This window comes from Capsicum annuum, chromosome 10 (genome assembly GCF_002878395.1).
Source record: "Capsicum annuum cultivar UCD-10X-F1 chromosome 10, UCD10Xv1.1, whole genome shotgun sequence".
NCBI classification, from domain to species: domain Eukaryota; kingdom Viridiplantae; phylum Streptophyta; class Magnoliopsida; order Solanales; family Solanaceae; genus Capsicum; species Capsicum annuum.
Window position 1 is genome coordinate 147003134 of NC_061120.1, and position 72089 is coordinate 147075222.

Genomic DNA, 72089 nt, shown 5'->3' on the forward strand with positions numbered 1-72089 from the left:
TGGACGCCCATGACATTATTTTGAGCTTTGGGTTACTTTTGGGCCTAATAGCTTTTAGGATCACTTTTGGGTCAATTGTGTAATAAAGACCCATTACTTATAAATAGCTAGTTTGCCTTCATTTAAGGGGAGATTTTAGATGACATATTTGTAGCCTCTTTTGAGAGCCTCTTTCAAGGTGGGATCCTTGGGCAAGGTGGAATCCCTGTGTTGATGATTTGCTTAGAAATGGAGATTGCTTGGGTATTCCGGTTCTCTTGAGGTCACGTAAGAGATAAGTTTAGGTTGTGTGTGATATTAAAGGTCCAAAAGTGGAATAAGCTTTTGGATTGTTAATATTACATCTTCATTTGTCTATCTATCTATCTTTACTTTCCTGTAATCGTTTGTCTATATCTAGTGTAATCCATTTGTGTTCTTGTCTTGTAACCGTGTGTTGTTGTTATTGCATCTTGTTCATCAAATGTTGTTGTTTTTAGTGTGTTTTACTCTTGATATCATTTCCTTTTTTGTTCTTCTTGTGAATCCGAGAGAGGTCATCAAAGAGGGTCCTTGATTTTTCAAATCGTTGACTATTTTGATGTATGTTTTCGTGTCTTCTTTGTTGATCTTGTATCAAGATCAATCTTCATATTTTAAAGTCACGAATTTATCTTCCAGTGATGACCAACTCGATCACTTTTTCGCAAGATTTATAGAATTTATTATTAAATACAAATACGTTGTGAAGAATTGAAAAATTTATATACATTCTTGTTTTCTAGTAAGCCGTGGATGGCATCGTAGCTCTTAGCGTTTGTATTTTGAGACGGTTTAGTCTCGTGCTAATAACGTGTTATGAAATATCAAGTAAGATGCTTTATTTCTCTTAAAGAATTTTTGATGAATCAATTACAATGAAGGAAAATTTCTTTATTTATAAAAAAAAAGTTAACTTTATCTCAAAAATTAAAATTATTTTTTTTTTTTATAAATAGACATTCACTATATGATATATTTATAACATAAATAAAAATAATCTTAAAGAATAGAGTTATCTGATATATATTATTGATAAACTATAACATATAATATTATTTAAAATTAATAGAGATGCGTGAAAAATGATAAACAATCCTAAAGAAGGGTGAGGTGGCCGCCCCTCGTCCACTTCAATTACTAAGCTGCGAGTGAAAGCAGATGCAAACTCCTCAAGGAAAAAGGCAATAAATGAAGTATTTTGATTTTTGAAAGGAGAAACATGAAATGGACACATATTCTAAAACGAGTAATTGCAAAGGACGGTCATGAATATGGCACGTTCCACGTTTCAGGTACCCTAAACCAAACTTCATCTAATGCTTGAGGGGTCCATGGAACTGTTAACTTTTTCCCGATGTGAACATTCATGCTCCTTTGATTGACAATTTGATAATAAAAATATATTAATAATATTCTTTTAATAAATAAATGGTGTTTTATCTGAAATCGTAATTCACACTGGTAATTCATTTATTCGATTTATAAAAATAATAACCAGCCATTTTATACCCAAAAACAAATCTCATATTTCTATATTGCTACACTTAGAATTACGAAATTTTGGGTGAAAGTAATTATTTGTTGCACCGCAAATTAAATAACAAAGGCTTGGAGCAATTTTTTCTGTTATTATTTAGTTTTCTCAACCAAACACGTGAAACTTTATTTATCAATAATTATTTACCCTTAAAATGATACAGTTAAATTGTATGTGAGATAAAAATACACATATTAAATTAACTCTGTTTATGATCCTTTTATCAATAAATTAGTTATCTATTTAATGGAAGACTGAATGAAAGGGAAAAAAAATAAAGTAAAACAGTAGTTAAGAACAAATTGATGCAGCGGGGCCCTTGATAGCATTCCTCGAGAGCCAGAATCTCTTCCATGAGAGCTTAACATTAGCAAGAAAGTAAAGAGAAAAAATACTTAAAGAAAAGTAAAGAACTATTGTTTGGGGTGTAAATAGATTGGGTTGATCGGTTTTTATTAAAAATAAAATCAAATCAATTATGTCGATTTATTAAAATTATAAATCAAATCAAACCAACATAAAATTGATTTTTTCGGTTTAGGATTTAGTCGGTTTTTTGGATTTTTTAATTTTTTTTGTTTTTTTAATAATCTTTAACTTTTATAATTATATTGTGATCGAAGATTAGATTAAATATGTTTTCACTCATGTGTTAATGAAAAATCATAATTATGATAAAACGAGGAGCGAAAAACTCTCTTGAAACTAAAAAGTGAGATGAAGAATGAAAAGTTTAGGTTTTACTAAGTTTATATTAGGTTTTCGATCATTTAACTAACAATTAATGAAAAAATATTACTGTACAACTTAAAGGCCCAAATCTAAATATATATCTCCCAAATCTAAATATATATCTACATCTACTTTCAAATTATTGAAAATTACTAAAATTAGTTGAAAAAATATTTAAAAAGTAGATTATAATTAATATTTTATGTATAAAAGATTTGAATATTTTATATATATATATTATATTATATTATATTATATGTTGGTTTGGTTCATGTTCGGTTTGACTTTTTTTTTATTAATACCAAACCAAATCAAGAATGATCGGTTTTATTTTTCTAATTCCAAACCAATCAAACCAAATCATAAATCATTTTTTTTTCTCGATTTAATTTGATTCATCAATTCGATTTGACTTGACGGTTTAATCTGTATACTCCTATGTATTATACTCCTTCTGATTTTCTCAGGATCTTTTATAAATGTAAAGAAATTCTTATTATAAGGTAGAATGAGCAGCTTGTTGGCAATAAAAATGAGTTCGCTGGAGAGCCCTTATTACTACTATATATTACTACTATATAAGCGTGAGTGACAGACAACTGACAGTCGGCATGTTTGCTTTCAGTTGCCTGTTTATTTCATAATTTTATTATATTATCCCTAATTAATTATTATATGATATTTATGTATTAGAAATTAAAATTTAATTTTAAAAAAAAGTAAAATAAATTTTTATAACATCTTTGCTTCAACTGCTTCAACTGTAACTTTTCTACATCGATCCTAAGTAATTATTATAGGTCATCTAAGTATAAAAAATTTAATAATATTTAATTAAAAAAAGTAAAATAAATATAAAATGATAAATCAACTCCTGATGTTTTAAATTAATTTGACATCTTATATGAGCCTCGCTCAAAAAATTTCACAAGTATTTTTTATAGCTATTTTACTATATCACTTCTAATTAGTTATTATGAGTCATTCAACACGTGCCGATTTCGCTTCTTCAATCGTGTTACTATATATAAGTGAGAGTAGCAGTTACTGAAAGTAGGGTTGCTTTCAACTGCTTGCTCCATGATTTTACTATATCAACCTTAATTAATTATTATATGACATTTACGTATTAGAAAATTAATAAAATTTAATTTTAAAAAAAGTAAAATAGTTATTTATGACATATTTTCAACCGTTTAACACTTTATATGAGACTCACTTAAAAAATCTTCACAAGTATTTTTTATAACAACTTTGCTATATTATTTCTAATTAATTATTTTGAGTCATTCAAGACATGAGGATGTTAATGAAGAGCTATGAGGTCAATGGCAGAGAATAAATGTTATAATTCCTTTTTGGATTCTGAATTCTTCGTCAAAAAGCCTTCTTAAGGAGTTGCTTTTGCTTCACTTGCTCGTTATGTCTGGAAGAATCTGCAAGAGAGAGATTTGATTGCATAGATGAATCAAGAACCTTTAATTTACGTAAAGAAATTGTTACCTTGAAACAACAAACTACTTTATTTTTTATGTATTACACAAGGCTTAATGATTTGTGGGATGAGTTTGAAGTATTGGTTCCATCTCCGGGTTGAAATTATAAAAGTTCAAGGGGTTTTGTGAACCATCTGAAGAGACAAAAGTTGTATTAGCAGGAGTTTGGCCATGAAAACTAAGTTTTTTTTGAATTTAGAGTTGGAAGTGGAGTTGAAATTGGAGTTGTGTTTGATCATGTTCCTTTGAAATTTTTTTAGACTTTTGAAAAGACTTTTTTAAAAAATAATTTTATACTCCTAATTTTTAAAAACTATCAAAATCACCCAACTTAATTAATTTACCTATAAGATACAACTAAATGTAAGCGGAGACAATAATATTGCCTTTGTTGTTGGGTTGCATAAAGAGTCACAAGAGAGGAAGGATTAAGGTTTCGTTGTATCATGAGGAGATTTTGAGAAAGAAGAAAAAATTAAAGTTGCCTTCAATTGAGTTCTTTTATCGATGAAAGTAGGAATAAGTGGGCAATGTGTTAGTTAGGCCTTTAACTTTGATTGTTGGATGAAATTAATAAGGTGTTTTTGTAAAAATAAAAAAAAAAGAGTCATCTGTAATATTAAATAAAGTTGAAATTGAAGTTGGAAAAAAGTGAAAATAAGTAAAACTTGTTTTCACTCTTCCAAAAATAATATGGAATTGGTTTTAGAATTCTCATGGTCAAACACTTCAATTTTCACTAAAGTTAAATAATTTTTTTTTAAAAAAATACATATGGCCAAAGGGGTTCTTAGATTCTCATGGGGCTGAATGATTCTTATAATCAGGCAATAAGGTAGATACTCTTGATGAATGTCACGACTCAAAGACTAGGTCATGATGACACTTATCGCGGCCTAATATTGACAAGTAAGCGGATCACCCAAACTGATAAGATAATACAGATATCAACAAAACAAGACTAAGACGAGACTTTTCAAAAGAAGTCAGACCAATATCAGTACAATAATAGTAGAAAACTAAAATATATGTCATAATAAACTCAATAAGTGGTGTCATAAGTAAAGAGCATCTAATATAACCCAGAAAAGTACTGAAAATATATCTCTATCTCCAACAGTAATGAAAAACACAAAGGAAATAAGATAAAGTCCAAAAGTTAGCCTTGAACTCTGAAGCACATCGGTACCTCAAAGATCCTTACAATCTCGCACAAACTTAAACTTCATATGTCGTACTTGGACCTAGATCTACACCTAAAGGGTACAATTGGGATGAGTACGGATCCACTTGTGCTCAGTAGGTATCATAAGCTAACTGAGCAAAGTAGGAAATAAGATAAGTAAATTATACTATCAGAACGTAACCTGCAAGCAGAAAAGTCCCAAATGGTAACTCACACCGTCTCCACTAATAGTTCTAATATATGAATACACAGAAATAAAAATAACATTAATATACCTATGAAAGAACACAGAAACTAAGAACAAGTCAAGTAAACCAATAAAAACAAGCAAGACACATATGAAATGTAATGAAGTGTAATGTGGATGAGATGAATTATAAAAACTATCACATGACTCTATGTATACACCTACCGAGCTTGTAGTTACTAAGTAGGACCCATGGTGGGTGTTCGCAATCTATAAAGTATCTAGTATCTCAATCTCAACTCTCTTTTCCAGCTCATGTTCACAGAGTGGGTTTTCAGAAAGATGTCATATTTTTTTCAAAAATGGTATTTTCCAGTGGTACCGATATCTCATAAATGTGTATGAATGATATAAGGATGTAATGCTTACAATCAACTCAATGGTGATATCCAATTCATACAACACCAAATATATGTACAAGTCAGACCATAAATCAACTCACTAAGTCCATAATTCATGATTATGAACTCCAATTATGTACTGTCAGAATAAATATGCTTACAAGAAATCATTAATATCATATCAACCCCTAACTTGGGTATTATATCATGATAAAAACAACCAATATTCAAATAAGGCCTAAATTAGCAAAATAAGCCTTAGTAAGGGCATTATACCTAGAATAAAGACATTTAGATACACAAATAAAGCCAATGATGTCAAATAAATTCCCCACACGGGTAACATACAATATCAGATATCACAAGTCAACAACATATAAGCCCCCCATAGGCAAACATCGGTATAAATAGTCTCAAAATATAAACCCCATGGTTATTTTCCCCACACAAAGCATACTTTACTTGGTTATTTTCCCCATTCATAGCATGCTTTACTTGGTTATTTTCCCCATCCATAGCATGCTTTACTTATTCATTTACTACCAAGCTCAATCTAAAAGAAGTTAAGCCATAATCTACCTCAAAATATAATTTTTTTTATCTAAAGTGTCTCAACACGGAGCTTTCTTCTTGCGAACGGCCTCATAATCAACTACAACATTTAAATGTAACATCTACATGTTAAAAGAAAGCTAATGATACTCATATTTACCATATTTAGGTCGAGATCAACACAGATTTACAAAACAAGTTTAAAAATGAATGGGGTAAAATCAAAATATTTTTTCAAAAACACATTCCCCAAGGTTATATGAGTCTATAGGAGAAAATCCATGCGAAAATGGGTTAAAATTGAGGTCTAAAACAAAGAAAACCTCTTTTAAAACTTTACAGATAAAACCTCTGATCTTTTACTTTGAAATCATGATTTAAAGGTGTTTTTGAAGTTAAAATCAAAGGAAAATAGTGGGATTATGAGTTTAGAAGTTACCCATACAAAAATAAATGTTGAAACCTTCAAAAATTGCCTTTCCCAAAGTGTAGAGGTCTAAAAATAGTGTAAAATCGTGGAAGTAGAGTATTTATACTGTTCAGTGAATAGTACCTCGCGAACACGGTTGACTCTTCATGTTCGTGCCCACATGCACATCCATGGATTTATGTTTGTGATAGTCCTGTTGCATTCACAAAGAAGGGCCTTCAACCTGACCTATCTCGATGAACCTTTGCGATTGCGACCCCACCATCTCATTCGCGATGAAGAAACAATTTCTTCTTTAGAGGACCGTGCCCGCAAAGAAGATGACTTCATGCACTAGAAATCTACAATCAACTAATTTGCATGGTTCTCAAATTCTCTGAACGGATCCTTGGGGTTCATTTAAAATACGACAAAAATAAATCATATATGCTACTAGGCTTAATTTGATGTTTTAGACTCAATAACAACATCAGATTTTTTAAAGAAAGATCGCTATCAATAAATTAACCTCCAAAATCCTATTTCACTATTTTTTAAATGAAGGATCAAAATGAGATATAACAGTCCCGAAAATGAACCAATCCCGCTACTAACCCAAATTCGACAATAGTTCATTTTGTCATCCAATACTCCGAAGAATCGATGTTGACTGAAGTCAACTATATTGCTTAAGCCTCTAAAAACACAAACTCACACAACTCATTTTCGATCACATTGAAAATCATGCCAACCATTCCCTAACCTCAAAATTGATATGTAGCAACTAAGGAGAATGGTAAAATTGTCAAAACACATAGAAATGAAAGACTCATAATTTCAGGTCATTACAACATCCATCACTAAAAATCTAATTCGACCTCAAACTAAAGACATGAAAATACCTAAATCGATAAAAGCTGAGGGTAATTACTATACATTTTTGATTCTACCTCCCAACTAGCCTCCTCAACATGATGGTGTCTCAACTGAAACTTAACCACATGAATATCTCTAGAATGCAAAGGTCAACCTCTTATCAACCTCTTGGCTAAAATGGACACTGGCTCCTCAACAAAGTTCAACCTCTTATCAAACTGATTGAATCCCAAGGGAGCACATGAAACTCATTTGGGGTATAACGTCAAAGCATAAATTTATGAAAAATTTGATAAACGGTTGAAAAGACAAGAGGTAAGGCCAACTTATAAGTAACATCCCCAACTATTTGAAGAATATGAAAAGGTCCAATAAATACGGGGCTAAGCTTTCTGCTCTTTCCAAACTTCATCATGCTCTTTATAGGAGACACATGAAGGAAAACTCTATCAGCAATCCCAAACTTTAAGGCACATAGACTACGATCTTCATACACTTTTGTATCACTAATCCCAAACTTCAAGGCACGTAGACTATGATCTATACAAATCTTTTGTCTACTCTGAGCCTCTTGAAGCCTATCCAGAATCACTCAACCTCTATCTAAAGATTTATAAAGTAAGTCAATACCATAAGGTCTAACCTCTGAAGTTTCATACCAGCCAATAGGAGATCAAAAATGCCTACCATATCATACCTTACAAAGGCCATCTGGATACTTGAATGGTAGTTATTATTATAAGTGAACTCTGCCAAGGCTAAATGCTGCTCCTACTAACTCCCAAAATCCTTAACAAGGAACAAAGCATATCCTTAAAGCATGAATAGTCCACTCTGACTAACCATCAGTCTGGAGGTGAAAAACTGTGCTAATATCAACCTGAGTACCCAGTTCCTCCTAAAAGTCTTTCAAAAGACAGAAGTGAATATTGATTCTTTGTATAAAATAAGAGAAATGGGTATACCATGAAGATGAACTCTCTCATGAACATAGATACGAGGCAAACTCTCAGTACTAAAGAAAATTTAAATAGGGACAAAATAGGAAGATTATGCCAATCGATCCATGATGTCTCAAATGTTAGCCTATTATATAATTACCTAATATTTTAATAATAACTAACTAACAAAATAAACATGCAGGACCAAGTTTGAAAGATGATCAAATCAAAAGATCTCAAGTTAAAATACAATCTGTAGAGATCATAAGTACATATGGAAAGAAATACAAGGAGCAAATTTAAGAGAGCAATTAAAGAAGGAAATTGGCACCACCGTAAGATGTCAGGATGACTAAATAAGGAAAAGAATCATATAAATTACATGGACATACATGTATATGACTCCTCACTATGACAACAGAAATGACATATCATAATGCATGGACATATTTGAAATGGATGCGCTAACGGTATGAGTACTCAATAAAGGAATCCAAATAAATTCTTGATTGGAAGAAATCCCTTGGGTTTTCCTTTTAGAGAAAAAAAGTAGAAGATGATGAAAACTATATAAAGATATTGAAGACATAAGATAATATACGCAACCTCACAGGGAATTATTACTTTGTATCATCTTTAGTCTTTATAAAGCTTTGTAATTCTTTAAGTTTACAATAGTTACAAAAAGAAAAAGATTGAGTCAGTTCATTGGTTGTACTAGTTGAGGCTGTGTCATAAGATTTGGATTACGACAGACTTAGATTCAGAACTAGTCAAATCCTACTGTAACATTCTCACGTTAAGCTCTAAAGAAAACCCTTGAAACCCAAGGGGACTGGAATAGGCACTATATTGGTAATCCAAACCAGTATAAAATTAATGTCTTCAGACTCCTAGTCAATAATTCTCCATCATTTAAAGGATATTTTCCTATAATGAACAAATTAAAGAGTCATTTTGATAGCTTGAAAGTTAGCAAGAAAAGATGATTTGATAAGAACAAAAGAAGAAATTCATGATAACTAGCATGCATGTTAACACAAAAGTATTACAAGTTTCTTACTCACAACTACACCGTACACATGGATAGACATACCCAATGTTGCAATAATCCCTCAAGAAAAAGATAAATAACGAAGCAGTTTCTTTTCATTTATTCACATAAATAACTAAATTTTCTTTGTCGGCCTAAACATGTATATTTGTACTGGAAAAGATGGGGTCTAGAACTGGTTTTACATTATAAAGCCAGTAATATTGTGATAGTATAGTGCAAAATAGCGTTGAACACACCCTTAATTTTGTTTATTTGGGGACTGTTCAACAAGTATAGTAACGGCGTAGTATTCAATTGAGCAATAATATCATTTTGATTTGTTTTTCAAGTTGTGAATATTCCAAGAATCTTATATATACATCCATTGACCAGTCCCACAAGCAAGAAAATGAAGGGTAGATAAGAGAAGAAGAACAAAAAGGAAGAAGAAACATATAATGGAAGCCCCCTGATTCCAAAGTTCCAGTTAGAATTACTTTCATTTCATAGTCAAATTTGAAGTTGACATAATGAATTAATTTGATAAACAAACAATTATGTAAAACATTATCCGGATTTTAATTATTCCAAATATTTGAGCCAAAAATTATGAACAAACAGGTCTGAATCATGCACAATAAGTTACAATTCAAAATATTTCTTTTGAAAATAAAGATAAATCCTCAAAAATTTCTTATACTCGACTTACTGACGTTTTATTTTACCAATATCTTGTGTTAAAAAGACATATAATTAAAATAACATCTATAATGAACTATAAAATTGATCTCCATAATTAAATATCACACAAGGAACAATCACAATCGGCAACAAAGGTAAATAATTAACAAAATTAGTAATCGTCAAACCAAAGATGGTATTCTATTACAACAACAACAACAATAACAACAACAACAACAACAAAGGAAATACGAACTCAAAATTAGAAAAAATAGACATCACAGAGTCCCAATAATTAAGGTATTAATACGTGATAATATAAAGATAGAGATAGATGAAAGAGTCCAAAGAGAAATGAAACCTTCGCGAAAGAGGAGACGAAACATGAGAGTAACAGAACTCATAGTTATGTTTTCTGTTGGAGTCATCCATGGTAATGAATATGCTCCTATCGTGAAGGCAACCCCAACTAATCCGATCAACTATGACGTTATTGTATAAAGTTATAAAATGTATTGTAATTAGATAAATTATGTATAAACGTGTATCGATATTATACAAAAAGTAACGTATAAAAAATAATATGAAATGAAAATAATTTTATTTTGAGGGAGAAGGAAAAATAGGTGAAATTAATTGAAGAAACAAACATTGTGGTCAATCAAAACAATGGAAATAAAATGTACATGTTTTCCAATTCTAGACACCATCTTTTCCAGTACAAATATACATGTTTTTCATTTTTAGCAACACAAGCAAATACGAAAGCAAAACATATATTCACCTAAACACATAAACACAAATAAAAGTGAAAGAATTAATTCAAAATTTGTGACCAATCTGTCAACAATTTTATGAAATAGAAGAGATCTTGAACAAAACTTAAACATGAAAGGTAACCTAAAAATGTGATCGCCGGAGCTCGCTAGTAGAATGGTGTTCTTAGGCGTGGTGAAGAGAACGGAGCAGCGGTAGAATCAATGGCTTCCCCATTGGCTGCTGCTAGCATTGGGCGACGACGGTGTGCTCGGCTGAAGCAGTTGTGGCGTCGGCCTCAACAAGGGGGATAGTTGTTAATCTGGAAAGAAGCGACAATGGGAACGGAGCAATAGAGCTAACGCCAGAATGGCGATAAGAGAGAGATTGAGAGCTCATGCGGCTGATTAAGGGAAAAATAATTTTAGGGGTTTTTATTATTGTTTAAAAAGAAAGATATGGATGAATTGATCTTAACCATTGGTTCAACTTTGATCAACAGATGAAATTAAGGTATTTAAAAATAGGTCAATTGGGATTTAAATAGGAACCCAAATTGATATTCAATTTTGGCTAAAATTGATACCAATTGAAATAAAAATTGGCTAAAAATTAAACATAATAAAGAAAAATTGTATAAAAGTGGCTGCAAGTTTAATAAATGTAATAATCATAATTATAATGAGACGTCCAATTAAAATAAATTAATGTTACATCAAAATTATTATAAAAATTATCGATAATAGTAACAACAACAATAACAATTATAGTAAATATAATAATAATAGACAATATATTTGTAAATTGTGAGTGGGCACATTTATGTGAAAAATAATTTAATAAATATTAATAAAATTATGTAAAATATCGTATTTGAATTAATAAATTGTAAAAAATGATACTAAAAAGTAATAGAATAATCTGTGCATTTTTAAATCATGAATGTGGCTTGTTGAAAATTATTTGATACCAAAAGAATGCGCCAAGAATATTAATATTAAAAGTTAAATAATTTTGACAAAAATAGCAGCCTAAGAGGAGTATCAGGTGCTTAAAATTGGGTGTCAACAGTATCTTGAACCAACAAAAACTCAAGCTTTGAATTAATCTTGGTTCATTTATGATGTGCACAGTTGAGATTTTTTCACAATTTTTTTTAACACATTAAAATATTTTCTTCGTCTATTTGAAAAAAATAAATAAAGGCACAATAATGGACTTTACCTAAAAATGATGAAAACAGATGAGCACCAGGAACCGATGAGACTCCAGTAGGCGAAGGCATCAGCGCAAAATTGTCTCTCAATATTTTTGGAGTCTCAATCAAAGCTCTTAATTTGGAACCTAGATTGAGCTTAAGGTCTGGATTGTCTATATATAAAATATATATTCAAAATATATTTATAAATAACTTAATTTATTTTTTTAATAAAGTGACAACGCAAAATAAAAATTTAAACTTTTGATTTGGTTTAATTTTTAAAATTTTTGGCTTTTAATTTATATCTCTAATTATTCTATATTTTTATCATTATCATAAATAATTTTTATTTGTAACTAATGTAGTAAAATATCTCAAGCCGAAAGTCTTATCAGAAATACCTTTTTTACCCTACAAAGATAAAAATAATATTTACGTACATCTTACTCCCAAACATCAGTTGTGGAACTACATATCCAGTCAGATCCCTCTATAATGTCACCTCATTATAACTACTAAAAATATTTCAATTTACCTATATTAGTGGAACAAATAACAAAATAGTAGTATTAGTGGCGACAAAAAAGATGGCTACAGTAGATCTCCCTTTAGCAGCAATTAAATTGCCACAAAAGACTTTTAGTAGAGACAGCTCAGACGTCGTCACTAACTAAAATTTTGTTGGAAAAAATACAACATATTTATGGCAACCTACGCATAGTCGCCACTAAATATATCACCATTAGTGACGACTTTAAAGGTCTCTCCTAAATCTTTTATCTTATGTGGAAACCTTTATATGTCGCCACAGAAATCCTAACTTTTGTGACAACTGTTTGTGTTGCCACTGAAAGTCGTCACAAAAACTGTATTTCTTGTAGTGTATGAGGTAAAACTCATGTTCAGTTCAAAAATTTTGATATAAAAGTGATTGGGTCAAATATAACAAGTTAGAATAATAAATATAGAGGGGATTGGGGTGGGGGTACAAGAAAACTGAATAGAAGAAAGGGGTGTGCGGGGTGAGAGATGAGGGGTGGGGGCATTAAAGAAGAAAGGCTTGTTTATATATATATATATAATAAAAGTGGTTAAATAAAAGGATTGTTTTATATATGTACATATAAAAATAAAATACAATCTAGTTTTTTTTTAAAACTACATTCTTTTTTCTTGTCATTTTTAAAAAATACCATGCTAGCATTAGTGGTTATATTAATTCACTTTAAAGTTATTAAGGAGGGTAAATAAATGTGTGTTAAGTTAAAGGCCTAAAGTAAGTTGTAGGGGAAGTTCAGGGGTGAAATTGTGTCTTTTCTCTAAAAACAAAGAAAAAATAAGAAAAAAAGAAAAATGAAAAAAAAGAAAGAATATGAGACCCACACTTAACCTAAATAAGCAATAAAAGGAAAAAGGAAAAAATAAGGGCAGAGTAAAATAAAAGTTGGTTGATAAGTTGACCCTAACGTAATTGTAGTACCACGGAGGCTTAGTCACAAAATTTACAAATGTACCATACTAGGTCCCAATCCTATGTTATAAGCCAAGCAAAGTCCTATAGTGATCCTAGTCCGACTGTTTGAAAGCCATGACAAAGAAAATAAGGTCAATCCTAAGGTATTATATGCACATTGTTGGAACTTCTTTGTGATTATGAGTGTCTCATGATCATCTTTGCATTAACATGGATTATGCTAGTGAGTGAGTGGGACTTTAATATTGTAAGGGTGCATAGAATATGTTTCTAGCTGCTTATCAGTTTCGGTAGTGTAATTTAACATATGCGTGATTGGTTGTTGCTAAAGTGTTGTCATAGCTTGATTCTCTTATGTCACATTTTGGTACTACATACATATCCACACAATTGGTTTTGGAAAGATAAAAATATGAGGGGCTGATATTTTTCTAGCTAAATTTGGGATTGACTACCATAGGTATCTTAGGTTTCTCCTAGTTAAGCATCGTGTGCTTTGTTGTGTTTTTGTTGAATGGGGATATACATACATTCTAACTTAAGAGTGTTGACTTGACATGACTTCATGGCACTTTTAATACTTAAAATAAGAAAATATGCCAGTACTTAGGTTTGCTTTGATATATATAATGTGTTTTTGTGTCTATTTTGCAGGAACTATGTTTTGGAGCTTAACATGAAAAAATGAGTCAAAATTTGTAGAAAAGTCTATTTACGAGAATACCTACATGGTATAAGTAGCACTTATGTGGCATAGGTAGTTGTCTTAGGTTTTAGAGTTGCAAAAATCCGAGAATAAGAAGTTTAAATGATGATCATGTTACTTACGAAGGGTCACCTACAGCCCGTAGGTACTACCTATGGCAATGTAGGATCCAGTACAAGTGCAAGAAAATTAAAGTTCAAAGAAGCTGTAAGGTTGAGGATTTCCTGGAACCAACGATGAGGCAACCTATGGGGCGTAAGTACCACTTACGCTTTGTAGGTACCAGTTCAAGAAGAGATGTTGTAGAATTAAAGACTTTATTACCTTCGATGGCCACTGACGTGAAGTAGGTTCCACTTATGGCCCATAAAAGACGTAGTAAGTGGCCACGACTTAGTTTTCCTTGTATTTTTTGGTTTTGATTTTCAGGGTTTTTATGTACTCTACAAATATTCTGTAGATCTTTTTAGGCTATTTATGCAGTCATACTATTCATAAATATATATTTGATTCCAAGATTGATTTTTGATCTTGGAATCTCTTTGTTCTGAATTTTTGGTTGATTAATTGATTTGAGACTTTGGGTTTTATTCTTCTATTATTGTGACATTACTTCTTTTCTTTGTTTATTAAATTCCATGGAATTTCTTAAACCTATGAGAGGCTAAAATCATAGCTAGGATTGTGGGAACCCCGACAGAATAATGAAGTATGGGAAGTGTGAGATTCTTCTTGATCATTGTTTACACTAGCATTCTGATCATCTTTAGCTTAATTGTTTTATTACCAGTGGCCAATGCTGAGAAGACGCCTCCATTTGAGATAATCTTAATAAGAGAGATTGAGATTGGGAAAAGAGGATTACGAAAGTAATTCGAGGCGATCAACACTCATCGAATAACTGCCCATAAAGTGATATTTAAATTGGGTTCAAAGAAAAGGGTTAGTAAGGTGAACCCCTGAGACATAAAAGGTGAAGGTGAGATTTATCAATGTGTTCACAAGATGGTTGGTAATATCTAGCTAGTCATATTCTTCATGTGTAACAGTGAGATAGTTGTATCGAGCACGAGAAACCTACAGAGCTAGGAAGCCATGGGGAACACAGTCATAGTGTTCATCATAAATTGTTTACAACAAAAAGCATTCACAACTTGTTACCTTTACTGTTTACTACAAATTTCCCCCATTTACTATACTGTATTTTTAGCTACATTAGCAAGTTCAAGAGATAAACTCGACCTATTCCTGGTAGGATCGACCCCAATGTAGTTGGGTATAACACCTCCTATTTCCTTAGCATAATCTAAGTCCTAGTGTATGAGTATTCATGTATAGCCTTCCATTGCATAGGAAATTCAATTAGCTTTTCAACGATATAAAATTCATCTAATTCCGATAATCGGGTCAAAAGTTATGCCGATTTAAAGTTTTAGTCGCTAAACACCGTCATTCAGGCCAATAGCGCATCGCAGAGCATTTCAAAATGGCAACTGTCAGTTTCCAGTAAGGTACCACGATATCGGCGCATTATGTCATAACTTATTTTCATATTTGTCAATTTTTAGAACACCAACGTGATCCCACCGCATCGCGGTGAACTTCCAGGTTGTATCCAAGGGTTAACGTAATTTTTCCGCATCGCGTTGATGGTCCGATTCCTAGTTTTCCAGTTTCTAGTAACACGGTGGGATAGCACCGCATCATGCCAAGGGCCTAGATCGGGATTTTTCAGTTAATTTCTAGTTTTAAATTCTGTGTTTTTAAATCATTCCAGGGGTATTTGAGTCTTTTCCATAGACCTAGTCAGCCTTTAACATGAAATTCAACCCTAATAAACTAAGTTACACCATTAATCATTTAGTTTTTTTCCAAATTAAACCATTCTCTCTCAAGATGCAAAAACCCTAGTTCAAGAATCAAGGTCAATCCTCAAGAATCTAAGAACCTTTAAGAAATATTCTTCTCAGGTATGTTAGGTGTTCATCTATGAGTTACTTTCTCTCATAGATTCCAAGAATCCCTTTTTAAATATACAGGATCTCAGATTTATGATTTCCATGTTTGAAGTAGATTGAATTCATGTTCATGATAGTAGTTGCGTTTCAATACATGATTTAAGTTCAAGGTTCATAAAATTGAATAACATGTGTGATGAATATGTGATTATCTTTATAATCCCTTGAATTTACAAAGTGATTAATGTGTCTATGATGTTAATTGGGTTTTAATCCATAATTATTATATGATTCATGAAATTATATTAGTATTTTTTGGGGAATTATATGAATTGCAAGATAAACCCATGGAATTGTAAGTTGGGCATTGTAGTATTCATGTTTATATGTTATCCATGATTATGCGCATGAAGTTGTGCTCCCCAAGTGTTTGATAGAATGTCCAGGTGAATAAAGTGATAAAATCATGACATATTAGTATATGAACAAGCTTATGCCCTACAAGTGTTTGATAAAATATCTTTATAGATGATATATGAACATGAATACATTGTTATGCTTTTCAAGATCATGTGATGCTTTACTTTTCATGTATCGAGTCCTGGGGGTATTTAATTCCCAACAATTTAGTTGTTTATTTAGAGCCAATGTCAGTTACAGAATAGTGTCAGTCTTGTAACGATCAATAGTGCTCTTAGTTAGATACAGAACTCAGTAGAGCTCAGTCTGTTATAACAGTCAAGAAACTCAGTGAATTAAGTCCAGTTCAGTCCAGAATTACAGTATAATGTCTATTCAGTTCTGAGTAGGATTTAGCACCGAGAGAGTGCAGGGATGATGACTTCCCCGTCAGATAGGCAGAGTCGTTAGCAGCAATCCCTATACTCCTGAACTACGTAGCCATCGTAGGATGAATAGTCACCCATCACACTAGGCTTGACTACCTCCCAGGGGTCACCCGTCAGATTTGGCTTGGCTCCGCCCAGGTGTCACCCGTCAGTTATGCTTAGCATCCTGGTTTTCTATTAAGAGGATCCGTGGCACGGTATTAGCACCCTTCTAGCTGGGGTTACAGGTTGGACCCCAATAACTTTAGAGAAGGGCATATCAGTTAGATGATTACCTCCCACAGTTTCAGTTTCATTCTTCAGTTTAGAACTTAGTTCAGTTTGATAGAATCAAGACTATCAGGAACAATAAATCAGTATCAATAATTCATTTTTTAGTAACTTCAAATATCAGTAACTGAATCATTGAGACTCAGTACTTAGCTTCAGAAAAGCTCAGATACTGTATACATCTATGTATGTCCACAGTATTGCATGTTCAATATTTACAGTAGTTACAGTTATCCATGTACTCTCAGATTCAGTTACTCTATATCATTCAGTCAGTTATTGTTCATGCATATGAGCCCTTCCATTCAGCTTTACCTAATCTAGCATAGCATTACATTCCACGTACTGATGTATACTATTTCTTTGTGCTATGCTATCTCAAATCATAGGTTCAGACACTCAGGTTTCTCGACCGCGCATAGACAGATCCAGTCATCAGTCATAAATTTAGTAGTGTGCCCTAATCTATCAAGGATATTCTTTTATTTCAATATTTCAGTAGTTTCCGTATTGTAGTAGTTGGAGTTAATTGGGAGTTTATCCCATTAACTCCATATTCAGACAGTTCAGTTAGAGGCTTTCAGACTAGACTAGTTCAGACAGTATTTTCAGATTCAGGTATTTTATCAGATGTTGTTATTTATCATTATTTCAGATTTTGAACCTTATGGAATTTTAGAAAAACAACATTATTGCTCAGTGCTCACAACAGATATTAGTCATGGGTTAGCTTGTGGCCCTTCGGGATCATAAGCACCATGCGACAACTAGGGGGTAGTCTCGGGTCGTTACAAAATTGGTATCAGAGCCTAAGGTTTAATGGAGTCCTAGGGAGTTGGAAAGCCACATCTAGTAGATTATTGTGTATGGGTGTATAGCGCGCCACACTTATGGACAGAAGGCTATGAGATATTTTAGGAAAAGTTTCCCTTCTTTCAGTATTTATATTGTCTGAAAGAGCATGAGCTCAAGTTAAACTCTCATTCTAATTCATATCTTCCTTATGATTCCAAAACATGCCTTCCAGAGAAGCTAATGAAAGAAGTAATGAAAATCAGTCAGCACCTCAGCCCGTTCAGGCAGATCCCCAGGACAAGCATGTCTCTCATGTAAAATTCAGAGCTGCTTTCACTACTTTATCCTATTCAATAGTTTCTCAGAACAACCTATAGGATATTGTCCTATCTAGGCTTGGGGTTTATACTCAACAGAGAAAGAGGGAGAAGCACAGGAGGGATAATAAACAGAATAAGAGAGTTAGAAAAAGTGGTTTTATGCTAAGGTCAGAAGGTGGTAACGTTTCCAATTCCATCAGAAATTCTTAGCCCCAAATCCGTCATAGATAGTGCGCTAGTTCCAAAGTTTATAAATGACATTCGTAGTAGCACGTTAGGATCTAAGCCTCAGGGTAGCCTAAAAAGAGGTCGTACCCACCCTCTTTGGTAGAAATATGGCAGAAACCATCTGGGTTTCTGTAGAGCTGGCAGTGATATTTGTTTCAAGTATGGCAATCTAGGCCACAAAGTCAGAGATTGTCCTTAGCCAGGTCCTTAGGGTTTGTCCAACCGTCCTTGAGCTCAGTCCGGTCGCTCGACCCAGTAGGGTGCCACTACTAGTGCCACCAGTAGGCAATGCCCAAACAAGTTTTATGAACTTTAGTCCAGACAAGATGAGGAAAGTTCTCTTAATGTAGCCACCGGTACGTTACAAATCTCCCATTTACATGTTTATACCTCATGATATCCAGGAGTTTTTTTGCTTTTCATATCTCTTTGCATAGCAGTCAACTTTAAGTTCATATCAAATCTTAATAGAACCTTTCTTAGTGCTTACCTCAGTAGATAAACCTATCCCAGCTAGACATGTATACAAAAAAAATTGATCGTATACAATACTCCAAAAAATTTCTTCAGTTGATTTCCAGTAAAAGAGTCATTCTATTTTATTTTTTGATAAACCAGTCCTTGAATGAAGGGGTAGTACCTCAGTTTTAGTTGATTTAAGTTTGAATTTCCAGATTGAACTATTAAAAGAAAAGTTGAGAATTCTAAGTTAGTTAGTGTTGAGGTTCCTATATGATGATTGTTGGGGCAATAAAAAGCTTAGAATCATGTAGCAGAAGGAAGTACTAGTAGTGGACCTTACATTATCAGGAGTAGTACTTCAGAATGAGTTTAGTGTTTAGGATCATTGTCATATCTCATAATCTAGGGTAAAGTGGTCTCAGCTTGATTTAAAGTTTATTAAGGGATTTACAGACTTAGAATAACGGCTTTAAGCTAAGAAGGAGATGGTGGAACAAGTAACTAAGTCAGACTTTCAGATTTTGGTAGTAATGTCAATATATGTAGAGAAGCAGTGGGAGAAGTTGATGCCCAACCCGTCCTTACCTCAGTGCAAATTTTTGCACTTCAACTATCACGATATTTGCTCATGCTTTATATGTCAGCTCTGTGATCATAGTTCCTAATCGTGCACATTATAAAAAATCATGTACGTTTATAGTTTTTAGTTTAAGAAGTTCCTATTTCCTCAGTATAACAAATCATGATCCATTAATATAGAAACTCCAAACTTAGGTCATGCATATCATGACTCATGTACTCATGTCTTATAGTATGCTCAGTTTCCATGACTTATGCTATAATCCTAATGATCAGCTAAATTCAAATTTTGTCATGTATATCCTTAGTTTTGATCTCTTGATAAAGTCCAGGATCTTGATGTTCTATTCCTCAGGACTCAGTTAAGTGTCAAGTTCAGTATAGTGCCCATTCATTCTTCAGGTCCCTACGTTTTAACTTTTAGTGAACTCTCCTTAGGAAATGATGTAGTGATGAGTAGTTGCTTAGAAGGGAGAGAATGAATGCTTTATGTTAAGAAAATATTGTTGCATTCTATTTTTACAAGAGGCTGTAGTTATTAAGATAGGCTTGAAGGTTATGTTAGTGTGTAGGTAAATAGCTAGCAAGAGGTTGTATGTAGTTATTGGAGGAAAAATCAGAATTCTTCCTGAGATAACAAGTTGATAAAATGAAGAATGTTAGTGTACATGTAGATTCTATATTTGTCCCATTCCCCATTATGTAGCTATCAGAACTCAGTCACAGTCTTAGTTTAGCATTTAGTGCAAAACTCAGTCTAGTTTCAGGTTTGCTTGACCAAAGCATACAGTTACCAGTTATTCAGCTGTCAGTATCTCAGTATTTCAGAATCATGTTATGCGCTTAGTCTTGCATTCCTAGATAATACCATTCCCACAAATTCATGATCAGTTACCTCATGCTCCTTAGTCAGTCCTTACCTTATAGGCATAGTACTTTATAGTTTCAGTCCAGTTATTCAGGTTAAGTACAGTTCAATCTTACATGACCATTACTCAGCTATCAGTCATCCAGTTAATCAAATAGGTTAGTATGTTTATGTATTTATGTTCAGTGCCTATGTGAATATTATCAGTAGTCTCAGGTAAAGAATTGTGTTAACGTGGAGGGTATAGTTGAGAGTGTTCGAGAAATATATTTAAGCTTGAACATTTGTAGCGGTAGTACATAAGGATTAGTCACTCTATTTTAGGTGATGTTTCAGGGGCCTCGCCTCATATTATAGAATTTTAGCCACATTGTGATTTTTTATGTCTCATTCAGCCCATGCTAAGATTTTCTTACTCCCTAAAGTCAGTAGAACTTTATAGGAAGAGTGTTAAAAGATGCTCCAGTTAAGTATAAGTTTTAGTATGACTTGGTCCGTAAAGCCAGCAATTCAGTTTAGCAATCAGGCAGACAAATTTGGATGGTTTCCCATCTTTCCATCTAGTCTTCCTATCCCAAAATGGAACAATCCTAGTAGTTACTAATTCACCCCAGTTCATGTATCATGTCTCATTTTCATATTTCTGATATTCAGTCATGATTTAGTTCATAGGCGCTTTGTGCACCGTCTTAGCCTTTCCTCAGTATCCCAGCCAAGTCAGCTTTTCTTGAGGGACATAATGTCCCAAAGGGGAGATGCACTATTAACCTCGAGCTTTTAGGTCCTTAACTTTTCAGTTTATCTTCATGTAACAAATCCAGTTTGGAGTGGTGGGTACTCAAAAGTTGACCCTATCATTCCAGTCTTAGCTGAATGACCATTCCCAAGTCATGGAAGGTATTCAAGAGCCTTGTCCCGTTCATGATAGTCAGTCCAAGTATCATGTTTTGAACTCAATCATCTTCTCATGTTCCCATTAATGCATGATCAGTGTAAAAGCTCAGTTTGTCAGTAGCTCAGTCATGTAGTCATGTATCAGATATGCATGTTTAGTGTGTAAACTCAGTCTATCATTGTCTCAGCTTAACCAATTTCATTAGAGAAGGAATGATCCCAAGGGGGAGATATTGTAACACCCCATAGTTCCCTAGTATAATCTAAGTCCTAGTGCATGAGTATTCATATTTAAAATTTTATAAACACATATTATTTTTAGTGTAGATCCTGAAAATGTGTAGAAAATTCAATTAGCTTACCAATGATATAAAATATGCCTAAATCTGATAACCGGGTGAGAAGTTATGGCGATTTTAATTTTCAGTCATTAAACACTGTAATTCAAGCCAGTAGTGCATCGTGGAGCATGTCGAAATGGCAATTGTCATTTTCCAGTGAGGTACCGTGATACCGGTACATTGTTCCATGACTTATTTTCATATTTGTAAATTTCCAGTACACCAATGCGATCCCACCACGTCGTTGTGAGCTCCCACCACGTACTGATGCATACTCTTCATTGCACTATGACGTCTCATATCATAGGTTCGGACTCTCAGGTTTCCTAACAGCGCATAGACATCTCCAGTCATAAATCGCATATGTAGTAGTGAGTCCTTATCTATCGAGGATATTCTTTTATTTTAATATTTCAGTAGTTTCAGTATTGTAGTAGTTGGAATTAGTTGGGGGCTTGTCCCATCAATTCGATATTCAGACAGTTCAGTTAAAGGCTTTCAGACTAGTCTAGTTCAAATAGTTTTTCAGATTTAGGTGTTTTATCAGATGTTATTATTTATCATTATTTCGGATTTTGAACGTTATGGCATTTTAGCCTATTTTTCTACATTTATTCAACATTATTGTTTTGTGCTCACATCAGATATCAGTCATGGGTTAGGTTGTGGTCCTTCGGGATCGTAAGCATCGGGTGACGACTAGGTGGTAGTTTTGGGTCGTTACATGGGGTTAATATAATTTAAAAACAAATGTATTGTATTTTCTTCGAGGGTATATTTTGGGTATTATCATCACCGAAGAATATAACACATATCAGGAATCTAACGTCGTGGCATTGAATCATGGAAAACTGGATTAACAGTGCAAAAATTTAAGGGTAAGGCTAGCTCATAATCCACCTCTCCAAATGTATGAAGGATTTCAAAAAGTCCTATATATATGGTACTGAATTTTCCTTTCCTCCCATACCACATAACACCTATTACATGCAATACTTGGTGGAATACCCAATCTCAAACTCCAGCCTAAAGGCATGATATCTATAATCTTCATAGGCCTTCTACCTACTTTTAGCTCCTTTCAGCCTATCCTGAAGCATCCTGACTCTATCCAATGACTCCTAAAGTAAGTCAGTACAAAAGGTCCAATGTCAAATGTCTCATACCAACCAATCAGAGATCAAAAATAACTACAATATAGTGCCTCAAATGGCGCCATATCGATACTTGAATGTTAGCTATTATTATATGCAAACTCCACCAAAGTGAAGTATTGCTCTTAGTGACCTCCAGAAGTTGTAACATAGGCTCAAAGCATATCCTAAAGAACCTGAATAGTACAATCTGACTTCCTATCATTCTAAGGGCGAAAAGTTATGCTAAGATCCACCTGGGTATCTAAATCTTCTTGAAAATCTCTCTAAAAGCTAGAAGTGAATATCTAGCCCCAATCAAAAATAAAAGATGTAAGATCTCCATGCATGTAAACTTTATCACGAACGTAGATACGGGCTAACCTCATGGCACTGAATAATATCTGAATCAGAATAAAATATTTCAATTTGGTAAAAAGGTCTACAATGACCCAAATAACATCGAAACCATAAAAGGTATGAGGCAAATCCCGAATGAAATCCATGGTAATACCCTTCCACTTTTACTTGAGAATAGGCAATCTCTTAATCATGCCACTAGGCCTCAGATACTTGGTCTTCACCTACTGACATCATAGAGAACGAGCTATGGAATTTTCCACATCTCTCTTCATGTCGTTTAACCAATAGTAATTTTTTAAATCTCTATCCATCTTCGTTCTAAGTGGATAGAGTATCTGGATTTTTAAGCCTCATGTCATATCAACTAAATCAAGTCACCATCCCTAAAACACAAACACACCATTAAATTTTAGAATACCCTTAGAATCTAAGGTAGCCTTCTTGGACTCACAACTCAGCACCTGATCACAGATGATACAAAGTCTCAAATTCTTGAATGGACGACTATGAATCTACTCAAGTAAGTATGCTTGCCTTACGACTAGCAAGAATCCTCCTATGGTCTAAAATATCAATTCGCATCATCAAGTTGGCTAAGGACTGGAGGTCCCAAGCTAAAGACCTCTAAGAATCTAAAATATATGCCAAGTTCACTGTCTTCCGACTCTAAGAGTCTGCTACCATGTTCTCTTTTCATGAATGGTATAGAATAGAGATGTCATAGTCCTAAGAAATACTATCCATCTATGTTACCTAGAATTAAGCTTTCTCCGAGTCATAAGATGTTGAAGACTATGATGATCAGTGTAGATCTTACAATGCACATTATACTAATATTTCCTCCAAATCTTAAGAGTGAAAATTTTTAATACCTCATATTTCTCAAGTTTGACTTAACTCTTAGTTCATGAGTCATCTAATAATTTTTTTATACTCTCAATATTTTTTAGTTTAGAGTATGCTTGCATAGGAAATTAAATTAGCTTTCCAATGATATAAAATATTCCTAAATTCGATAATCGGGTAAGAAGTTATGGCTATTTTAAATTTTAGTTGTTAAACACCATCCTTCAGGCCAGTAGCGCATCGTGAAGTATGTCAAAATGGCAATTGTCAGTTTCCAGTGAAGTATCGCAATACTGATGCATTACTCCATAACTTATTTTCACAATTGTCCATTTCAAGTGTACCAATGTAATTCCAATGCGTCGCAGTGAACTTCCAAGTCCCAACCACGTGTCGCATCGTACCACCATGCATTTTCCCAGTTGGAAATTTCCAGAGACATGACGCAATAGTGTCGCATCGCGCTAGGTACCTGTTTCAAAAAATTTAGATGGAAATTAAATTTTTTGTCCAGGTTAAAATAGTCCCCATGATTTTAACATGCCCAAATACGGGATTTAATCCCTAAAAATGTTTTAAGTCATTAGTCATTCAATTTATCCTCAAATTGAAGGCATTCTCTCTCAAAACTACAAACCCTAGCTTCAAGAAAACAATAGCAATCTTAAGGGATTCACCAATAACTTCAAGAAACTCACAAATTAAGTTATGATAGGTGTTCATCTGTGGGTTCTTTTCACCCGTAGAGTCCACGAATCCATTTTCAAAATACAAGATTGTTGAATTATGAACTTCCATCCTGGAATTGAATTAAATTAATGTTCATGTTATTGTTGGGTTTTAGTCCATGATTAAATTATATGCTTTTATGAAATTAATCATTGTATGTGCTGAATTACATGATCTTCATGATAACCTTCAATTGCAAGTTGATTGTTGAAACCAAGTCAACCCTAAGTGTTTATGATTTAATGATTCAGTTATGCCTCCTTATGTGTTTGATAAAATGCTTATGTGAATGAAATAGTTCCATTATAACATGATAGCATGTATTCCCCCTTCATGTACAAGTTAATGCATTACAAGTATTTGATAATGCATTACAAGTGTTTGATAAAATGTCTTTATGAATAAATTATGGACAAGTGTACAGTGTTATGTATTTCAAGATTATGCTATGCCTTTATTTTATGCTATAAAGTCCTTGGGGTATTTAATACCCGAGAATTTAGCTGTTTACCTAGAGCATGTGTTAGTTACAGAATCGCAATCATGTCATGAGAATTTACCAGTTTACCTAGAGCCAGTGTCAATTGCAGAATCTCAATTGCAGAATCTCAGTCATGTCACAATTAGTAGTACTCTCAGTCAGTTACAGAACTCAGAAGAACTCAGTTGGTTATAGAACTCAGGATAACTCAGTAAACCCAGTATTCAGTCTAGCCCAATTCAGTATACTCAGTTCAGTGTCTTCCAATTGGGAGTGGGATTTAGAACCGAGTGAACCCAAGGATGGGGTCTCACCTACCAGTAAAGGGTGTAATCCTTAGATGCAATCCTTATATTCCAGAACTATGTAGCCAACGTAGGTTGAGACATTAAACCTTCTAGTTGAGGGTTGATAAGGAGTTTTAACCTACCAGATAAGGGTTCCACCGTTCTCATTAGAGTACCTACTAAATGAGGGTACCTTTTTAGTATCTTTACCCATGGAATGGTACTGACACCCTTCTAATTGGGGTCATAGGTTGGACCCTAACTCAGTTATCTTATTTGGTCCATGTTGGTTAGATGATTAACTCCTACAGTCTTAGTCTCATTCTTCAAAATAGAACTCAGTTCAGTTCTACAGAATCAGGACTATCAAATATAGTTGATGAGTATCAGTAAATTAGTTATCAGTAACTTTGGATATCAGTTACTCAATACCAAATCTCAAGACTTAGCTTAAGATAAGCTTAGTCAAAGTATTTATTTATATGCACAGTAGTGCACACTCAGTTTTACATTAGTATCAGTTATCAATGTGCTCTCTTGTTTAGTTACTCTATATCATACTATCAGTTATTGTTCATGCATATGAACCCTTGTATTCATCCTTACCTTATATAGATACCAGTACATTCCAAGTACTGAGACATATTCTTTCTTTGCGCTAAGATGTCTCATATTGTAGGTTTGGATGCTCAGGTTCCCAACCGTGCATAGATAGACTCAGTTTCAACCAGCAACAGTAGACTAGTAATGAGTCCTCATCATTTGAGGATATTCTTTTATTTTATTATTATAGTAGACTCAGGATTTTAGTAGATGGAGTTAGTTAGGGGATTGTCCCATCTACTCCACTTTCAGAAAGTTTCAGTAAGAGCCTTTTTAGACTAGTTTTCAGATACTGTTCGATTTTATAGATTATTATTTTAGTTGATACACGTTATCAGTATTTACATATTTTGAACCTCATGGTATTTTAGCCTATTATTCAGCATTTATTATAGTATCATGTTTTAGTGCTCGCAAGAGATATCAATCATGGGTTAGCTTGTGGTTCTTCGAGGTCATAAGCATCGTGTAGTGTCTGGGGTATAGACTTAGGGCGTTACAAACTTGGTATCAGAGTCTAAGGTTCAACAGTGTCCTAGGAAGTCTGAAATCCGCATCTAGTAGAGTCTTGTGCGTGGGTGTGTAGCGCACCACACTTATGGACAGGAGACTATGAGATGTTTTAGGAAATAGAATCCCTTCTTTTAGTATTCATGTAGTGCAAGTGAGCATGTGATCAAGTTAAACTCTCAATATAATCCATTTTTTCCTTTTTATTTATAGAATATGCCTCCCAAAAAGACTAACGAAAGGATAACCAAAAATCAGTCAGCACCTCAGCCCATTCAGGTAGATTCCCTAGATGAGTATGTCTCCCATGCAGAATTTAGAGCTGGATTCAGTACTCTAGCTAGCTCCGTATCAGCTCAGAACGAGCGGCCAGCTATTATTCTGGCTAATACAGTAGCCTATACTACATTCGGGACTTCACCTGAATGAATCCTCCCCTATTCTCAGGATCTAAGTCAGAACAGGATCCACAGGAGCTCCTCGATTAGGTTTAGAAAGTCACAAATATTATGTGAGTGACATCTAGTGAGAGTGCTGAGTTAGCCGTTTATCAGCTATAAGATGTAACTCATACATGGTTTATGCAGTAGAAGGTAGACAAGGGTATAGGTGTAGGATCCATAGAGTAGGAAGAGTTTTCTATTACTTTCCTAGAGCAATTCTTTCCCTTAGAGCTGAGAGAGGCCAAGGTGTTAGAGTTTTTCAACATCAGGCAAGGTAGTTTGAGCGTGAAAGAGTATTTCCTCAAGTTTACTAAGTTAGCCAGCTATGCTCCCCATGTATTAGTAGACAGTAGGTCCAAAATAAGCAATTTCATATCAGGTGTGTTAGATAGTGTGGGTAAAGAGTACAGGACAATGATGTTGATTAAGGAGATAGACATATCCAAGCTTATGGTCCATGTTCAGCAAATAGAAGAGACTAAGATCAAAGAGAGAGAGAGAGACAGAGAGGTAGAACAAGAGAACTAGAATAAGTAGCTTCAATTTCAATCATCCTAAGTCAGAGGGGGGTAATCATACCCAATTTTGTCCAAAATCTTCAATTCTCGCTCCGTTCTCAGCATGTGATCCAGTACCTAAGTTCAGAAATGGTAACAGCGATAGAGCGCTAGGCTTTAAATCTCAAGGTAGTATCAACAGTGCTCGAACAAATTCTCTTTGTCATACATGTGGTAGAAACCACAAGGGTTTCTTCAGAGCTGGCAGTGATATTTGTTTTGAGTGTGGCAAGCTAGGCCATAGAGACAGAGATTGTCCTCAGTTAGGTTCTCATGGTCAGCATACTCGTTCTTCAGCTCAGTCAGGTTGCCCGAATCAGCAGAGTGCCGTTTTCTGTGCCACCAGTGGGCAATGCCCAAACAGGCTTTATACACTTCATTCCAGACAAGATCAGGAAATTCACCTCATGTGGTCACTGGTACGTTACAGATCTTTCATTTACATATTTATGCCTTGCTAGATCTAGGAGCTTTTTTATCTTTCATAACTCCTTATATAGCCGATAACTTTGGAGTCGGTCCAAAAATCCTAGTAGAGCCTTTCTTAGTTTGTACCCCAGTGGGTAAATCTATCATAGCTCGATGGGTATACAAGAACTGTCTGGTTATGATATCTTAAAAAGTTACTTTAGCAAACCTTGTAGAGCTAGAGACGGTAGATTTTGATATTATTCTTGGCATAGATTAGCTCCATTCATGCTATGGCTAAATTGATTGTAGAAATAGAATAGTTTATTTTCAGTTTCAGAATGAACCAGTCCGTGAATAGAGGGGTTGTACCCCAACGCTTAAGGGTCAGTTGATTTCATACCTTAGATCAAGAAAAATGATATCAAGGGATGTGTCTATCATCTTGTGTGGGTCAAGGACTCTAGTTCAAAGACTCTCAGTCTCGAGTAATTTACAGTAGTAAATGAAATCTCAGATGTGTTTCCCAAAGATAAACCTGAAGTTACTCCCGTTAGGGAAATTGACTTCGGAATTGACCTTCTTCCAGATACTTAGCCCATTTGGGAGTTTAAAGAGAGTATTTTGGTCATCCTCCCAACCCCTAATACATCCAAAAATAAAAGATTAAGCATATTTCAAAGCACATTATGCTTTATTCATCATTCCCTCCCAAAGCAAAACCCTAGTTCATCAACTTCCTCCCCAAAAAATCCATGATTCCTCCATTAATTCTCCAAGACAATTCAAGATTGAGGTTTTCCAATAAAAGAGCACTATGAAATAACCCCTAAGCATCAATAGGAATCCAATATCCAAGTTTTCATCAAAGATCATCAGATTAAGGTATGTGGGGTTATGAAAAAGAATAATTCTTTCGTCCTTGTGCCCAAATTATATTTTTAAGTAATTTTTTTATGATTTGAAATTAGGGTTTATGCCCAAAGTATCTTATTGATGAATTTGAGTATGATATGATTGAATTATGAAATTTCATGTTTGTTTTGAGTTAAAGAATGCTCTTTTATGATTTTTGAATACAATGAGCATGATTTTTGAGACATTGTTTATAGCTTTTCAATTGAATTGAGCATGATATTAAGATTCTTGATTTTACTATCTTGGTGTTGTTGATGATTCTCAAGAAGCATATTTGAGTATTGATATGTCAAGAACTTGTGCTTTTACACACCCTAAGATTAGCATAGTTTCAGTTATATAGAAAGTATTTGACCTTCGGATCCTCAGTTTAGCTATGGAATCTACTTTTCAAAATTTATTACAGTTTATAGAAATAAATTTCAGGTTTGAATACAGTATATATAAAATATATGCATAATTAGTCTTGGATAAACCCTTGTGATAGCTTTTAAAAGTGGATTTCCAACAAAGTGAGCATATAGATAATAACAGATTAGTATTTAGCACCAAGAGAAAAGTATGGGTTTAGCGCATCCTACTTCCACAAAACTACGTAGCCAACGTGGGTACAGACTCAGATTACTTCCATTTATATGGATGAAAAATTTATATTGTGATTGATCACAGGGATTAGGTTATGCTCCCTGGTAAGAGTAGGATACCTTTACCCAACATGAGGTTTCTTCCTTAGGAGGATGAGACATTGGACTCCATGTTAGTTCACATGGTTTATGTCGGTAAAGACAACCTCCCTTAAGATGAAATGTTTTCTCTAATGCTTTGAAATATCACCCATACAGAACAGTTTTGAAAGAATTTCCTTTTAGAAAAAATGAAAAAGTGTTTTCTATACAGACTTGCAGATTCTACTTAGCCTATATGATTTGAGAATGAGAAAAGAATACAAATTTTAGAACTAAGTGTAATGACTCACAAGATTTAGACTATATGCCTTGTTATTCGTGATTTTAACTTTCAGATTTTAGATTTACTCAAGATTATGTGAGTTATTTATATTTAGCATGCATGATTTTATAAACTGTGATGATATTGGTTACTTATTGCAAGCACCCTCACATACTCAGTACATCGTCAGAGTACTGATCTACGTATATGTCTATATGCTACATTGTCTAATAATGTAGGTTCAGGTGCTAAGTCTTAGCAACTACAACAATTTTTGAGCATCTCATCTTCATCCCTGCAGTTGGCAAGTCCTCATAGTTTGAGGACTTAACTATTCATGTTTTAGTTTATTAGTAGATATCCCTTTATTTATTTCAGACAATTTGAGTCAGCTAGGGCCTGTTCTAGTGATTCTTTAGATTCATATAGTAGATGTTTGTTGGACTACCAGATTCAGTCTTAGATCTCAGTTGTCTTATTCAAACTTTTCAGTATTTGTTATATCCGATTGATGAGATTATTACTTTATGATATATTCAGATAGTTTTCTTTATTTTATCATGATTTTATACTTATATTTCCGTATGATGAGATTGAGATGTGTTAGAAGAAAGCCAGGGTTACCTCAGGATTTCTTGTAGTTCGGAGCACCGTGTGGCATCCCGAGAACTAGATTTTGAGGCGTTACAAACTTAGTATCAAAGCTAAAGATTTAGAGAGTCCTAGGGAGTCATCCAAGCCACGTTACATAGAGTCTTCATCATCAGTGTCAAGCGCGCCATATCTATGAGTAAGAGGATATGGAGCATTTTAGAAAAATACCTCCTCATCAAGCTAATGCCCACAGAAACAATAAAATGAGAATGTGTCATATGCAGAGTTTTGGACAGCCTTTCAGGTTCTAGCCCAAGCTATGACTGCTAATATTCAAAGAAATCATCAGGCTGCAGTCCCACCTCAGTAGGATGGAGATTTAACAATGGCCAGAATTTGAGACTTTTTGAGAATAAACCCGCCAAATTTCTTTGGGTCAAAAGCAGGTGATGACCCATAGCTGTATCTTGATAAGGTGAAAAAGATCACCCAAATTATGCATGTGTCTGAAGAGAAGAAGGTAGAATTGGCATCCTATAGGCTGAAGAATATTGCTTATAATTGGGTAGTGATGTGGAAGAAGAGTAGAGGGGAGAATGCAACTCCTATAACTTGACAGGTATTTTAGGATGTATTCTTAAACAAGTTATTCCCACTTGAGGTAAGGGAAGATACGATAGAATAATTTATTAACTTGAGGTAGGGATCTATGATAGTGAAAGAGTATTTTCTTGAGTTCAATCAGTTGTCCAAGTAAGCCCCTGATGAGATAGCTGACCCTAGGTCAAGAATGAGTAAGTTTATGACCGATTTATTTAGGTTGGTGGTGAAGGAGTGTAGTACTGCTATACTCAACAAAGGCATGGATCTTTCTAGATTGATGATGCATTCTCAGTAGATTGAGGAAGAAAAGATAAAGGAAAGAGACAGAGAAAATAAGAAGGCTAGAACAAGGCATTTTGATCAAGGTTAGAATAGGTCTGGAGGAGGAAATCATTCGTAGTTCCTGAATCATTCATCTATGCCCACACCTTATTCTGCCAGTGCTCCTACAACCAAAAATAGGCAAGAGCAGTGGCATAAGTCTTCTATATCCAAATCTCAAAGTAGTGTGAGTGGTAGGCCTAACTATCCTCAGTGTGATAAGTGTGGTAAGAATCATCCCGGTGAATATTTGGTTGGTTAGAAAAGTTGTTTTGGATATGTTATGTTGGGTCACAACATTGGATACTGTCCGTATGCTAAGCAGGGAAACAGAGATGATCGTCCCCAAACTCAGGCTAATAGTGCACCAGTTCATTTAGGTTGCCCAGCTCCTTTTCAAGGTGCATCATCTAATACTACTGGCAGGCGGTTCTAGAATCAAATTTATTCTTTACCCTCACCCCAGGAGTAGAAAGATTCTCTTTATGTTGTTACTGGTATACTTCATGTCTTCCATTTTTATGTTTACGTGTTGTTAGACCCGAGGTCAAGTTTTTCTTATGTGACCCCGTTAGTTGCTGTGAATTTTTAGATAAATTATGAAAAGATTCCCAATACTTTTATGGTTTCTACCCTAGTAGGTGAGTCAATTATTGCTAAGCAAATTTATAAAAAGTTTCCTATCACTTTCCTTCACAAAGTAATGTTAGCAGACTTGATAGAGTTAGATATGGTTGATTTTGACCTTATTCTTTGTATGGAAAGGATCCATTCCTGTTATATTTCTATAGATTGTCGCACCCGAGTGTCAAAGTTTCAATTTATAGATGAGCCAACCTTTGAGTGGTCCAGTAAGTCAGTGTCTCCCAAGAATCATTTCATATCTTTTATTAAGGCCAGAAAGTTGATATCCAAAGGTTACATTTATCAACTATTTCAAGTTAAAGATACTAAGTCTGAGACCCCACTAGTTCAGTCAGTTAATGTAGTAAATGAGTTTCCAGACGTCTTTCCAGAAGATCTCCCAAGGGTACCTCCTGTATTATGAAATAATTGTACATCAAATTTATATTTATTTATTTTTTCAAAAATATTAATATTTGTGGTGACTATAAGTTGTCGCTAAAGGTGTATTTACTCCATATTGAAATTGTCTATTATAGCAAGGTGAAGTCGCATCTAGTCATTTTTTGTGGCAACCTTGGGTCCCTGCTAAATTCTTTCATTTCATGGCGACCCTCTTGGAGGACACCTTGCCTAGTATTCTTTATGACGATATAGAAAATCTTTTGTGGTGAGGCAAATCATTACCAAAAGCCTCTTTTGGTGGCGACTCATTTATCTCACCACAAGTAACCTTTAGTTACGGTCATAACATCGACGACCTTCCAATCTCTACTAAATGTCCTTGTTGCGACTTTTTGAGATTTAGTGAAGACTTTTGTTTCCACTAAAGGCGTTATTTCTTGTAGTGATGGGTGCATTTTGGTAGAGTTTTAGATTTTGTATAGTTGGCATGAGGGAACATTGATTTTCTTCATCAATTTCTTCAAAAAAATGTGTATGAAAAGATTTATAAAGTTTAAGACTTTTTTTTTCAAAATACATTAATGAGATGAATAAGAAGAAATTTATTCCCAATTCACTTTTTCACATGGCCAAGATTTCTCAATTTCACCAAAAAAGAAAAGTATTTGATTAATTAAATGAATTTGCACTACCTTTTGATAATTGATTTATCTGAAGAGGAAAGAAAATAGGGTGGGGATTATTTTTTATGTTTGCATGGGTAGGGGATAGAGTTTGATGAAGAAAAAAATAGGCGGGGGGGGGGGTATATTTTGGGAATTTATTTATATATATATTATTTAGGATAAATTTTTAAAAAATAAAAAAATAGTAACTTTTTACGTGGTAATGACATGGCGCTGATGTGACAATAAATTGGCGCGAGTTTAGTGCACTCTTCATTGTGAGATTGTGATTGTGATTTTATGGTTGTATTTATTTCACTTGAAAGTTGATTCGGAGGGTAAGTAATTACCCATAAAGTTAAAGTGCTAGAGAAAGTTGTGGGGACAAGTTCAGGGGTGAAATAGTGACTTTCTCTTCATTTTGTGAGAACCAACCTTGCTCTCTTTTTCTCTTCTTTATTCCCTTCTTCATATCCACTCTTAATCACGTTCCCCCATGATAGTCACTTCAATGTAGGCGATTTGCCTGAGTTGAGGTGCATAATGTCCAAGGAGAAACCGGTCCATGATAGATTCATTGTAACTAAAATGGGAAGTTAAGCATTGAAAACAAGAAAAATAGTCTAGATAGGCTTAAAACAAGGATCAAGGGATACTTATTCACATTTGGAAGATTCTTTTGCCTAAAATTGGACTAATTCAAGAACTGTGTCTATGATCCTTTCCTAATGACTATCCTAGACCCACAAAAGACTAAACAGGAAAGTTTTGGATTCAACACATAGAGGGAACTAAGAAAGCATCTCACACACATATGGCACAGGATTATATCACAAACTACTACGTATATGATTCATGTATATGATAACTATGACTATTATGACCCTAATCCTAATTCCATAATGAGATTCACAGAGGTCACACATATATACACATCACACAATTCAAAAAATAGATTTTTCAAAGGGTATCATTTTACTAACAGATCAAAACAAAATACATCAACTACCTTAGGTATTTATTTTCCTACTAGTTAAACAAAAATAACATAAAACATTATGAAACAAAACACAATATGACATAAATTTTTCCTAGACTTGCCAATTCTACTATCATACTGTGGCGGACAGGAAAAGAAGCACTATGATAAAAACCTGTGGCGACTATGGTACACCCCTACCCCTAACTAAAAGACGTCGTACTGTCCCCAGTGAATGATTATAATATAAATCAATTGAATGAGGACATACCTGGGAAACACTAGGTGTCCAACTCATTCTAGCTATCAGCGGCATCTGGTATCTCAACCAGTGGTGGTGGGGAGTGACTAAAAGATGTACCCACAACAATCTCATGATGTCTCACCTCAACATCTACCCTGGATACCAGAGACTTATGGGTGACATTTTTTAAAGGGTGATCATAGGGAATGGTATAGTCATATAGATCCTCCGGTTTACCTCTCTTGGTCCCAACCTCTAGGACATTCTCCTCCTCCGCAAATAAATCAAACTACCTTAGGTCGCACGGAGCCATCGGTTGAGCAAATAAAGGATAACTAAAGGAATGGCTAGAATTTGGCTTTCAGCGAGAGGGCATACCTCTGCTCGTAGTGTAGCCACCTTTTCCCGAATCTTACCTCGATAAGAAACTTGTATATGCTTGAATCGAGCCGACGCCCACCCCTAAAAAGCATCGAACTTGGCATGTAGCTAACTAGTGAACTCCAGCATTTCAGCCCAAAGTATAGCTGATATCTGAGTCTCAGCAGTCTTTAATGTGATCCATACCTAAGGCCGGATCTGTGCATATGACAAAGCTAGTTCAAACTCAATATCAGTAAGGCAGGTGGTAGTCGTATCTTGCGGCTCCACTAGGCTCTATAATAAGTCTTCGGGTACTACAATGAACCTTGTACCTATAGTTTTAGTAGTGGTAGTAGGGTAAGAAGGCATATAAGATGCCCCAATCGGCTCAAAAGTGGAGGCCGAGGCTAAATTAAAAGAGTTGGGGACAACTCATCCTCTGAAGAAACCTCGGGCATATCTCTATGTTTACCTGTATCAACATCAACATGCATCAAAATCCATGTACATCCTATCAACATGCTCTTCTGGAGTTAGATACCCCTAAAATGGGCCAATATTATAGTCGGAGATGCCCGAACTTTCTGTGCAAGGACAGGATTTGTTGGATCCTTAATAAAGCTTGTATGGGCAATGCTCATCACCTCTAACTATCTATCAATACCTGGGATCTAAGGTACCCTTCCCCATAACATAACCTCTAGATTAAATAAGGAAAGGTAAGAGTGACCATGTCCTCGAATGCCCGCTCGTGCATATATTATGTGATAAGTGTTGCAAAGTTGAACTCATATCCTGCTATCAAACAAGCAACTAGTGTAGCTCTATTCTATGTCAACACGTTGTTCGACATAGTGTGACATAATTAGAAATGCACTACTTTCTACTAAACACTTTGTAGCAAAATGAATTCTCGCCTTCATAATCTCCCCTTTCTCAACCCAAGGTGCATCGTCACCCAAATCTAAAATCTGGTTGGTAATACACCTTACTAATTCTAACCTCTAATGTCTATAATCAGTATCTCTTATTGTATGTCTGTCTTACCAAAATCAAAGCATGTGGTCATACTTTGTTATAGGTGATGGAGCCATATACTCCGGCCTAAATAGAACTCGGCGGATGGTCGTCACTGAAATATGAACCTGGACATCTCTTACCAAAGTGTGCTCTATCTGGGGATGTGTTACGCCTCTGAAACCTCTAGGTATGGTCAAAGCAACTGTGGCAGTGTAGGAAGCATAGAACTCCTTACCCAAGGCCTAACTGTAAGATCCCTAGGAATAAGTCATCCACCCAAATTTTTAGTGCTCAAAAGAGGCCCGTAGGTCTATTTCCCCTGCTATCCCTAATAACTCATCTCCTCTCAACCTGAATAGTCCTCATAGGTCGACTCATGTTATTAATAAAGTTGTCCCTATTATAAATAAAATTCATCCCTTGTACACACCACCTCATGTTTATCTAAGTAATGGGTATCGCTGAGACTTGTAAGTGTCGGATACGAGGTCAACCGATGATGGAATAGGAGCTTGTGGTGCCTAAGTTGTATGCTCCTTAGACATGGGTATAGCTAATACTTACTAGTCTACTAAAGATTACTTATCCTCTGACCCCTTGTCATACTGGGGTATACCTCAAAGGACTCATCCCGAAGCCTCGAATGCACTCCTTTTGTTGATGTTGCCTTGGGTGCTATAGTGCCTGAAAAATTAGTTGTTAGTGCTTGAAAAAGAAGAGGAGAATGAAAAAAATCAAAATTTTCAGGGTGGGCATTTACTAAGGCCACTTATTGGAAATAAGTGCCCCTTACGACCTATAGGTGACCTTCGTAGGTGCCACACAAAGCCATGAATTTTAGGTTTTCAGATTTGGTACCTACGAAGGAACATACGACCCATAAGTTCTACTTACGAGGATCGTAGGTACCATTATTTTAGTACATTATTTTTTTTTCCAAATTTTACATCCCTATACAGTGTATTTAGCCCATTCAAGTCCGATTTCGCACACAACTTTTATCAAATTAAAAAACACAAGTATGGAACACTATATTTTGGGTTTTCATCAACTTTTTCAACTTCTACTTCCTTTTTGGGGCAAGATCACAGATTATTTATTCAATAATAGTGCACCAATTTCAACTTTTAGGATTATTCTAGTCTCCTACATACAAGTTTGTTTATTTTAGCATAATTTTCAGGAATATTCAAGTACCAACTCACCTTTCTTTGTTAAAGAAAAATAACATACTAGTAGGAGACTAAAAGTTTAGCTTGATTACAATTTATGAAAGTAGAGAAGTGAAACAAATTTGACAAACCCTAGCCTTTGCAAGTTCCTTGTGTGTGTCGATGATGGACTTAGAGGTAATTTTGTCTTTCATAGAATTATAGAGGAAGCTGAAGAGTTAAATTTGGGAGGGAGTTAGAAAATTTGAGAAAGTGGGGAATAGGATCAGGTTTTGGGTTTTTAAATGTGTTGGTAGGCTGATACGTGTTGGATCCACTTGGCCAACCTAGAATTTTAAAATTCAAACCCAAAATTTTTCTGTCACTTGTGCTACTACTTACAGCCCGTAAGTGGAAGGTCGTAGGTGGCAGAAATTTTTTGTCCCTCTGAACTTTTTGTTCTGACACTTATAAAATTTCTTACAAGGTCATAAGTGGTACTTATGACCCCCATAAGTGGGTTCGTAGGTAAAAGTTCAGAGACCCCAAAATTCTCAGATTTTCCCTCTGACAGTTCTTGCATCACTTACCTGGCCCAAGTGGGAATTATAACTCCCATAAGTGGGTCAATAAGTCCCCTTGCCTGGAATTTTCTAAATTTTGTAATGTTTTACCATGCTCTAGGTTGTTCCTTATGTTATACACCAACAAAAAAGAAAATATCCCAAACACAAAACTAGTGTGTTTCCTCCCACCCCCATTACTGAACGATGTGGCTATGTTGGTTACTCAGACTTCACTAACAAGCCTATGGTCTGCCTCCTTTGAAGCACCTGATTTAACGTCGCGGGATAAATCCATTTCCTTGGCTACTCAAACTTTGCCAAGTCCTATTTCAACAACCACTTTCAACTCAAGAGAATTACCCAAATAGTTCTTAACATGCTGGCCATTCACCCTGAACAGGGCTTCACTATCTCGTTTAAGCTCTAGAGCACCATGTGGAAATACCCTAAGCATGGTGAATGGTCTGTACCACCTAGACTTAACCATGCCAGGAATCAAGCAATGTCTTGAATTATATAATAATACCATATCATCAAGATCAAACACTCTCTTCTCTATCTTCTTGTAATAGAACTTCATCTTTTGTTTATACAGAGCAGAACTCATAAGAACTCAACCAGAATTCATCCAACTTATTAGCCTTGCTCATTCTAAACTTAGCTATATCATGCCACTACAAATTGAGCTTTTTAAATGCCCATAGTGCCTTGTTATCAAGTTCAACCGGCAAGTGACATGTCTTGCCGTACATAAGTTGATATGGAGAGGCACTTGTGAGGGTCTTAAATGTTGTTTGGTAGCCCCACAAAGAATCATCTAACTTCTTTGATATTTTAGTCCTGTTGCCATTCCCAGTCTTCGCGAATATGGACATGATTGTTCTATTGGAGACCTCAACCTGACTACTCGTCTAAGGATGGTAAGGTGTTGCCACCTTATTCTTCACACCATATTTTTCCAGCAAGGCCTTAAAAATGCGATTACAAAAGTAAGACCATCACTAATAATCACATGTGGAGTATAAAATCTAGAAATGATATTTTTTCAAGAATGTAGTAAAACTTCAACTGTCATTGTTGGGAAGCACAATCGCCTCCACCCACTTTGAAACATAGTCGAATGCCACTAGAATGTATTTCTTCTAATTGGAGCTCACAAACGGACCTGTGAAATCAATTCTCCATACGTAAAAAAAACTCTAAATCAAAGATAGGTGTCATTTGTAGTTCATATTCCCGTGAGATATTGCCTTGTTGCTAACACTGATCAAAAGCTTGAGCATATTCATGAGCATCATTGGAGATAGTTAGCCAATAATACCCACACTACAGAATTTTATGGGTTATGCGGGTACCATCATAATGACCCCCAACTGGCAATGAATGACAAGCCTCAAGGATGCTCATCATCTCCACCTCTGTAATGCATCTATGTATAACACCATCCACACTAATTCGAAAGACATAAGGCTCATTTCAGAAAAAATTTCTCACATTATGCATGAACCACTTTCTCTACTGGAATGACACATCTTTTGAAACAAGATCACTTGCAAAAAAGTTAATAAAATTAGCAAACCAGGGGATTAAGTCTTAAGATGCAACCAAGACTGCACATCTAGAAAAGTATCATCTATGTCAAGCTCATCCCCTAACTTCTATATTGCCTCCTTCCCAAGAAGAGATAAGTGATCAATAACCTCATTATCAGTGCCCTTATGATCTTTTTCCTCAAAGTCAAATTCTAGCAATAAGAGGACCTAATGTATCAACCACTATTTGGCATCCTTATTCGACATAAGGTACCTCAATTCTGCATGGTATGTATGGACTATGACTTTGGTCCATATATCAAATAGGACTAGAAATTCTATAAATTTCTATTATGACAGCAATGCATGGTATAGCTCTTCTGTGAGAGGTTTAATGCATTGCTGTCATAATAGATAGAGTGAAGGATTTTCTCACACCTCTGGCCTAGGACAGCACCAAAGGACACTCCATTCTCATCTCACATAAACTCAAACAGTAAAGATTAGTCAGGGGATACTATAATAGGAGTTGAGACCAATTGTTCCTTAGGGCACTCAATCTTCTTCTCTAAAATCTTGTATAGAGGATTAGTAATTTTAGAAAAGTCCTTGATGAACTTCCCAAAAAAGATAGTATGACCCAAAAAGCTTCAGATACCATTAATTGAGACTAGATGAGGTAATTTTTCAATCACCTTAATCTTCGCTCTATCCTACTCAATATCCTGCTTTGAGATTTTGGAACCGAGAATAATACTATTTTTTACCATGATATGGTATTTCTCCCAATTCAGCACCTGATTGCACTCCTCACATCTTTGTAGTGTGTCAGCCAAATAGGCCAAGCAATCATCAAAGGAATCCCCAACTACCAAAAATTCATCCATGAATACCTCAATAGTGTCTTTCACTATGTACGAAAATATGGACATCATACACCACTGAAAGGTGGCAAGAGCATTGCATAGTCTAAATGAAATCCTTTTGAGTGCAAAAGTCCCATAGGGGAGAGTAAAAGTTGTCTTTTCCTGATCCTCGGGAGAATTAGAAATCCAATTGTATTCCGAGTACCTATAAAGATAATATGATCAACCCCTGTTTGCTAGTCTATTAAGCATCTAATCCATGAATGTCATAGGAAAATAGTCCTTTTGAGTCCAAGTCTTTAATTTCCTATAATCCATGCATACTCTCCATCTGGTAATCGATCTCATTGGCACCAATTCATTCTTCTCATTAGGGACCACAGTTATCCCACCCTTTTTAATTATATTGAACTGGGCAATCCTACTTGTTGTCCGCAATGGGGTAAACCACTCCAGAATCTAACCATTTTATGATCTCATTCTTCACTACCTCTTTCATAGGAGGATTCAATATAAGTTGGTGCTCACTATTGGGTATACTCTGATGCTTAAGCCGTATCTTATGAGTGCAAATACCAAGTGGAATACCTATAATGTTTATAATAGTCCATTTGCTGGACCTCTTGAATCTCCACAACATTGAAATCAATGCTTCAACCTATGTCTCTAATAAGTCATCAAGAATAATGATCGATATGGTATTGTCGGATCCCAAAATTCATAACTCAGGTGAGATGGGTGGGCCTTCAATTCCAAGTCCGGTGGATCCTCAATAGCTAGTTGAGTGGGAGGAGTGGTTCAATTCTTCAAATCAAGATGTAGCTTTTTTGGAGTATAGTTATACGAACCTCTACCATCTATCATGCTCACGATCTCATCATACTCATAAATGCCATCATTCTCAAAGTTCATGATAACCTCTGCTAACGCCTCTACCCCAAGTCTCTCTTCAATGGGCACAATCATTACATTACCATCAATAGTATTAATAAAGGGCACCACTCTCAGATCCTTTGGTATCGCATAGTCTAACACACATTAAAAGTAACTTGCTCATCCATCTGCCACCTATCTATGGCCACCAAAGCCCAACCCGTAGTTGGGAAATTCCTACCCAAGATAATAGGGACTTTGAAGTCAACCTCACAGTCATGGATTACGAAGTCAGTTGAAAATATAAATATTTCAACCTTTACCAAAACATTACACAATATACCAAATGATTTCTTCACAGTCCGATCAGCCATCAACAACCTCGTGGATGCAGATTTGGGTGCCCTAACCCCAACTACCTGAACACTTCCAATGGCATCAAATTGATAATATCTCAAAAATCACATAAAGCTCGAGAGAAGTGAATGACCCAATGGTACATGGATTAGTTTAATGACCCGAACCAGGGCCTGGATGTGACTGGTATCCCAAGTCCATCGAGGAACAGAGACCACCCCCTTTGCCTAGTAAACACAAAACATAACACTAGCAGCGGATAAAATCCGAACATACAAGAAAAAGGGATAATAAACTAAAGATAACTAATATTGTCCATCATAAAAAACCCAATCCACAAAAATATCCACAAAGCCACTACATATCCGAAAACAATCTAGGTCAGGATATGCCCCTGACTCTGACAATTGCAATGAAAATGACAATGTTAATGTGATCTCTTCAATTCTATTTTATGAAAGGAAATTGATGAAATGACCAAGTCTTCTGGAGAATGAAACCTCACCACTCCTCCACTAATGATTAATAAACTAAGCCAATTTACCTAACACTGCACAGGAAAAGTATAAGTATCTCTGGTTCCTGCATCACATGGGAATACAACGTTCAAAGATGGTTAGTGGGTTAAGCACTAGCATAAAACTTAGGGATAAGGGATAAAAAAATGCCAAGTCAAATTCGATTTAAATCCATGTAAACACCAACATATACAGACATAAATATAACATCGGGATAGGGAACAAGTCTTAGCATGAAGCAAAATGTCATCCTGGACTATGTAGCTCAACCGTCATAAATAGGCACCCACAAGCTGTATGGGTTTAGCTCCTCTTACTTAAAGGGCACAGTGTGTGTTAGACGTAAGAACCATAGGTATCAAGGAAAACTAGAGAATGCCTCGACCCCACGGCAATGCAAGATGCAATTATATATTAATAGAACGAACTGTGCATATACTCATTAAGGCCAACCCTCATGTCGGCAAACATGAGTTCCAGTATAAGTTATCTAGGACCCATATCTTCATAGCTTAGCTACATAACCCCCATTAAGCCTAATTAAAACTAGTTTCCAATGAGTTATTCATTAACCAAGGAATTATACATTAAGACACACCACAGGTATCTTCATACCATTTAGCTTGCAAGATCATAATTATGCCATTACAATTCCATTAACTTGGGGGAATGCCTCAACCCATTAAATAAAAACATAGCCAGCAAGGCCTTTGAAATCCATGTTGATTTTTTAACCATTTATACAATGCAATAACATAGGCGAGTAAGTCAAACCAAGTGATAATTTCACAATTCAAAGCCGTTTACACAAATGGGTTGATGGAACATAATTCTTCAAGACCAATTTCCAAGTTTAAAGCATCAATTTTGAGGAAACCATAGATCTAAGTTTATTCACCGTACTATGCACCCCATAAATTCAACACCTTTAATAAAGCATAAACAACGCATAATACATCAAGGGAAAATAATTTAAGAATCAACTATGTAAAAGCCCTCAACAAGAACAAAACCCACATTCCAATCAATACAATTTAAGCCATTTAAAACATATGCATTTCATAATATGAGCACAGGGGAAGAGTAAGTTGCCTGAAATTTCCAGAGTTATGAATTGAATTTAAACCCTTAAGCCCTTAGATGATCAACTTATTGAAAAACCTAAATATCTTGACCTTGGACAGTTTAGAGAGTTTGAGAGAGTGTTTTGATTTTGTTTAAGGCTAAAAATAATGTCCTCGACATATTTTATGGACATGGGTTTTAATTGGGCAAGAAGGGAAATGTCAAAAGTACCCACAACATAAAAGTTGTAAACTGCTGCCCAATCGCTATGGGTACTTTACAACTCGTAGGGTCACCCTACGAGTCATATCATCCAGTCGCACGTTGGAAAGTGACCAAGGGCTCTTATACTATTGACCCTACAACATGAGCCCTATGGCTCATAATGGGACCCTACGACTCATAGGGTCCAATCATAGCCAACATCAAAACTATTTGGGCAAGTAGTAGATATCCATTAACTTAGACATCACGACTTGTAAGTAGTCTTTACGACTTGATTAGGGCCAACAATAGTCATGGCAAAAACCAAGGACAACCTCCACTAGTCGCCCTATGATTTAGGTTCTGTGACCAGTAATGACACCCTTCGACTCGAAGGGAGAGTCCTAGTCAGGGCAGTGAGCTTAAGACTCAGAAATTTTTCAAAGACCAAGATCTGAGGTGTTTCATCCCGCCCCCCAGGATCATTCACCCTTTAATGATGGGACAAGGAACCCTTTAGCATGTTTTAACATGGAATACAACCATACTTACCATTAACAAAGACAGAAAACAAAGATGTAAAGATTAACACATACCTTATGCATGATTATCTAGATTGGGGAATAAAAATGGTTACTTGGACCTAATGTACTCTTTAGCTTCCTAAGAAGCTTCTTCAGACTTCTGTTCCTCCATAGAACTTTCACCGAAGACACCTCTTTTTCCTGCAACTGACAGACTTGCATATACAAATCACAATTGGGACTTCCTCATACATCAAGGATTTCGAAACACCTACACTATCTAATGGACCACCAAGGAAGGATCACCCACGCACTTTATCAACATCAAAACTTGAAAAATTAGGTGAAAGAAGCCCAAACAAGGAGGAAACTTTAAATCATAAGCCATATCACCCACTTTCTTCAAAATCAAATATAGGCCCACATAAGGGGAGATGAGCTTCCCCTTCTTTCCAAGACGCATCACTTCCTTCATGCGAGACACTTTTAAGAATACCCAAGCGCTAACTTCAAGTTCCAACTCCCTTCTCCTCATGTCCGCATAGGACTTTTGGAAACTTTAGGTGGTTTTAATTCTATCCCTTATTACTTGCACCTTCTCCATAGCTTGGTGAACCAAGTCGGGACCATACAACCTATTCTCACCAACCTCAAACCACTCAGCAGGACACCTATACCTTCTACCATACAAAGCCTCGAAAGGAGATATCCCAATACTTGAGCAATAACTATTATTATATGTAAACTTGATGAGAGGTAGATAATCAACCTAGCTACCACTGAAGTCAGTTACACAAGCCTAAAGCACATCCTCCAACATCTGAATGGTCTTATCCACCTGTTCATCCATTAGAGGTTGGAAAAAATTGCTAAGTTTCACCTTAGTTCCCAAATCTCTTTGAAAAGAATGACAAAAGTGAGATAAGAACTGTGTACCTCAAAATAAAATAGTAGAAACATACGTACCATAAAACTTTATGATATCTTGGATGAACAAATTTGCAAAATCCTTAGCTGAGTAATTAGTCCTCACAGGCAAGAAGTGAGCAGAATTAGTCATTATATCTACGATGACCCAAATCGAATCGAATAAACTATGAGACTACGGAAGACCAATAATGAAATCCATATTAATCACCTCCCACATCCATACAACCAACTTGATTTCTTGAATAATCCACAAAGCCTTAAGTGCTCCACTTTCACTTGTTGATACACCATGTACTTAGACACAAAATTAACAACATTTATCTTCATGTTATTCCCCCAATAGATTTCTTTGAATTCATGGTACATCTTCGTCGAACCAAGATGAATATTATACCTTGACTTGTGAGCCTTAGTAAAGATCCTATTTATCAGCCCATCAATATTGGGAAAATGTAACCTGCCTTGGTACCTCAGGATACTGTCACCACCAATCTCGAATACCATCATTTTCAGGTATCCCACATCATTCTTGATCTATATCAGGATAGGATCCAAAGCCTACTTTTTCTTTGCCTCAATACCAAGAGATAACTTCACCACCTCTTGCATAATCACACCACACTCCTCGGAGTCAAATAGACGAACTTCAAAATTATCAAAATGGTTAATCTACTTCACCAACCCTCATTTCTCCTAATCAAATGAGACAAGCTTTGTATGGACAATCTGCTAAGAGCATCAGTAACCACATTAGCTTTACCTGTGTGGCAATGCAGACTCATGTCATAATTCTTAAGAAACTTAAGCCATATCCTTTGATTGAGATTCAACTCCTTCTAGGTAAACATATATTGCAAGCTCTTATGATCAGAATAAATGTCAACACAAACTCCATACAAGTAGTGGCGCCACATCTTTAAGGAAAATACCAAAATCAACAATTCCAAATCATGAGTCAGATAGTCCTTCTCATGCATTTTCAACTACCTACTAGCATACATAACCACCTTGCCATGCTGCATTAACACAAAACCCAGTCCTACCCGGGATACATCACAATAAATAACAAAACCATTAGTACCCTCGGGTAGAATCAAAATTGGAGCCAAAGTCAACTTATTCTTCAACTTCTCAAAACTAACCTCACACGCATCAAACCATGTAAACTTTACCTTTTTTGATTCAACATAGTCAATGGGGTAGTAATAGAAGAGAAACTCTCCACAAACCTTTTATAATAATTGGCTAAACCCAAGAAGATCTGAATATCAATTGGAATCGTGGGTCTAGGCTATTTCTTAACCACCACAACTTTTTATGGATTCAACTTGATACCTTCACTTTTGGAATACACCAAAATATCATCAATAAATACAATGATGAATAAGTCCAAAAACTGATGGATGACCCAATTCATAAGATCCATAAATATCATTGGGGAATCAGTCAAACCAAAAGACATAGCCAAGAACTCATAATGACCTTATCAAGTATGAAAAGTAGTCTAAGAGACATCCATCTCCCTATTCTTCAGCTAATGCTAACTCAATCGAAGATCAGGATTAGAGAAGTACTTAACAGCCTAAAGCTGGTCAAAGAGATAATCAATCCTTAAAAGTAGATACTTATACTTCACGGTCAACCTTTTCAAATGGCGGTAATCTATACACATCCTTAGGGACCCATCCTTCTTACGCATGAAGAGAATTAAAGCACCCCAGGGATAATAACTAGGGTGGATAAAACTATTATCTAGATAATTCTTCAACAACTTCTTAAGTTCTTACAACCAGTCGAAGCACTTGTATAGAGAGGGATAGAAATAGGATGAGTGTCCGAAAGAAGATCAATCCCAAAATTAATTTCCCTATCAGGAGGAATACCGAGATGATCATTAAGAAATACCTTGAGAAACTCACAGACCATAGGAACAGACTACAGTAAAAGACCTTCAGATGTAGAATCCTTAACTTGCACTAAATGGTAAAGACACCCTTTGAAAACTAACTTTTAGGTTCTAAGATATGAAATGAACCTTCCATAGGCATAATGGATCTCCCTTCTTATTCAATCACTGGTTCATTCGGGAATTAGAAACTGACTCTTCGGGTATGACAATAAAGATAGGCATAGCATAAGTCCAAAAAATCTATCCCCAAGATCACATTAAAGTCTAACATATCCAGCTCTATAAATCCACCAAGGTCTTCCTACAATGGACCGATACCGCATAACCCCTATAGATTGTTCAAGCCACAATGGAGTCTCCCACTGGGTTAGAGATCAGGAATATACTCAGGACCAAAACGAAAATGAGTATCCACATAAGGGGTCATATAGGAAAGGGTAGATCCGAGATCAAGCAGATAATATATATCATGTGAATAGAGTTTTAGCATAATAGTAAACACATCTGGAGATACCTTAGAATCCTGATTGGTGGCAATAGCATAAAGACTGTTTGAACCAATGTCAGAGCTGGAAGTAGCACCCTTTATTGCAAGAGATGAAGAAACAGCAATCATAATCTGATTAGCCAAGTAGCAACACTGCCTGAAGGATAATTCCTCTGAATATGACCAGGCTATCCACATGTGAAACACTTATTCCTTCCTTCATCACAAAATCCATGGTGTAACTATCCATAAAATTTGTAAGAAGGATGTGATGGAGCTGACTAGGCCCTATTGACCTTAGATTGGGCACCTTATTCTTTATATCCATTGTTGCTCAGTAAGCACTGATCATCGAATGACTTAAGATATGGAGAACTAGCTATAGAATAAGAACTAAAATTCCTCCATTCTTCTTAGATCACTACCTGCTATCTCTACCACTATTCTACTAGCCATCATCCTATTTAGAATATTGAGATCTTTTATCTTGCCTCTCCCCTGATTTGGCTTGTTTCTTCTTTTTATCTTCTTCCTGTTACATATACACCATAATCCTAGAGATATCTATGTCATTGTTCAATAAGGCAGACTTACACTCTAATACCAAGTTGCGATACTAACCCAAAGAAAACTTTCTCATCTTATCCCTCATGCTAGACACTAGTTCAGAAGCGTAACGGGATAGATAATGAAACTTCAACGCATAATTCTTCAATGTTATCTTGACTTATTTCAAATTCATGAACTCCTCAGCCTTCGCCTCCCTCAACTCCTGAAGAAAGAAGCAATCAAGAAAAGCACCAGAGAAATCCTCCCATAAATCTAACTTTGCATTATCTCTCCTAGATTGGTCCCATTCCTTTTACTACAGATACGCCATATCCTTCAGTCGGTATATAGTGAACTCCACACCCTCAGAGTCAAAAGCATTCAGCATATAGAAAACCTTCTCTATCTTATCTATTAACTATTAGGGATCTTTTTTAACCTTAGAACCACTAAAGATTAGGGGATTCAGCCTTATAAACAAGCTAACTCTGATGGCCTAAAAAAAACTTGCAGCAGTACCAGTGGGACCCGACTAACATGATTGAGATGTCACAAACTAGGTTAATAAATAAATAAAACAATGGAACTCACTATTATTAGTATCTCTTGGAAGCAACCGAGTAGAAGTATAACTAGCGGAAAGAGGATCAGTGGTGATCGATGGAACTCTACTAGGGCAATCAGTAGGATAAGCCTCATCCATATTATCCTCAAGCGGGATAGAGGTGTTTCTACGAGCATAAATCTTCCGATACAAATAATCTTAAAAGCAAACAAATGGGAATTAGAGAATATTAAGGACTTTAGACTATATAGCTCAAAATAAATCACAAGAAAGGAAAGTATTTGTAATACCTTGTAGCCTCTCCCTTATAAGTAGGCACACTACACACTCATAAAAGAGACTCTATGATACACGGCTTTGTGGTTACCCAATGACACTAAAACTAGGCTCTGATACCAACTTTGTCATGAATTGAACCAGGGCTTGGCCGTTATGGGTATCCCAAGTTCACCTAGGACCAATGACTATCCCTTTTGCCTAGTCAACCCAAAACATAACACCTAGTAGTGGCTGAAATCTAAGCATATAATAGGATAGAAGGATAATGAATTGAATACAACTAATACTATCCATCATAAAAATCTAATCCACAACAATATCCACAAAGCCTCTACAAATCCAAAAATAATCTAGGTTGAGATATGCCCCCGACTCTGACAATGGCAATGAAAATTATATGTGAACCTTTAATTCTAGTTCATGAGAAGAAACTGATAAAAACCAAGTCTTTTCGAAGAATGGAAGCTCACGCCTTTACTACCAACGACCGACGAACTGAGCCAGTCCGACTAACATTATATAGAAAAAGTTAAGTATCTCTAGTGCCTGGATCGCATAGGGATACAATGTCTGGAGATAGTTAGTGGGTTGGGCACTAGCATAAACCTTAGGGTTACAGGTTAAAATGATGCAAAGTCAAATCCAATTTATATCCATGTGAAAATCAACATATACATACATAAATATTATGTGGGGATAGGGAACAAGATGTTGCATGAAGTAAAACATTATCATACACTATGTAACTCAATCATAATAAGTAGGCACCCAGGGGATTTTGGATTCATCTCTCCCTACTTAAAGAGCCTAGTGCGTGTTAGCCGCATGAATCGGAGGTATCAATAAAAACTAGGTAATGCCCTAACTCCACATCAATTCAAGATACAATTATATATTAATGGTGTGAACTATGCACATGATTATCAAGACCAAACCTCATGTCGGCAAATATGAGTTTCCAATATAACTCATCCAAGATCTATACCTTCACAACTTAGCTACACAACCCCTATTAAGAGAATTTAAAATAAGTTTTACATGACCTATTCATTAACCAAGGAATTATACATTAAGGAAAACCACAGGTATTATCATACCATTTAGCATGCAAGCTCATAATTATGCCATTATAATTACATAAACTTAGGGGAATTCCTCAACCCCTTTTGTTCATTAAATAAAAACATATCCAACAAGGCATTTGAAATCCATGTTTATTGTTTAACTATTTAAGAAATGCAATAACATAGGTGAGTAAGTCAAACGAAGTGACAATTTTATAATTCAAATCCATTTACATAAGTGAGTAGAGGGAACACAATTCTTCAAAACCAATTTCCAAGTTTAAAGCATCAATTTGGGGGAAACATAGCCCCTTAGTTTTTTCACCGTACCTATGCTCCCTACAATTTTAAAACCTTCAATAAAGCATAAACAATGCATAAGACATCATGGGAAAAATAATTTAAGAATCAACTATGTCAAATCCCTTAACTAGAACAAAACTCACATCCCAGTCCATGCAATTTAATAAATTTAAAACACATGCTTTTTATAATATAATAGTTAAGAAGAATAACTTGCCTAAAATATCAAGATTTATGGAGAGAATTTCAACCCCTAAGCCTTTAGATAATAAACTTCTTGGAAACCATAGGTATCTTGACCCATGAGAGTTTAGAGAGTTTGAGAGAGTGTTTTTATTTTGTTTAAGGCTGAAAATAAGGTCCTAAACATGTTTATGGATGTGAGTTTTAATTGCACAAAAATGGAAATGTCCAAAGTGCCTTATACTTAAAAGCTGAAAACTGTCACCCAGTCGCTACAGGTGACCTTATGACTCGTAGGATCACCCTTGTAGACTTGACAATGATCTTGGGATCACGCACTATTGACCCTAAGAATTTATCTCTATGACTCGTAATAGGACCCGACGACTTATATGGTCCAGTCGTAGTCAACACAGAAACCATTTGGGCAAATAGTAGACACCTAACAACTTACACAACATGACTTGTAAGAAGTATTTTTGACTCGCTAAGGGACAATCATAGTCATTGAAGTAACCAAGGGCAGCCTCCATTGTTCACCTTATGATTTTGGTCATATGACCCATAATGACAACTTACGACTCGTAGGGAGAGTCGCAGTCATGGCAATGAGCTTAAGACTCAAAAAAATTTGTAGGACCAAGATTCGAGGTATTTTAATTAGTGAATGCTTCAGGGTCTTCCTTTATCTCAACCAAAGATCGGGAAGCAACGACATTGCAATGGTGCACATAACCAGTGGGTTCAAAACTCACCATACACTTCTTTGTAACCAAATCTTTCATGAACTTTGCATAGCCTGGCATATGCTTTAATGCTTTAACAAGTGGACTATAAATAAATAATTTCTTTAACATCGACAAAAACTTCTGATAGTTTTAGTCCTCTTGTTTCTTCTTCAACCTCTACGAAAAGGTTAGGGGAGATCGTGGAATAGTCTTCAATACCGACTCATCTACCTGTTCCCTACCTTCACCCTTAGGTATCTCTTTATCAATACCTATCAATTTTTGTGATGACTGAAAATTAGTCACCAACTTTTTTGACTTTGGTTCAGGTGCCTCATATATATCAATTATATCATCCCTTGCTTATTAATTATAGAAATGCAAGGATCAATGGTGGCCACACCACTGGGAGTGGTGATGGCCAAACAGTGGCTGTCATTTTTTATATATGTACAATATTAATTGGAAGTATGCTTGGTTGACGATGATTCAAGGTATCTGGCATCTGACTAAATTGTTGTTCAAGTTTGTTGATCGTAGTAGCATGAGATCCCACTTTTTTGGAAAAACCTAAAACGTCTGCCTTAATTTCCTTAAGAAAGTTTTCTTGACTTTCCTAACCCTTCACCGGCTTTGACAACATAGACTCCATCCTTGACTAGGTGTCTCTATTCCCTTGCAGAAGGTAAACACCACTCTTCTACTTGTAGTCATCCTTTCGCTTCTAGTCACTATCTCTCACTCTCTGCTTCGATACCTATATCCATCCATATAGTAGTTCTGACCTTGGTTCCCTTGCCTCAAGTTTCAATTGTCTTGAGTAGATGATTGGCACTTGGTTTGAAAACCCACCAACGCTCTATTTTGGTACTTCGCCTCTTTATCCATATTTGAATTATATGACTTAGAGGCCTTTCCCTATAAACCCATAACATTAACATTCTTAGAATTCATAATTGCAAATTATTTCCTTTTCCATCCAATCTATGCCCTCAACAGTGCAACCTTTTGAGCAACTGAATCATCAATAACTCTACACTCACTGGAAGCCTTAATGGAATATGTCGGAACTTCTCTCTGCCTCCTAAGTATGTGTCCCTTGGTTATTGAGAGAGACCCAATATAAAATATTTGATGCCACTTTCCAAAGAAAGTCCTTGAATGCTACGCCAATAATATTATTCTCCATAGCTTTAGAACTAATATTTAGGGCATAATAGAAAATCTCCAGTAGATTTCTCCCAAAAATTCTATAATTAGGAACCATCATCAACTTCTTATTAAACCAAAACCATGCCTCATACATTGGTTCAGAATGTAGTTTCCTAAATTTATAAATCTCATCCATCAATTGTGGAATTTTGGATTGAGGTAAGAAACGGTCTAAAAACTACTTCCATAACTCATTCCAAGTAGTAATGGACCCACAAGGTTGTTCCCCTAACGATAATTTTGCTTCACTAGTAAGAGAGAATAGGCACAACCTATCTTCATTCTTCTTGATCCACTTCAGTTAGATTATATGAATTAAAAATTCCAATGATTTGTGTTATCAGTAGGCCAACCAGCAAACACACCTTTCATACTCAACCACTAGATCATAGCACTAGCAATGCAAAAATTTACCCCCTGGGGCAACTCAGGAGGAATGTGGTTCCTGTCTCGAAAGGATCTACATATCCTATGTCATAATTTGGATCTTTATAAGCGGGAAAATACTGAAAATGTAGGGGTAATGGAACTCTATCTCTTCTACCTATGTTGAGTGCTGCTTGATGATAAATTTCTTGCCTCTATCTCACTCCTTCTACCTTTTGAGCTCTATATTGGGCGACCTCATTATCCCTCCTGACATTACTTTAGATAATAACAACACAGTAGTTTCTATAGTTATCGCTTGAGGAGTTAGGGAAGGCAAGTACTGTGGATCATCTCGAGGCAGCTCATAAGGAGCTTCACGACTGTCCTGTGATATCCAAGAATTTTGTTATAGGATTTTTTTGTCTATGGTTCAAATGGGATCATGGGATTGCCTTGACTCCTAGTACAGGGCATACACTGACGTATGACCCAAGAAAAAAACAAAAATAAAACCAAAAACCTCAACTGCCTTAATCAATAAATTTTTAATCGTATTCCTCAGCAATGTAATGACCCGAGACTACCCCTAGTCGTTACATAGTGCTTACGATCCCAAGAAACCACAAGCTAACGCATGAACTGGTTGTATGGATCGTATTACTAAATATGCATGACCAAGCATATAACATAACTGAGATAACTAAAATTTGTATGCTTTGGTCAAGTAACACTAAGACTGAATAACTGAATTGGGACTGTAACTGAGACCATATCTGAGACTGTGGGAGGTATCATCTAACTGACATTCTCCAATTTGAGCTAATCGAGGTCCAACCTGTAACCCCAGTTGGAAGGGTGTTAATATCATGCCATGGTTACTAACAATGGTTGTATGGATCCACTAAATTGATCTAATGTCCAACGGAATACGAGTGTCAAACCTGAACTGACGGGTGACCCCTGTGAGATAGGCAAGCCTAATCTGATGGGTGACTACTTATATTCTACACCGGCTATATAGTTTTGGAGTGTAGGGACTGTTACTAATGACTCTGTCTATCTGAAACAGAATCTACCATCCGTACACTCGCTCTGTGCTAAATCCTACTTCCAACAGAAAGACACTGATATACTAGACTGCACTTAGTTTAATAACTGATATCTGACAATTCTGATAATGCTCATAATATAATTTGAAGACTATTCTGTAATATACTGAGGTTAGACCAAATAAACAACTATGGTTTTTGGGTATTCAATATCCCCAGGACTCAAAACAACAATACTGAAAAGTCACTAAATCTTGAAGACCAAAACATGAAGGCTCTTATTAAATAAATCACTCTTGTAGGTATTTTATTAAACACTTGTAGTTCATCGTTTAAAACAATCATAAAAATGTCATGGAACTTGTAGAAATATCATGAATTCATCATAATAGCATCAAATCATTATTTAATTCAGTAAATGATAATATTAAAACAAGAAAGGCAGGATAATAACAATAATTTCACGGTAACATGGTATAGAATCATAGTTCATGGAGATTCATGTATGAAATCATAATTTAAAACATGATAACTTGAAAAGATTACAATTTTATAATTTAAAAAGGTTTCTTGGACTCTACGGATGAAAGGGATCCATCGATGAACATCTAACATACCTGGGTTAATGAATTTGAAGAGATGAAATGAGAGTTCTTGAGAAATTGCCTTGAATTTGAGAGCTAGGGTTTCTTATTCTTGAAAAAGGGATTTTTGATTGTGAGAGAAATTGAAATAATGATAGCTACTAGGGTGTTTAGGGTTTAAATTTCATGTTTTAGGTTAATTAATTCCGTGAAAAAAGACCCAAATACCCTTAAACAAATTTAAAAATGAAAGATGAAAATTAACCAACTCAATTTTTGGCCTTGGCGCGACACGTCACTATCTTGCCAAGCTACTAGAAAAGGGAAAACTGGGACCTGGACAGACGGCGCGATGCGCCACCATCGCGGTAAGCCTGTGGACGCTATTTTGGCCACCTCCGCGATGAGCCATAATTGTAGAGTCACACTGGAAATTGATAATTGTTATTTTGACTGTCTATGTGATGCGCTGAGGGTTAAAATGACAGTGTTTAGTGACTGAAACTTAAAATTGCCATAACTTCTTTTTCGGTTATCGAATTTAGATGAATTTTATATCGTTGGAAATCTAACTAAATTTCCTACGTAATGGCAGACTCTAAACTGAAATATAATGAGTGTTTTACAATTTTTATATATGAATACTTATGTATTGGGACTTAGATTATGCTAGTGAAATACGAGGTGTTACAATAACTCCCCCATGGGATCATTCATCCCTGAATGAAAATGGTTAAGCTGAGGGAACTGATGGAGTGAGCTTACACACTGAATATGCATATCTAATGTATAGAATGCATGACTGAAATGATTTATGAATGCATGACTGACATGAAAATGATGTGCACTGAAACTGAGTATGATAGTGAAAATCTTATGAAGGTTTTGTACCTTCTACTGAATTTGGATTCGCGGAGAAGATATGAGGGTACATGGTCTGCATATCTTTCTCTGCTTCCTATGTGGCTCCCTCAACGGACTAATTCTTCCAAAGATATTTGATGAGTGGAACATCTTTGTTCCTTAGTCTACGAACTTGATGATCAAGAATTTTGATCGAAACTTTCTCAAAAAAAAGGTTGTTCTGAATATCTACACTTTCTAAGGGAACAACTACAGCTGGATCACCAATATAATTTTTCAACAAGGAGACATGGAACACTGGGTGTATTGAGGTTAAATCTGGAGGCAATATTAGCTCGTAAGCTACCTTTTCGAAACGACTGAGTATTCTGAAGGGACCGACTTTTGGGGACTGAGTTTCCCTTTCTTTCCTAATCTCCTCACTTCATTCATGGAAGATATTTTCAAGAACTCAAGATCACCGACCTCAAACTTGAGATCCTATCTCCTCACATCAGCATATGATTTATATCGGCTCTGGCCAGCCCTAAGCTTTCTCTGATCAATTGAACCTTTTATAACGTATCAAACACCAAGTTAGGCCCTACTACTGCAGCCTCACCTACTACAAACCAACTAATTATAGATCTACATCTACTACCATAGAAAGCCTCAAATGGAGCCATACAGATATTGGAATGATAGTTATTAATGTATGCGAATTCAATCAAAGGCAAATGGTCATCCCAACAACCCTTGAAATCAATAATGCACGCTCTTAGCATATCCTCAAGAGTCTGAATGGTCCTTTCTACTTGACCAACTGTCTGAGGGTAGAAGGTTGTACTGAGGTGGACTTGAATACCAAGACCCTTTTGGAATGCTTCCTAGAAGTGAGAGGTAAACTGAGTACCTCTATTTGAGATAATAGATAAGAGAACACCTTGCAACCTAACCAACACTCTGAGATATAGATTGGCATAGTCCTAGGATGTGTAAGATGTATGGACTGGTAAGAAATACACTGATTTGGTCATCATGTCTACGATAACCCAAATAGAGTCATGCTAACGATGGGTACGAGGCAGACTTGTCATAAACTCCATGTTCACTTCCTCTCATTTCAACATGGGAATATTGAACTCCTATATGGACCCACTAGGCTTCTGGTTCTCAATCTTAACTTGCTAGCATATAGAGCACTTAGCTACAAACTCTGTAATGTCTCTCTTCATCCTACTCCACCAATAGATCTCTTGCAAATCGCGATACATATTAGTATCCCTTGGATAAATCAAGTAACGTGCCCCATGCACTTCCGTAAGAATTCGTTGCCTTAAATCATCTATACCAAGAACACAAAATCTACCCTAACAACGCAAAACACCATCTCCCCTTTGGGAGAAAATCTCCACTTTCTGATCTCTGAATGATTCTTTCTGCTTAACTAGACTAGGATCTCTATCCTGTTTTTCCTTTACCTCAGAAACTAGAGTAGACTCTTTGCTACTCTACACCTATACACTACCTTCTATTGAATAGAGTAAATGGATACCTAGTCGGGCAAGCTGATGAACTTCCTGAGCTAACTTTTTCTTACCATCCTCAACATGAGCTACACTATGCATAGACATTCTACTGAGAGCATCAGCCACTAAATTGTCCTTGCCTGGATGATACAGAACACTCATGTCATAATCCTTCAATAACTCTAACCATCTTCTCTGATGCAAATTCAAATCTTTTTGGGAGAACACATATTGAAGGATTTTTTGATTTGTGAACATATCTACATGCACCCCATACAAGTAATGCCTCCAAATCATTAAGAAAAACACTATAGTTGATAGCTCAAGATGATGAGTCAAATAATTCTTCTCATGAGGCTTAAGTTATCTGGAGGCATAGGCTATGAACTTACCTCTCTGCATAAGGACAAAACCCAAAGCTACTCTGGATGCATGACAGTACACAAAAAAACTATCTAAACCATTTGAAAGAGTAAGAACTGGGGCTGAGGTGAGTTAAGTTTTCAACTCCTGAAAACTCTTCTCGCATAAATCTAAACACTGAAACTTAACTTTCTTCTGAGTCAATCTATACATGGGGGAAGCAATGGAAGAAAACCCCTCAACAAACCGGTGTTAATAGCCAGCTAAACACAATAAAATCCTAATATCTGAGGGAGAGATGGATCTAGGCCATTTTCTATGACACCTCAACATAGGAAGGAGTCCCACATCGGCAAAACACAGAAGGAATGTTGGGTATATAAGTGAGAAATCCTTACACCCTAGTGACGTATTTTAAAGTTGTGCGGTCCTAGGCCCAGATCGGATAATATCACTAGTGGGTTAGGCAGAGACAGGGATATCTCAGGCCTGTGTGGTTTGGGATGCCTGTCGCGGCCAGGGCCTCGGGCCAGGTCATGATAGAATGGTGTCATGCCTGTCGATATGGGCCAGAGTTCAAACTGAGTGTAGGCGAATCCCGATAAGGCGGGGCAAACCTCAGTCCTAAGTGTAGGCAAATCCCATTCGGTGGGGCAAATCTCAGCGAGGACGCTGAGTCCGTAAGGGGACACCCCAACTTAGGAAGGAGTCCGACATCAGCAAAACATATGAGGGATGCTGGATATATAAGTGAGAAAGCCTTACACCCTAGTGACGCATTTTAAAGTCGTTTGGGCCTAGGACCAGAGCGGACAATATCACTAGTGGGTTGGGCAAAGACATGGGTATCTCAGGCATGTGTAGTTCGGAATGCCCGTTGCGGCTAGGGCCTTGGGCCGGGTCGTGACAGTTTCTCCCTGCTTCAGTGTTTTGAGAACAACTCTAATGCCGTCACCAGAAATAATATGACCAAGGAATGCTACTGATCTTAGGCAAAATTCACACTTAGTTTAGAGAACAACTAATGGGCTCTAAGAGTCTGAAGTACTATGCTGAGATGGTCTGCATGATCACTTTTGAGACGAGAATAAACAAGAATGTCATCAATGAAGACTATGACAAATATTTCCAAGTACTGCTTGAAAACTCGATTCATCAAGTCCATGAAGGCTATTGGGGAATTCGTGAGACCAAAGGATATTACTAGAAATTCAAAGTGACCATACTAAGTTCGGAAAGCTATTTTGGAATGTCACATTCTCTGACTCTAAGCTGATGATTGCCTGATCTGAGGTCTATCTTGGAAAAATAGTTGGCACCCCAAATTTGGTTGAACAAGTCAACGATTATAGAAAGTGGACATTTATTCTTGACTGTGACCTTGTTCAACTGACAATAGTCTGTGAATATTTAGAGAGAACCATCTTTCTTATGTATGAATAGAATAGGTACACCCCATAGGCAAACTCTGGGTCTGATGAATCCCTAGATATAGGTTGAGTATCTTTAAGAATTACATCTTAGAATTCTTTTACTACTGGAACTGACTCAAGAGTAGGAGTTTTTGAGTTAAAGTCATTGACTCACACGAGATGGTAAATACACCCTTTTAATATCATCTTTCTGGCTCTTAGGTACAAAATCAACTGACCCATAAGAGATATAGTAATACCCCCCCATTCAAGAACTGGTTCATTTGGAAATTAAAAATGAACTATTTTGTTTCTACAATCAACTAAGGCATAGCATGAGTAGAGTCAATCCATACGGAGTATGACATCAAAATACGTCATCTCTAACTCCACGAGATCAACTGATGTAACTTTTTGAGATATTATTATCGGACAATTCATGTATACCTGTCTGTCTACAACGGAAACACCTACCGGGTAGACACTGAAAAGGGCTCTGCTAGAGTTTTGGGACAAACTCTGAAATTGACAGCAATATATGAAGTTACAAAAGAAAAAGAATCTCCTGGGTTTAGTAAAGCATAAACATGTAAGTAAAAGACCTTCAATGTACCAATAACTACGATAGGAGAATTTTTCTGATCTTGGTGGAACTAAAAAACATATAATCTATTCAAACGCTGACCAAGGGTAGCACTGGAAATGGCACCCTGCTGATTTAGGTGAACGGATAGAACTGATGGCTGATGGGACTGGCCCTGTTGGTGCACTTTCCTACCCTTCTGAGCAACTAACCGACACTTTCAAATCTGATGGTCTAGCTTTGCACACCAAAAGCACACATCACTACCCACTCTACACTTACCCTGATAGTGTCTGTTGTACTTCTGACATAAAGGATTTGCATGAGCACTGCTAATACTAACCTGTGAATTAGAGCTCGGTGCCCTATCCCTATTGTTATTTCTGAATTTGGGTACGGGGGCATTGGCTGAAGAAGGTATCGGGGCTAATACCTCTAATGAAACTAAGGACGGTTACCACTTTTTGACTTTGGCTAATTGAAATTAAAACTACTTATCCTAGCTCTCTTGTTTCGTCTATCCCCCTCTTTAATATTTTGCTCCTCTATCTGTTGAGCATGAACCATTATCCTAGACAAGTCCCTCTCACTAATCAGAATTACGGTCCTATATTCCTTAACCACACTATCAGATATGCCAAACACAAACTTACTCATCTTAGACCTACTGTCAGCCACCACACAAGGAGTATATCTAGCTAACTGAGTTAACTTGAGAGAGAATACTCCCTCACACTTATGCTTCCTTGACTCAAATTAATGAACTCCAACACTTTGGCCTCTCTCGACTCCAACAGAAAGAATCTTTCCAAGAAAGTTGTGGCAAACTCTTCCCATTATATAGGCCCTTTATCAACACCTCTATCAACTTTCCACATCTTAAACCAAGTATGGTCTACATCCTGCAATTGATATGCAGCCAACTCGGCACTCTGACTAGACATCACCCCATAGCATCTGTTACCTTCTTAACCATATCTAAGAATTCCTATGGATCCTCCTCAGACTTGGATCTCGTGAAGAAAGAAGGATTCATCCGAGTGAAATCCCGAATTCTAGTTCCACCAGTATTATCCACTGGGTTGGCCGGAATAGTAGTTGGCCATTCATTTTGTGCTACTACAGAGTTTCCTAAAGTAGTGAACGCAACCCTGAATTTTGCATAAGAGACATGCTCTTCCAGAGGATCTTCTTGGACGGGATGAGGGGATGGCTGAGTTTCTATTCTTTTTTTATTTTTTTTGGAAGGCATGTTCTATAACCTGAAGGATGAAATGGATTGAACTGAGATTTTAACTTGAGCTCATCCTCAATTGCATGATATGAATATTTGAAAGAAAGGAAGCTTTTCCTAAACGTGTTGTAGCCTCTCATCCATAAGTATGGCACGCTACACACCCATGTACAAGAGTCTACTCGACGCAGCTTTAAGACTTCCTAGGACACTTTAAAATCTTAGGCTCTGATACTAATTTTGTAATGACCCGAAACTGCCCCCAAGTCGTTATACAGTGATTACGGTCCCTAGAGACAACAAGCTAACCTATGAACTGGTACCTGCTGTGATCATTGAATAACATGATCATAAATGTGGAAGAATACTGACATGCCATAAGGTTTTAATAACTGAATTTAAAACTGAAATATGAGGCTGTAGAAATAACTGATTGAATCTGATAAAATAAAGATAAACTGGATCACTAACTATAATATTTGAATACTGATTAACTGACTCTAATATATGAAAAGCCTTTATAACTAACTAACTGAATATGAGTTGATGGGAAAGGCCCCAACTAACTCTAACTAACTACTAACTGAGACATAAAATAAAGTAAGCCTGTCCTCATAGGATAAGGACTCACCACTACTACTGCTAAGATTCTGACGAGTTTACTCATGAGTCAGAAACTGAGCATCAAAACCTATGATATAATACATCACAATGCAAAAGAAAAGGTGTGTGATCAGTACTTTGAATGTACTGGTATGCTAAATGAGGTAGGCTGATATACATGGTTTCATGAACAGAACTAATGATTGACTGGACATGCATGCAAAATATGGAGTACTGCGTAGAGAACATGGAATCTAAAAATACTGATAATGCATAGAAATTTATAAATACTGAGGATGCATGACCAAGCATATAACATAACTGAGTAAAATCTGTAAACTGAAATACTAAGATAATTGAAATTTGTATACTTTCATCAAGAAAAACTAAGACTGAATAACTGAACTGGGACTATAACTGAGACCATATCTGAGACCATGGGAGGTATCATCTAACTGACATTCCCCAATTTGAGATAATCGGGGTCCAACCTATAATCCTAGTTCGAAGGGTGTTAATACCATGCCATGGGTACTAACAATGGCTGTGTGAATTCACTAAACTGATATAATGTCCAAAGGACTATGGGTGTCAAGCCTGAACTGATGGGTAACCCCTGCGAGGTAGTCAAACCTAATCTGATTGGTGACTACTCATATCGTACGTTGGATACATATTTCTAGAGTATAGATACTGTTACTAATGACTTTGTATATCTGATGGGGAAGTCATCATACCACACTCGCTCGTTTCTAAATCCTACTCCCAACTGAAAGACACTGAGATACTAGACTGTTCTTAGTTTAATAATTGATATCTTACTCTTCTAATAATGCTCATAATATAATCTAAAGTCTGTACTGAGGTTAGACTAAATAAACAACTATGGTTTTTGAGTGTTCAATACCCCCAGGACTCAAAACAGCAATGCTGAAAAAACACTAAAGCTTAAAGACCAAAACATGAGGGCTCTTAATAAATAAATCACTCTTGTAGGCATTTTATCAAACACTTGTAGTTCATGGTTTAAAACAATAAGAGGAATGTCATGGAACTTGAAAAAGTAACATGAATTCATCATAATAGAATTAAATCATGGTTTAATTCAGTAAATCATAATATTAAAATATGGAAGATTGAATAAAAACAATAATTTTACTGTAACATAGTACAAAATTATAGTTCATGGAGATTCATGGATGAAATCAAAATTTAAAACATGATAACTTGAAAATATCTCAATTTGATAATTTAAAAGGTTTTGTGGACTCCATGTATGAAAGGGATCCATGGATGAACGTCTAACATTCCTAGGTTAATGAATTTGAAGTGATGAATAGAGAGTTCTTGAGAAATTCCCTTGAATTTGAGAATTAGGGTTTCTTGTTCTTAAAAGAGGGATTTTTTATTGTGAGAGAAATTGAAATACTGATGACTACTAGGGTTTTTAGGGTTTAAATTTCGTATTTTAGGTTAATTAGGGCAGTGGAAAAAGACTCAAACACCCTTAAATGAATTTTAAAAAGGAAGCTAAAAACTGACCATTTCGATTTTTGGCCTTGGCACGACGCGCCACTATTGTGCCAAGACACTGGGAATTGGACAGATAGCGAGATCAACCACCATCGCAGTAAGCCTGTGGATGCCATTTTTTCCACCTCCACATCGCGCCATGATCGCGGAGGCCTCCTGGAAATTGACTAACGAGAAATTAGCATGCTCCGTAATGTGCCATGATCGCGGAGTCACACTGGAAATCAATAATTGTCATTTGGACTATCTATGCGATGCGCTGAGGGTTAAAATGATGGTGTTTAATGACTAAAACTTAAAATCTCCATAACTTCTTACCCGATTATCGAATTTAGGCGAATTTTATATCATTGGAAAGCTAACTGAATTTCCTACGGAATGGCAGGTTCTAAAATGAATAATAATGAATGTTTCAGAAATTTTTAATACAAATACTCATTTATTGGGAGTTAGATTATTCTAGGGAATATGGGGTGTTACAAGCAAAGACGCTAAAATTAGATGTCTCCCACACTATATCCTCCAAGAAGATACAATATGGGCGCTGTCAAATTTTAGTAACCTAACTAGGTTGGGGTCGATCCCATAGGGAATAGGTCGAATTTATCTCTTGAACTTGCTGAAGTGACCAGAAGTATAGGAAATTAAATGGGGGCAATTTATAGTAAACAGTAAAAAGTAACAAGATATGAATGTTTTTGGTTGTAAATAATCTATGATGAACACTAGGACTGTGTTCTCCATGGCTTCCTAAATCTATAGATTTCTCGTGCTCAATCCATCTATCTCACTGCCACACATGCAGAATCTGTCAAGCTAGGTATTACTAACCATCTTATGAATGCGTTGATAAATCTCTCCCTTTACCTTTTGAGTCTCGAGGTGTAATCTTGCTAATATTTGTCTTTAATATTAGTTTAACTATCACCTTATGGGTATCAAGTTCTTAGATGAGGTATTTCTATTTTCCCAATCGCAATCTTTCTTTCGAAGATGATCTCAAATAAAGGTGGGTTCTCAAGTTTGTCCACTGCTAAGAAAACAATTAAGATAAAGAAGATCATAATGTAAGTGTAAAAAATGATCTAGAAGAATCTCACACATACCTTACTTTGTTATTCTGCTAGGGTTCCCACAAACCTAGTTAAGGGATTTAGCCTCTCATAGCTGCAAGAACACCATGGAATTCAATAGATAAAGATTAGATGTAATCTCAACATAATAGAAGAATAAATCCAAACTCTAAAATCAATTAATCTACCAAAAACCAAGAATAAAGAGATTCCAAGATCAAAAGTCAATCTTAGAATCAAATATATGTTTTGAATAGTATAAGCACACAAACTGACTAAAAATTTCAAATGAGTATTTATAGAGTACTTAAAAACCCTGGGAATCTAAACTAAAATATACAGGGAAAACTAAGTCGGTGGCCACTTACGATGCTATTTATAGGCCGTAAGTGGCACCTATGCCACGTAAGTGGATATCGTAGGTGACAGGGTCTTAAATTTTAGAAACATCTCTTTTTGCACTGGTACCTACAGGGCATAAGTGGTACTTACGTCTCATAGGTTGCCTTATCGTAGGTATCAAGAAATCCTCAACCTTGCAATTTTTCTGAACTTCAATTTTCTTTCACTTGTACTTACACCTACGACATTATATGTTGTACTTATGGGTCAAAGGTGATCTTTCGTAAGTAACAGGATTATCATATCAACTTTCGATTCTCTGAAGTTTGTAAATCAAAAAATTATGACATGTACCTATGTCATGTAAGTGCTACCTACGCCACATAGGTAGCCTCGTAAGTAGGCTTTTCTGCAAATCTTGTTCCCTTTTCTTCAAGTAAAACTTCTGTAATGACCCAAAAATGAGTCTCGAGATGTCACATGGTGCTCAAGACTACGAGTATACTTAAGCTAATTCTGTAAGCCTTCTACTAACTTTGAAGCTCATAATAAAAAAATACAGACGTATAATCAAAGCTAAAATATGGAATTCTATCTGAGCTAAGCTAAAATTATCTGAACATGATATTTGAAAATACTTGACATAAAAGTATGGAAAATTAATATTGGAAATCTAAACTATATCTAGCAGACTGACAAGCCACTACTACTAATAACTAGAGAGTCACTGGGACAAGTCCCATGCTGACTCAAATTGACTGAAAAATACTGAATCAATAACTATAATAAACTAAAATAATCTAAATGACTGGGTCCCCATACTATGAGGACTCACCAATTATAAGTACTTAGAGAGAGATTCTCAAAATCAGTCACGCTACTGAAACTGAGCACCTGAACCTACATTATGAGATAATGTTGCACATAGACGTATATGTGGATTACTAATTCTGGAATGTACTGAGTATATGGGCGTGAATGTATAAGTAAAACAATATCTCAATATTCATATAAACTTATAAAATAATGCATGCTAAGTATAAATGACTCACATTGGCTGGAATAACTGACACCTAAAAATCATGCATCATGAGTGATGAAACATACTGTATAAATCTCGTGAGTCATAACACTTACTTATAAAAGTTGTATTGGTATTCTATCTTTTAAAAAATGCATTCTGAGTAGAGAAAGGACTCACTTTTACATCTGAAACTAAAAGCTAAAATCTAGTAGCTAATGTCTTATGTAAAGCAATATCTAAATAAAGTTGTGAGCCTTCACACTTAGTTTCTGAAAGCTTTTTTTGTTATTCTTTACTCTTTTCTGTAGGCTGTAGGAAGGTTATTCTAACCTACATAAACCATGTTAGCTAACATGGAATCCAATGTGTCGTTCCCTAATGAAAAACCTCACATTGGGGAGAGGTGTCACCCTCTTGCTATGATGTATAACCTAATCTAAGTGATTACATCTGTAACTATCATCCATATAGAAATAAGAATAATCTGATATTATGTACCTACGTTGGCTCGTATTTCTGGGGTATGTAAACATACCCAACTCGGTGCTAAATACTACTCCCTTTAATCTATATGCTCATTCTTTTGGAAATCCACTTTTGAAACTAGTATAAGGGTTTACAATGAAAACCTCTTATGAATCTATTTACTGTAAACTGTAGTTAATCTATAAAGTAGATTCCATATCTATGCTGAGATCAAAAGATCAAATCTTTGTTCAAAATATGAATATAAAAATTCATGGGATACTTAGTAGCATAATCTTCATGAAATAACAACATTCAAACTAGGGCTAATAACACATGCATCTATTTCCTGTCAAATTATCATAAAGTTCAAGATAAATAATGAATATCTTGATAATTCAATTCTAAATCTAGAAATTAATGTCATGCACATAAAAATACGAAAGTTGATATGCAATTCAACATCTAAATCAATTGTAATCTCGTAATCTTTAAATAGTAATAGGTGGTATAAACCCTAAACTAAAATTCATATAATTTAATGTGAAAATCAACTTTAAAACTAATTTTTGGTACAAGGATGAAAGAATTTTCCTTGTTCATAGCCTCACATGTCATAATTGATGAAATTGACAAAGAAGCTTGAACTTGAATTCCTATTTGTGCTTTAGAAGATGATTTCTTGAATATCTTGCATTGAGTATCTTGAATTTTGGGTTATCTTGGAAAAAGAAGGTAGAATTTGGATTTCTTAAGGTTTAAGATTTGAGTTCTAGGGTTTTCTTTGAGAGAAATTTTGATGAAAGTAAGTGTACAATGCTTATATATTCCTGATCTTGTGTTTTACACAATTTTGGGACTCAACGCGATGCGCTGCTTATAATGGTGGCTTACGGGAAAAGGGACAAGTGCAATTTTACACTCTAGTGCGATGCAAGCTAATCGCAGTTCCGCACTCAAAATTGGACAATTGCAATTCTGCACCTCACCCCGATGCGGTTCTCTATTATTTTTCACTAAAATTACCATGACTTCTCTACTGAGTATCGAATTAAGGCAAAATTGGTATCGTTGGAAAGTTGTTATTTACATACTAGTGGATTTAGAACTGCAAAATTCTATATGTATCAAGAGTTATGTATTTTTAAAAATGATCCTTGACATTCTTGGAGGTAAACTGAGCTAGGAAAAGTACGGGGTATTAAAATATCTCCTCTTTGCAAACATTCATCCTCGAATGAGACTAGTTAAACTGAAGATATTGTGGGACTGAGCTATATGTTAGCATGCACGACTCAAACAAAATTGCACAGCTGAATCTAACTCATACTGAGCAACTGAACTAATCTACGAATGCATAATATGACATGAAGATAATCACATGGCTGAAACTGAGACTGGAAAAGAATTGAATTATGGAAGACTGTTATCTTAGGCTAAATCTTAGTTTGTGAAGAAGAGATGGTGATACTTGGTTCAAATGTTTGCTTCTACTTCCCAAGTAGGACCCTCAACAGAATGATTTTTCCACAGAACATTGACCAAGGAAACTTCTTTGTTCCTTATTCTACGGATATGCGAATCCAGAATCTCTACTGCAAGTTCTTCGTATGAAAGGCTATTCTGAATATCTGTGCTTTCTAGAGGGACTACAATAGTTGAATCATTCATGCACTTCTTTAATGAGAACACATGGAACACTGAAGGAAAGGATGACAATCCTGCAGGTAGCTCAAGCTCATACGCTACTTTCCCTACGCGACTCAAAATCCTTTAGAGACCACATATCGAAGATTGAGTTTCCCCTTTTATCCAAATCTCTTCCCCCCTTCAATGGTGGAACCTTCAAATACGCAAGATCATCTACTTCAAAATCAAGATCTCTCCTTCATACATCTACATAAGATTTTTCTACGAATCTTAATTGCTTTCAATCTCTCTTGAATCAACTAAAATTTCTCCATGGTTTGAAACACCATATCTGGCCCAATCAAAGTGGTCTCACCCACTTCAAACCAATCGATGGGTGATCTATATCTCCGCCCATAAAGATCCTCAAATAGGCCCATCTAAATACTAGAATGGTAATTGTTATTGTAGGCAAACACTAACAATGACAAGTGGTCATCCCAACTGCCTTTAAAATCAAGAACACATGCCCTCAACAAATCATCTAAGGTCTGAATGGTCCTCTCCGCCTGACCATTTGTCTGTGGGTTAAAAGTTGAACTGAGATGAACTTAGGTACCAAGACCCTTCCAAAAGGCTCTCCAAAACTGAGAGGTAAACTTGCCCCTATCTGAAATGATGGACAAGGGAACTCTGTGCAATCTAACTAACTCTCTAATATACAACTTAGCATAATATTCAGTTATGTAGGATGTGTGAACTAGAAAGAAGTGGGATAATTTGGTCAATCTATCCATAATAATCTGTAATGCCCCGAATATGGTACCCAAAATGCTACACAGTGCGCATGACCACGGACCACAAGCTAACCCATGATTTATTTATGTAATTGAGCACTGACTAATATGCTATAAATATGTGGAATATAAGCTGTAAAACAATAATGTTCAAAACTAAACTAACACAGAATATAAAACAATGTCTGTAATGGGGTATAACAATACCCAAAACTGAAATAAACTTTCTGAAAATATGTTGTAGTCTGAAAGCCTCTAAACTATCTAAAAACCATGCAGTTGATGGGACATTTCCCCAACTAACACCAAACTACTGATATAATAAAGTAATAAAATAATTATGCTATCCTCGAATGATGAGGACTCACTGTTAGTCTGGCTACTGAACGTCTGATCTACTAAGGATGCTCGGGAGCTCGTGCTTCTAAATCTATGGTATAAAACACCATACCTCAAATACCTTAGTATAATTGAATGTACTGGTATATAAGTGAGGTATGCTGAATGCATGGGGTTCATAAGCATGAACAATACTAACTGACTGAATAACAAGAACATGAGAATACAGACATGAATACGTAACTATAATTAATATACTATTAACTGGGTGTCTTTGTCTGACAGACTTGATTCTAATAACATGAGAATACAGATATGAATACTGATAACATGAGTTTCGTATAATTAATATACTATTAACTGGGTGTCTTTGTCTGACAGACTTGATTCTAATGGAACTAGCTTAGTTTTGTACTGAGCTGAGCGACTGTCTCTGACAGTCCTAAAATATGTAAAACTGAACTGAGTTCTATTACTGAGACTGGATCTGAAACTGAGACTATGGAAGGTAATTATCTAACTGACATACCCCAAAACTGAATAGGTGGGGTCCAACCTGTAACCCCAATTAGAAGGGTGTCAGTACCGTGCCACGGGTAAAGACAAGTTGTAAGTAAAACCTCTGTAATATAGAGCTCTTTCGTCAATCCCACTTAGTAGGAAAAACTCAAATGAGGTGTATAACCCTAGACTCATAGGGTACATCTCAACCTACGTTGGGTACATAGTTCTAGAACGCAGGGATTACTACTAAGGGTCACACCCTCTACTGGCTGATAGTGTGTGTCCTCATCGCTGGGTTCACTCGGTGTTCAATCCTACTCCTAACTGAATAGACACAGAACTGATTTCCTAGATCATACTAGGCTGGACTAATCTGTTACTGATTTTGCTGATTAAATAGATTAAACTAAGTTTACTAGATTTCACTGAGACATGATGACTGACTGAGATCACTAAGATCACTAAGATTTCAAAGATTACAAGGATTACTGAATGAGACTGGGTTGATACTGAGTTTACTGAGTTTTCCTGAGCCACATAACTGATTGAATTCTACTGATCGTGGCTTGACTGAGAGTATCATGAAAACATGACACTGACTCTAGGAACACAGCTAAATTACCGGGTACAACTACCCCCAGGACTGATAGCATGAAACTTATAGGACATTAGACTTCTTGAAAACATGAACAATATCAACAATTCATAATACATTAATTTGAGGATTTCATGAAGCACATGGTTATCATAGTCTTGTACATGAATGGAATTGCATAAAAACCTGTCATACTTTCATCAACCTAATCTCATGGACATTCCCTCAACCATTCATAATGCACACAATATCATGGAAGTCATTCTTGGTCATAGGGTAAAGCATGCATTTATCACTTGGGTCACAATTAAGCTATAATGCATAATTTCTATTCTCTTGGGCATTTTATCAAACACCTAGGATGCATGACTTAGGGCATAGGCATGACCATCAAATTAATACAACAAAACTCCATATTTCAACTCAATTTCACATATTTCAGACCACATACTAGAATAGGTTCATGAACAACACATAAAGATTCCAACTTGAGAATCATACAACCATTATCACATGAACATAATCAAACTAGAACAAAATATTTACAATACAAGATTTAAAACTTGATTCTTGGGCTTCATGGATGAAAGGAATCCTGGAATGAACACTGTACATACCTTAGTTCTTGATTCTACGAAGATTGACAGAGAGATTCTTGCATTTGCATTCCCAATTGAAAACCCTAGCTTGTTCTAGAGAGAAACTTGAGAGAAACACTATAATTTGGGTGAAATAAGGATGAATCACGTGTTATTGGGTTTATATATGGGTGGGAAATTGACCCTTTTAACCCTGGACGCATCTTTTTAAATTTTGTAAAAATTTTCCTAATCTATACCTCTGGTGCTATTGCGTCATATCTCTGGAAAACGACAAATGGAAAATTAAATGGTGGCGCGACGCGGTGAAATCACATTGCCACCTTGGACGCGACCTAGAATTTCACCATTGCACGGTGGTATCGCGTTGGAACACTAGAAAAAGGACAATTCTGAAATAGAGCCTTGGCGCGACGTGCTAATATCATGCAGGCTTACTGGATTTTGTCAATTGCCAATTAAACTGGCTCCGTGATGCACCGGTGGCTCAGGTGATACACCGTCTCACTAAAAAGGCTCTAACTCTTTGCCCGAGAGTCAAATTTGGGTGAATTTGGTATCGATGGAAAGCTTATTCAATTTTCCATATGATTAAAAATGAAAATCTTGAAAATACCACATGTTTAAAGGTGGATTCATCTTTAAAACAAGTCTTTAATATTTTTGGGACGATTTTAAGCTAGGTAGAAGTACGGGGTATTACATAACTAAAATCGAATCATACTGACAATGCGAATGGGGTAATCCAGACATAAAGTCCATATTCACCACTTACCACTATCAAGTGGGAATACCAAACTCTTACAAAGTGCGACCAGGTCTTTGGTTCTCTACCTTAACCTGCTGACAAGTTGCATAATTGGCTGCAAATTCTGCTCTATCTTTCTTCATACCACTCTACCAATAGACTTCTCTTAGATCGTGGTACATCTTGGTGGCTCCTGAATGAATAGAGTAACGGGCACCAAACACTTCTACCATAATTCGCTATCTCTAATCTTCAACACATGGCACACACAATATACTCTAGTATCTCAATACACCATCTCCCTCTTAGGAGAAAACCTGTACCTTTTGGTCTTTAACTGACCCCTTCAGTTTGACCAAACAAGAATCTTATCCCACTTCTCTTTCACTTCAAAAACTAGAGAAGATTCTGAACTACTCTGAACCCAAATATTTCCTTCAGCTGATTCAACCAACCTCACACCCAATCTAGCTAACCGGTGAGGTTCCTGAACAAACTCTTTCTTATCATTCTCCATATGAGTAACACTACCTATAGACAATTTATTAAGGGCGTATGCCACTACATTGGCCTTGCCTAAATGATACAACACACTCATATCACCCTACTCCAACAATTCTAACTACCTTCTCTGACGAAGATTCAACTCTCTCTAAGTAAACACATATTGGAAGCTTTTGTGATCCATAAACACCTCAATATGCACCCTGTAAAGATAGTGCCTCAAAATTTTCAATGCAAATACAACTGCAGCTAACTCAAGATCATGGGTAGGGTAGTTCTTTTTGTGAGGCTTAAGCTGTCTAGAGTCATACGCTATAAACATACCTTTCTGCATCAAAACACAGCCAAAACATATACAAGAAGCATCACAATAGACACTGAACCCATCTGTACCATCAGGTAGCATTAAAACTAAGGCTAAAGTGAGTCGAGTCTTCAACTCTTGAAAACTCTTCTAATAAAAATCTGACCACTAAAACATAACTTTATTCTAAGTTAATCTACACATGAGGGATGCAATAGAAAAAAACCCTTCAAGAAAATATTTATAATATCCAAAAAAAATCTAAGAAACTTCTAATGTCTGATGGAGAGATAGGTCTAGGACAGTTTCTTACTGCTTCTGTCTTTTGGGGATCAACTCTAATGCCATCACTGGAAATAATATGACCAAGGAAAGCTACTGATCTTAGCCAAAATTCACATTTGCTGAATTTGGCAAACAGCTGGTGATCTCTAAGAGTTTCAAATACAATTCTAAGATAGTCTACATGATCATACTCACTATGGGAATAGACAAGAATATCATCGATAAAGACAATGAAAAACATGTCCAAATACTATTTGAATACTCTGGTCATCTAGTCCATGATGGCTACTAGGCATTTGTCAACCCGAAGGACATGACTAGAAACTAAAAATGACAATAACGAGTTCTGAAAGCTATCTTTGGAATATCACATTCCCTTACTCTAAGTTGATGTTAGCCGGATCTAAGGTCAATCTTTGAGAAGTAACTTCCACCTTGGAGTTGGACGAATAAGTCATCAATCCTAGAAAGAGGATATTTTTTTACTGTGACTTTATTCAGCTGACTATAGTCAATGCACATTAGCAAAGAACCATCTTTCTTTCGCACGAATAAGATGGGAGTGCCCTATGGAGAGATATTAGGCCTTATGAAACCTTTATCTAAGAGGTCTTTAAGTTACTTTTTTAACTCTTTAAGCCTAGTTGGAGCCATTCGATATGGAGGAATGGAGATTGGCTGAGTATCTGGGAAAAGGTCAATACCGAATTTTATTTCCCTATCGAAAGGTACCCTTGGCAAATCTTTGGGAAATACTTTAGGAAACTCAATAACTACACAAACAAACTGAACTGTTGGAGCCACAGACTTAGTGTCTTTGACTCAAACTAGATGATCGATACACCCCTTTGATATTAACTTTCTGGCTTTAAGACAGGATATGAAATGACTCTTGAAAGCTGAAACTGGCTCATCTGGAAGCTGATCTGGAAGCTGAAACTTCACCACTCGAATGCGGCAATCTATAGATACATAATAGGAATGGAGCCGATCCATACTAAGAATAGGGCCAAAGTTGACCATATGTATCTATCAAATATTCTAACATGATTTTATGAAGGAGAGTGATAAGACACTTTCTATAGTTCAGTTTTGCATAACTAACTCACCTACTG